Source organism: Silene latifolia, chromosome 2 (assembly GCF_048544455.1).
Source record: "Silene latifolia isolate original U9 population chromosome 2, ASM4854445v1, whole genome shotgun sequence".
Taxonomy (NCBI): Eukaryota; Viridiplantae; Streptophyta; class Magnoliopsida; order Caryophyllales; family Caryophyllaceae; genus Silene; species Silene latifolia.
Window position 1 is genome coordinate 7725019 of NC_133527.1, and position 60948 is coordinate 7785966.

At 39.7% G+C, this 60948-nt stretch overlaps 2 protein-coding genes and 1 long non-coding RNA gene across 3 annotated transcripts in view; all 3 read right to left on the reverse strand.

Moving 5' to 3' along the window:
* Positions 1-1732, reverse strand: part of LOC141628105 (uncharacterized) — a 2223-nt gene extending 491 nt beyond the window's left edge. Inside the window, exons 1-2 of the long non-coding RNA XR_012537096.1 lie at positions 1490-1732; positions 293-375 (exon numbers count right to left, since the gene is read on the reverse strand). This is a non-coding gene — a long non-coding RNA (uncharacterized LOC141628105). The remainder of the gene's footprint in view (positions 1-292; positions 376-1489) is intronic.
* A 41110-nt stretch (positions 1733-42842) lies between these two features.
* On the reverse strand, positions 42843-45031 carry LOC141642183 (rhodanese-like domain-containing protein 9, chloroplastic). Its single transcript, XM_074450897.1, has 6 exons — positions 44853-45031; positions 44088-44314; positions 43828-43978; positions 43444-43529; positions 43244-43348; positions 42843-43120 (listed from the first exon to the last, which is right to left on the reverse strand). The coding sequence occupies exons 1-6, from the start codon at positions 44891-44893 to the stop codon at positions 43050-43052; spliced, it is 681 nt and encodes a 226-aa protein (XP_074306998.1). The 5' UTR covers positions 44894-45031; the 3' UTR covers positions 42843-43049.
* Positions 45032-45612: 581 nt separating this feature from the next.
* Positions 45613-50981, reverse strand: LOC141642184 (squamosa promoter-binding-like protein 17). Its single transcript, XM_074450898.1, has 4 exons — positions 50452-50981; positions 47462-47604; positions 47157-47306; positions 45613-46256 (listed from the first exon to the last, which is right to left on the reverse strand). Exons 1-4 carry the CDS (start codon positions 50748-50750, stop codon positions 45811-45813), a joined length of 1038 nt encoding a protein of 345 aa, XP_074306999.1. The 5' UTR covers positions 50751-50981; the 3' UTR covers positions 45613-45810.
* Positions 50982-60948: the final 9967 nt, after the last annotated feature.

The window sequence follows — 60948 nt, forward strand, 5'->3', positions numbered from 1 at the left end:
AACCCGCCTGGGGCTTATCACAACATCATCATCACCGCACCACATCACCACAACATCCTCCATCTCCAATGCATATGAATGCTCAAAAGAAACTGATGCAACACAATATGTATATATATTGAACTGATAAATCATAAAATCATGCCAGTTACCCGATGTTGTGATATCATACTCAATACGATCAAATCAGTCAATCACCTTTCCGAATATAAATGATAACGTAAATCAACAACCAAGAGTCAAGTCAACACAATTCAACAATGACGATTATAGGACAAGTGTATTTCCCTACCTCAAAGTGCCAGCAATTCCAATTAAGCAGTTAAGCAGTCCAATGGACAGATGCCCAATAATATTCCATCACAAAATCGCTCTCTGAAAGATAATAATGATAACAATTACTTAACTATTCCCGTTCCCAAAATAGAGGGTTATTAATGATAGAACTTCCTAAAAATGGAAACTTTCCCGATATAGTAATTTCTCTCTTTTAACAAACCCGACTCAGAATAATTAATTATGATTAATTATTATTTTATTTTAATAACTCGGAATTAAATCAAATGATAATTAAAGGATTAAACGAATTATACGATTAAGAATACCCGAATCAACCATTTGAACAATTCGACAATCCCGACTCAAACCCGTCTTTAATTATTTTAATACACTCGGGAATTAATTAAATAATAATTTAAATGACTCGGGAATTAAGTTAAGTAATTAATTTAATGAATTAAACGATTTAAGACAAACCCGAATCAAACATAAAATAATTCAACAACCCGATTTAAACTCGTCTTTAATTATTTAAATAACTCGGGATTAGATTAATTAATTAAGAATGCGACTCATTACGAATATAACGATTACATTAAGAAAAACCCGCTTCAAAAACCAAAAACAACCCGTCAACACACTACCCCCTTCACACGCGTTTCCCCGCCACCACAGGCCACCACGTGGCCGTGTCAACCACCAGACCCAACCCCCGACATGACCCAACCACCAGCGACCACCCTTACTAGGGTCGACCGTCGCCGGCGAGTCCAACCATGGCCGCCATTTGGCCTGGTTCACCACCACGGCTCACCAAACACCTCAAATACTCAACCTACAACCACCGCCACAATTACCAACTCCCTGTCAAACCACCATGCCTCTGTTCGCCGTCAGCCCACGCGCCCAGGAACAGTGGCACCAGCGTCTCGACCTCCCCCAAGTCCACGGTGACGCCACCCCAAACATACCCATCTAAAACCCCCATGAAAGCCATATAAAAACCCGTTTCAGCTACCCATGTCGGCAACACCCTCTGCCGCCATATCCACCACCTATAACCCACCTAACCACCACCAACAGGAGCGACTCCAACCACCCTTTACCTATACCCAGACCCCAACCACAGTAAAGCCCCAACAAGACACGAACAACCCCAAAAAAAACCCGACTGAAAAGAAGAAAAACAGAGGAGGGAGGTTGTGCTTACCCTTTTCCTGCCGCCACTACCGCCACTAGGGCCACCCACGGTCGTCGACAGAGGCACCTAGCTCTTCCCTGCTGCACCGACACTACCCAAGCTCACTCCCTCTCTCTCTTTATGCGTGAGGTTGATGATTTGGGCTGATGAAAAGGGAGGGACAAGCACATGGGAAGAAGAGTAAAGAAGGAAAGAGGAAAGTAGTTTGCAGGAAAAAGGAGTAAAGGAAGAAAGAAAAGGAAGGCAAGGTAGTAGTAGTAATGATGTAGTAATAATATTAGAATAATAATAATATATATAATAAAGATATATTTTAATAAAAGTAGAATGTGTTGTCAAAATATGATAGGTCGAGAAAGGTTAGACTGACATTTCGAATTCCATATAAACCCGTCACAATTAACTTATATCGATACAACGCGGTTAATTAATATAATTTACGTAATTATCGACTCAGCAATTATCCCGCCTTAATTAGTAATATAAAATGTATAATAATTAATATATAATAATATCCGTTTAATAATATCCGTTTAATTTATTATATAAAAATACGGGGTATTACAGTCTTCCCCCCTTAAAATGAACTTCGTCCCGAAGTTCGCTCCCATACTCAACAACAGAAAGGTATTGTATATTGTACTTACGGACGTCACACATTTCTAACACTGTTAACGCATACTTTCGACACATCAATTAAACATAACAAATACGGAATGTTACATTCTGCCCTCCTAAAAATGAACTTCGTCCCGAAGTTTAACTCGTCATTAATTAACCCCAACTGACTACGACTAATAACTACCTGAGAACGCCAATATATAACAACTAATAATCACCTGAGAACACCGTCATCTTCCGTCTAAATTCCGATCTCAAACTCAAATAACTCAATCACCATGGTCTCACTGGACCGCAAATGTAACTCGGCACAAAGGCCCCACAACTCAAACTCAATACCAGTAGTTTAATCACACTCTCCTTTTACACATCAACCAACTAACAGAAGTAGGAACAAATCATATAGAACTCATTTGCATAGGTACCCCACAACTAAAGGTCAACTTGGTCAACTATAACCTACAAACAAGTGCAAATTAAGCATCAAGATTTTACAATCCTCCCCAACTAAAAACATGGTTACGTCCTCGTAACCTTCATTATTATAACTAAAGTTCTCAAACTACTGCTAACAACTGAAAGAGCTTTAAATATTCTTAACTCTCGCTTAAGTTAACTAATCCTTACCAAAGACAATCGATATGCAAGCTCTCTCAAGGAAGCTACCGTTACCCGTAAAAATCATTAGTAATTATTTATTTCACCAATTATTGTAATCTCATACCTTAGAAACATAGGGGATCAATCAGCCACATAAGAAAAGAATTAGGGTCATCACTTGATAAATCGATTTATGAAAATTTATAACCTAATAGGTCCAGTCTGACTTCCTTTACTTAATTGTACCGATTTAGGTCAAGACACAGAATCCTCAATAAAGTGAAGACAACCAGCTTCGCAGTACATATCATCTTAGAAATATTTTCAATCCTCATAACGATTGGGTTTGGTATTTATTCATGAATGACGAATGCACATTGATTGGCAAATTTTATAAACTTATTGGTCGAGTCAAACAAGCGAGTAAACAGCGACATTGGAAAGTTAACATTCAAGACTATCATACATAAAATTTCGTTCTTGGTATTAAATATATGTTTAAACTGCACCCATCACCCTGACGTAAACGATTAAATGTATTTAACTACACCCATTTTACAAATATCCCTTACATATCATGTGAATCATTAAAGGGTTATCCATTATAATTGCCAATATAATTATCATAAACACTTTTTATTAAAATATAATTGATAGTAATGACTCGAGAATATAGATATGCCAATGCCGTATTATATCAAACAATTTCCTTTATATCATGCTCCTACAATTGCAAGAATCCCTTTAGTATTTTATGACGATATAATGACGAACATATCCACTAAGAATCAACAACACTGTTTATTATTATATCCTAGGTTTAGGTCCACTGAAATAGATTAATGCAATGTAAGTAATAAATATATTATAGGCACACCGACTCACATAAAAGACCTTAGAACTCAGATGACATCCTAACTGTGTGAACATTTTAGACACATTCATTACTACCATCCATGTGTAAACATTTAAACGTAATTATTATAATCATTCATGCGAGTATATTAGAACAATCACCTTAGCTTTTGACGCCATCAATTTTACTTAGGTACGACAATATAGTTTTATTATTCATATATATCCGACCACTATGCAAATATGATATAAAATATTACAACATGCCAAATGTATATAAAATATGCAAACAACTGGACTCGTATAACATATTTCACCCTTGATTAGAAATCAATTTAAGCTTATTCAATTTTACACATACTATCATGCCAACCATGTTATCGATTAAGTTTTAAATTTATCACTTGTTAAGATACATAACTACTGAACATGCGTGCTACTATCGTCATATAAAACATTATAAATTCGCCTTACTGAGGCTCTTAATTTAATCAAACAATCGTATGAAAATTCGACATAGACGCACATTTTAATTGTTTTGATTCACGTTGTAATTTCCAAAGACCACGAACAAATAACCGTTCGATTAAAAATTGATTTATATTACTTTTATAAAACACGGAGATTAAAACACAGGGAAAAAGAATTAGGTTTAAAGCACCAGAATTCCATTTTTAAAAAATTTTACAACTCAGTTTGCTAAACTTATTATTTAATATTGAGACATCAAGATTTTTAGGGACTTATCAATTTGAAAACACATGCGAATTTTATGATCGATGGAGTTGGAATTATGCGAAAATTATTAACACAATTTAAATGAGGATTTTCTTTTATAGAATCGTGGGTCAAACATCACTGCACAAGAACTTCCTAACCACAGCTCACTAAATATTTATTAACTCCTAATCCGTATATCCTATAAGCATGAAACCAACACCAAATGAACACTAACTCACGAGGCTATCTCTCATAAAATTTTTATCCTTAGGCAATGAACAGAAAAGAAATGGCCGTAAGGTCAATTAAAGATTAACATCAACTAAACGAGTTTCAGCACTATGTCATTCATTTCCTATGTCCCAATTCTTACAACTATACTATCGATACTAATCCATCCTAACTTAAATCTCCCACTGTATTTACGTAAACAGCTATCCCGTAGAATCCCTTCGCATTTCGATCTAGTCCGTATATCTAAATCACGATTGCGATGACTAAAGATATGAAATTCTATCGTGTTTCTTATTACTAACACAATACTATACTAGCATGGCTTTGGGATCACATAACCGCATATTACTTAGTCATAGCAGTGCTATCAACACATCATTCATACAATTTACTTACCGCAGCGTTGTCCTGTAAAATGGTTAGAATATATGGGTCTCAAAGTATACATCAACTCGATTATGCAATAATCAATGTATCAATCAGTTAATACTTAAGTAACGATATATGAATTTCCTGTTCATCCTCAAGCAACTATTCTACCCTTTCTCTCGTATACACTCATGGTTTCCGGTTCAACTGAGAGGACCACTGGTTCGGTGTGAGGGGGCCCCTAACTCATACCTTACCGTAGTGTGCTCCTAACAGTTTTATCCCGGGGTTCATTTTATTTAGACACATCCTATGTTCATTGGGCTCATTGGTTCAGGCCTGAGGATCGTTCTCTCTGATACCACTTTGTAACACCCCGGTTTATAAAAGAAGTCCTCGTCAAGACATTCTCTAATAAAACGGACTGTTACCATCTCGGTTTCCCGAGGTAGTGAATAACAAATTAAACTCCAAGGCAATTTATATAATATTTAACTTAATTATTACAAATCCTCTTTTCAAATTAAATTACAAGAACTGACATAATTAAAAGTGAAAGTCTTCTAGATGATGACCTAGCTACTAAGTCGTCTGATCCAATGTCTCACGCCCATCCAGCTCCCATCCTATCTCTTAAACCTGTCAAGTCTGCTCCCCATAAAACGGTTCATCACAGGTGTTCACGAATACACAGGGTCAACCGCGAGGTTGAGTAGGGAAAACAATAAAACAATAAAATATGATATGCATGATACTCCGTCACCTCCATCTCCATCTCAACTCATCACAACATCTCATACCCCGGAACGCCCGGCCATACCGATCCCCGGTAGACACAACAATCGACCGTCGTCGATATACCAGCTAAACAGCTGAGGTTATCCAGGGCAGGTCCTGCAGAACCCGCCTGGGCCTTATCACAACATCATCATCACCGCACCACATCACCACAACATCCTCCATCTCCAATGCATATGAATGCTCAAAAGAAACTGATGCAACACAATATGTATATATATTGAACTGATAAATCATAAAATCATGCCAGTTACCCGATGTTGTGATATCATACTCAATACGATCAAATCAGTCAATCACCTTTCCGAATATAAATGATAACGTAAATCAACAACCAAGAGTCAAGTCAACACAATTCAACAATGACGATTATAGGACAAGTGTATTTCCCTACCTCAAAGTGCCAGCAATTCCAATTAAGCAGTTAAGCAGTCCAATGGACAGATGCCCAATAATATTCCATCACAAAATCGCTCTCTGAAAGATAATAATAACAATTACTTAACTATTCCCGTTCCCAAAATAGAGGGTTATTAATGATAGAACTTCCTAAAAATGGAAACTTTCCCGATATAGTAATTTCTCTCTTTTAACAAACCCGACTCAGAATAATTAATTATGATTAATTATTATTTTATTTTAATAACTCGGAATTAAATCAAATGATAATTAAAGGATTAAACGAATTATACGATTAAGAATACCCGAATCAACCATTTGAACAATTCGACAATCCCGACTCAAACCCGTCTTTAATTATTTTAATACACTCGGGAATTAATTAAATAAATAATTTAAATGACTCGGGAATTAAGTTAAGTAATTAATTTAATGAATTAAACGATTTAAGACAAACCCGAATCAAACATAAAATAATTCAACAACCCGATTTAAACTCGTCTTTAATTATTTAAATAACTCGGAATTAGATTAATTAATTAAGAATGCGACTCATTACGAATATAACGATTACATTAAGAAAAACCCGCTTCAAAAACCAAAAACAGCCCGTCAACACACTACCCCCTTCACACGCGTTTCCCCGCCACCACAGGCCACCACGTGGCCGTGTCAACCACCAGACCCAACCCCCGACATGACCCAACCACCAGCGACCACCCCTACTAGGGTCGACCGTCGCCGGCGAGTCCAACCATGGCCGCCATTTGGCCTGGTTCACCACCACGGCTCACCAAACACCTCAAATACTCAACCTACAACCACCGCCACAATTACCAACTCCCTGTCAAACCACCACGCCTCTGTTCGCCGTCAGCCCACGCGCCCAGGAACAGTGGCACCACCGTCTCGACCTCCCCCAAGTCCACGGTGGCGCCACCCCAAACATACCCATCTAAAACCCCCATGAAAGCCATATAAAAACCCGTTTCAGCTACCCATGTCGGCAACACCCTCTGCCGCCATATCCACCACCTATAACCCACCTAACCACCACCAACAGGAGCGACTCCAACCACCCTTTACCTATACCCAGACCCCAACCACAGTAAAGCCCCAACAAGACACGAACAACCCCAAAAAAAACCCGACTGAAAAGAAGAAAAACAGAGGAGGGAGGTTGTGCTTACCCTTTTCCTGCCGCCACTACCGCCACTAGGGCCACCCACGGTCGTCGACAGAGGCACCTAGCTCTTCCCTGCTGCACCGACACTACCCAAGCTCACTCCCTCTCTCTCTTTATGCGTGAGGTTGATTTGGGCTGATGAAAAGGGAGGGACAAGCACATGGGAAGAAGAGTAAAGAAGGAAAGAGGAAAGTAGTTTGCAGGAAAAAGGAGTAAAGGAAGAAAGAAAAGGAAGGCAAGGTAGTAGTAGTAATGATGTAGTAATAATATTAAAATAATAATAATATATATAATAAAGATATATTTTAATAAAAGTAGAATGTGTTGTCAAAATATGATAGGTCGAGAAAGGTTAGACTCACATTTCGAATTCCATATAAACCCGTCACAATTAACTTATATCGATACAACGCGGTTAATTAATATAATTTACGTAATTATCGACTTAGCAATTATCCCGCCTTAATTAGTAATATAAAATGTATAATAATTAATATATAATAATATCCGTTTAATAATATCCGTTTAATTCAATAATATCCGTTTAATTTATTATATAAAAATACGGGGTATTACAGGAAACGCAAAGCTCGGGCTTTTTCTAATATATGTCTATGTTTCCGTTCCACTCTCCCGTTTTGTTGAGGTGTATCAACATTACTAGTTTGAAAAACAATTCCATGGTCACTATAATATTCTTTTAATGTTCCGGAGAGAAACTCCGTTCCATTATCACTTTGGACAATTTTAACTTGTTTTTCAAATTGAGTCTTGACCATATTGCAAAAATTAATCATTAATTGATTTACCTCACCCCGATCCTTCATGAGATAGACCCAAACGGCTCTACTCTTATCGTCTACAATGGTGAGGAAAAACTTTGCCCCATTCAAACTTTTAATATGATAAGCACCCCATATGTCACAATGTATAAGACCGAATAAAAATTCATTCCGCTTAGCATTCAACTTAAAAGAAGACCGTGTTTGTTTAGCACGACAACACGGATCACAAATGTCCTTTGAATTCCAACTTAAATTAAAACCAATTAAACTAGAAAAGGAGGGTAAGATACTACTTGAAGGATGGCCAAGTCTCCGGTGCCACAGTTTCGCATCCCCATGAGCATCAACCCGTGCTACTGTTTTATCTCGACTAGCTTTGAAGTAATAAACCCCGTCTTCATGCTCACCCCGTCCAATCTTCATCCTCGTAGATAGGTCCTGTATAACACAATGATCAGTATAAAAGCTGACTACACAATTGTTTTCTTGAATGAGTTGTTGAACGGAGATTAAATCGCATGTTAAAGACGGGACAAAAAGGACATCTTTAAGAATGAAGTTATCACATAAAGTCACGGTTCCATGCTCATGAGCCATAATTTTCGAGCCATTTGGTAGCCCTACAGTCGATGGTTTTTGGCTGTGAAGATTGTCGAGTAACTCACGCCGACCTGTCATATGATGCGAGGCACCACTATCGAGAAGCCAATTGTCACATGAACTGTTAGTCGTACCTGCTCGTTTACTGTTACCTTCCTTTTTCGCCAAGAGAGTGCGGAGTTGTGTTAATTCGCCCATTGTCAGGTTTCCATTACTCCCTTCATCAGCAACTCCAGCCGCATTTGCCCTCTGATAGTTACCACGACCTCCTCGGCCTCTGCCACGCCGTCCACGACCGCCGCGTCCTCTCCCCCCCCTTGATTGCCGGTTTATCCCAAAGAATTTTCCTCGGTGTGCCATGGTTTTCCGCAATACCCACAGTGGAAAATTTCTGGCTCCTCTTTTTCAAAAGAGTTGTTATTCACCCGAGCACGAGCAGGAGCAGTCGTCGCGTCTGTGATTCTGGCCGCCATTGCCGCAGATGCATCGAGGACTTCTTCTTTTCCCTTTGTCACGGCTTTATGCCGTTCTTCTCTTAGCACTAATGCATAGACCCTGCTTAGCGAGGCAACTTCGTCATCCATTAACAAATTTGATCGGATGTGTCCATAAAGACTTGTATCTAGTCCCATAAGGAACTGATGGACCTTCGCCTCTTCTCGTTCTTTGAGCATTTCATTAGCCGCTCCACAAGTGCACGGAGGCACTTTGCTATAACTCGCTAATTCATCCCATATGGTTTTCAAATTTGTGTAATATTGAACCACGGACTGATCTTTCTTTTGTTTGCAGTCGCTTAATTCCGCCTTCAATTGATGCACTCTAGGGGCGTTTCCAGCAGCATACCGCTCCTTCAATTCCTTCCAAACTTCCATGATAGTACCCGTAAAACTGATACTAGCATGTAAATCTTCGTCAATCGAACATCTTATCCATGCCTTGAGCATGGCGTTGCACTGTCGCCACGCCACTGCTTCGAGGGACTCTTCTTGACCGTCAGGCGTGATAGGCTTCTTAACTTTGCCTTCGATAAAAGCTAATTTGTTTTTCGCGTCAAGAGCATTCCTTACCGCATCGGCCCATAAATCATAATTCTCTCCATTAAACTTCTTGGGAGTTAATGATAAACTGGTGCTTTCATTGGGATGAAGGTAAAGTGGAGAGGATGGTGAAATGAATTCCACCTTGGGTGTTCCAGATGCAGTTGGTCCCGTCATGGTTATCGGTTTTTCGTTTGGAGGGTAAAAATTGTGTGTTTTTTTTTTTTTGTGTGTGTGTAAATGTCAGGATTAATTATCCTGCTCTGATGCCATGAAGAAAAAGAAAGTAATCGTTGTATTGATTGTGTGAAATGCTCAACAAGATACATACTATTTATACTTGATACAACCCTTAATTAGGGGAACCACTACCTATACAAGACCCCTAATACAATCCTTAATTAGGGGAACCACTACCTATACAAGACCCCTAATAAGTGGAGGAACAAGACCCTTAATAAGAGGATATGGAGGATAATATACAAGATCATATAATCAATACCTTTCATTGAAAAAAGAAGCAAACAAACAATAACTATTAGAAAATCACTATTTATCATTTCTTTCCTTCATAATTTGGAAATAAAACCAATTAAGAGGGCGGAGAGCTAAATAGTCGGTTGAAACTTGGAGCTTTGAAGTATATGGAGTAATTAAGAGGGTGAATTTTTATGAAGAATAATAATGGAGTAATTGAGATATTAATAAAAGGACGGCATTAATAATAGTAATATGCTATGGAATTTAAGATTTGAGTAAATTAATTCAGAATATAGTGGGAAAGGAATAAGAATATGGGAAATATAACATCATTTATTGACTAACTAATACTCCCTCCATTCAACTCCACTTTGCAACTATGCTTTTTGCGCGGGTATTAAGAAACGGATTAAAAAACTATTAAAAGTACATAGGGAAAGGAAATGGTGGGGTTAAAGAGATTAAAAAAATATAAAGGTGAGTTTTATGGTGGATTTGTGTGGGGTATGAATGACATTTTTTGTAAATATAGATTTTCAATAAGGATAGAAAGGTCTTTTACATGTCCAAATAAGGAAACCTGTAAAGTGGAGTTGAATGGACGGAAATAGAATACTTGTAAAGTGGAGTTGAATGGAGGGAGTATAAATTTTTGGTGTAGAAAAATTTTCTTCACTCATTAATTTTTTGAGCTTTGGTGTAGCAATTGCTATACTACTCTTGTATGTGGGTCCGCCCCTGCTTGTGATGGGCTAATTCCGTCACAAGTTTGTGAATTGTGACCTCTCACAAAAAGGGAGAGGGGATAAGGTGTGGTACACTGGTACCCCCCATGTGTTTCCCCACTCATCTCTCATAGGGCATTTGTGAAAGAAAACGGTATTTGTCACAAGTTTGTGACGGATATCGCCGTCACAAATGAGAATTTGTGAAATTCCACCTAGTAAACCACTCTTCCACGGTATTTAGTTATTTACGTATGCTCGTTACGTACACACTCGATTCTGAGGCCGTTTATTAGAGTAGATTTTGTTTAAAACGGTTTTAAATTAAGACCCGTTACAAAGTCACAATCGTCTTTGCATAATTGCATTGTAATATTATTTAGATCGATCGTGAATACGTCTTAACTTGAGAGTTAAGACTGTCTAAATAAAAATTATTGTATCTACTCTATTCCTCTACAACATTATATACAACTTGTTAACCTATTGCATGGTTAAAAGTTAATTTATCAAAATAGATGATTAAAAATTTGTATTTTGGATATGATTAAAAGTTAATTTATCAAAATAATGATGCTACTCAAGACTGCTTTTGTGTAACGTAAGAAAGCAACAACATTCCATATTGCATTGTGATTTAGACTAAAACATGTGAGATGTTCTCGCAGGAGCTTTGACAACATATAAGAAATAAATTTAATGATTATTAGGACAGATTTATCATGATATATTTTTACGATTAAAATAGACATAGTCGACGACGGCCCCACTTGGCAGGGCTGGTTTGAGGGTAGTCTGGAGGGGCGATGGCCTAGGGAATTGCATAATATAATGATTCATCGGTAAAATGATTACGATTAAGTGATTAACAATCAAATTGTTTTGAGTGATGACTGAAATGGATGAAAACCGCATACAATAATAGAAGGGAATTGCATTGCAAGTGGAGTGCACTATCTCACGGGTGAAAATCAAGCTCCGAGCTCTATGGTTAGAACTTAGAGTAAGAGAACTTTTACCACTTAATCTAAATCTGGTTTTCAATTTACAAGTGTCAATTATGTAAAGTACGTATAAGAACGTGAGTAATTTGACAAGTAATGAACTTTGAGCATGCGTAACAAATTAGTAAATTACCAACCACGGAGACAAAATTTACTACGTATGAACGAAAGTAGGACTAGTCGTACTCGACTGCTAACACGCAACAACTACAAGACAAGAGCTAAGCTAGCCAGCCATGAGCCGAACAAATGCACTCTCTGTTGCAACTAATTTTGATTTGAGTGGAAGGTATTAAAAACCTTGCATGTTTTTATAAAATATAAAGGGTAAATAAATAAATAAATAAATAACTCGAGGAATCATTATTATTATTATTTATTTTTATTTTTTTTTTTATTTTTTTTTTGGTGAAAATGTGAGTATATAATATATTTCAGAAGGACGAATCCAATTACAACAGTATTATTCGGTTTTCTACAACTAGGACTAAAGAAATGCTATTAACAGAAAAAGATCCCGTTCCTTGCATTCATTCCATCAGAGACATTCAGCAGCTCACTATCAGTGGGAAATGGACGATTAATCCATTCTTCAACATATTCTTGAACTTGACAACTGAATTTACATTCAGTGAAAAGATGCTCATTAGTTTCAGTCGTTTCTGCACACAGGACACACAGGTCATCTTCACAGCACCCATACGAGAATAGCTTAGCTTTATTGTTCAGTCCACCCTGCATTATTAGCCAGGAATTGAACGAATGCTTGGGCACATTCCATTCATTCCAGACTAACATTATTATTATTATTATTATTATTATTATTATTATTATTATTATTATTATTATTATTATTATTATTATTATTATTATTATTATTATTATTATTATTATTATTATTATTATTATTATTATTATTATTATTATTATTATTATTATTATTATTATTATTATTATTATTATTATTATTGTTGTTGTTGGGCCCTAAATTATCCTGCCTGACCTGATATAGGCCAGGCAACAGCCAAAGACAACTTCCAGGCTCTAGAGATCTAAAACCAGGCATTACTCCAAGATGGACAGGCACTAAGCAGGAGTTGATTGTAGACAGGCGAGAAATAACCAGCAGCCTGAAAAGGAAAAGCACCAGGCCATTGCAGGCAACAAACAAGCAGTCTCATATGTTCCCTACAAAAAAGGAAGACCAATTCCAGAAGGCAAAGATATAGGGAGCAGTCAAAGCAACGGCTAAGAAAGAAGCAACCATCTCCGGGTAAATAGGGCACATTCCCTATTTACCAGGAAAACCTAAACGGCACAAAGGGAATTGAAAGCAACGACATATAAATAGAAAGAAAGGGAAGACAAGAAGGATCATCTGAGAGACCATCACTTTTACTCATATTCTTTGTATTCTCAAGTAATATATTCACCTATCATACCTGATATAACAATACCCTGTCAGGCTATACAAAATCATAGTAACAATCACTCCTGGCTTGGTGCCCGTGGTTTTTTCCCTTATTCCCAGGGTTTTTCCACGTATAAAATCCTTGTGTCATTATTTATTAAGTTTGTTTTACATTTAATTATACCAATCAGGCAAGTTATTCGAGTTAGATCACCCTATAAATAAATTCCTGGCAGGACGCTCTAGATCACTGAAAATCCTGCCAAAACAATTGGCGCCCACCGTGGGGCATCTAACTCAAAAATAATCAAAAGCCCACCATCGAAATACCACAAAAAACTAAGAAAAAATGGCAGGAGATAGCATTGAGCAACAATTAGTCTGCTTTGCCAAACAACATTGTTGGAAATGGAACAATCTGAAACAAAAAATGATCCAGTGAAGTCAAGTGGCAAAATTGAAAGAATCGAATCCGGCCTAAAGATACAGTTGGGAGAAAAAGCTTCAGGATCAAAATTGAAAGTCCAGCCTGGCACACCATTCTCCTCCATCATAAGAAACATTGACTTCTCCAATATTGGTACTCCAACTCCATCCAAAGCAGGAGAAGAAACGGGCTCAGGAGAACTCCAAAATCAAGAACTCCAAGATCGACAAACAAACCATTATGATGGCTATGCTCCAAGAAATCCAAAAACTTCATGAGAGATTTGAAAAGATCCCAGGAGTTCCTACCCCAATTGAAGAAGCAAATCCGAAAAGCTATGCTGACTCTCCCTTCGTGGATGAAATAGCAAAAACAGACACCAAAGAAGTTTGTAATTCCCTCAATGAGAATCTATGATGGAACCACTGATCCACAAAACCATGTTGCCTATTACAAGCAAAGAATGCTTTGGCAGATCAATTCCCAATGAACTACGTCAAGTCTGCATGTGTAAGGGATTTGGAACAACTCTGAATGGACCTGCCTTGCAATGGTACATAAACCTGCCAAATGGAAGCATCAAGTCCTTGCGACCTGGTCAATTCTTTCAATCATCGGTTTGCCGGCAGGGAACTAGAGAAGAGATCCAGTGACCTGTACAGGGGTTAAACGAAGCCTGGAGAATCAATCAGATCATACATGACAAGATTCAACAAAGAAAAAGTGTCAATCCCCGGATGTGATGTTGGAACGACCATTGAAGCTTTCGAGCAAGGGCTACCCCCGGACAAAGACTTTTATGATGAAATGACCATGAAGCCCTGTCATACCTTTGAAGATGTCCAAGCATTAGCCATAGGTTATATCAGTGGAAGAAGACAAAGGCTACAAGGCGGATAATGCGACAACAACTCGGGATATGACAAAACCAACAGAAAAGCTTTAACAACAAAGGAAGCGAGTTCCAGGCCATCTCCCTACGCAAGACCCGACGGATCGAAGTCAACTATACACATGAACAACGAGGTAACTCCTATACTTATCCTCCTGTCCAGGAATATAACTTCTCTGTTGACATTGCAGGATTAATCAAGAGGCTTGACCACATGGGAGACATTGTCAAGTGGCCAAAGAAGTCAGACAACCCCAACTCAAGAAAGGACACCACCAGGTGGTGTGAATTTCACATGGACATAGGTCACACAACGAAAGAATGCCTGGGATTACGGAGACAAGTGGCTTACCTGCTAAAGAAAGGATACCTGAAAGACTTGATGCAAACAAAGAACAAGGAAGATGACGGAACAAGAAGAAACACGAAAAGGCAACAACGTGACCTACCCCTGCACCACCCATTTATGAAGTCAAATTCATCAATGGAGGATCGAAAATTTGTGGCCTGACCAGTTCAAATTTGCTAAGAAAATTGCCAGGGAGTCAAAAATGAAATCTCCTTTTAAACCTATCAATTTACCTCAAATTACTTTTGACGACACCGATATGCGGGCATTCCGGACCTCCACCATGACAGCTTGGTAATCACCATGCAAATAGGGACCGCACGTGTCATGAGAATCCTGGTAGATGGAGGCGATTCAAGAAACCCGATCATGCTTGATGTCCTTAAAGCAATGAAGATTGATGAGAGCCAAATCATAAAGAAGTCAAATGTCCTAGTAGGATTCAGTGGAGAAACAAGAAACACACTAGGAGAAATACACCTACCCACATATGTGGAAGGAGTATCTTCATATGAAAGATTTGGAGTCCTGGACTGCCTGTCATCCTATAACGCTATATTGGGAAGGCCATGGATCCACAACATAAGAGCCATACCCTCTACCTATCACCAATGCATCAAAATACCAACAGAATGGGGAGTAGCAACCATTAAAGGTGAACAAAAATCTGCCCAGGAATGTTATACTGAGGCATTGAAGCCTTCCAAGACAGGTAAGTCCCTCGCCTAGCAATTACAATTCCACTGTCAGACAACTCATGTGGCGAAAACCAAAATGGAAACAGATCAAGTAATTTTAGACCCCGAGTACCCTGACAGGCATGTATGGTAGGATCGATGTCCCCGATGATATCAGGCCGTAATGAGTAAGTTTTCTTAAAAGTAAATCTTCATGTTTTGCCTGGTCACATTTTGATATGACCGGAATAGATGCCAATATTATTACACATAAACTAAATGTTGATGAGTCTTATAAGCCTGCACAGAAAAAGAAGAAAATTTGCCGCTGAAAGACATGCCATCATCAATGAAGAAGTAGACAAACTATTGGACATGGGGATGATAAGAGAAGTCATGTACCCCACCGGCTAGCCAACGTAGTGGTGGTTCAAAAGAAGAATGGCAAGTGGAGAGTCTGTGTAGATTACACAGACCTCAATAAAGCCTGTCCAAAAGACCCATTTCCACTCCCACACATAGACGCAATGGTGGACGCCACAAAGAGGACATGAACTCCCGACATTCATGGATGCCTCAAGTGGATTCAACCAAATCAAAATGCACCCATCGATCAGAACATACTGCATTTATCACGAAAAGAGGCATATCTTGCTACACAAAGACATGCCTTTTGGCCTGAAAAATGCAGGGGCAACATACCAACGCCTGGTCAACACAATGTTCAAAGATCAAATAGGGGACACCATGGAAGTCTATATTGATGACATGGTAGTTAAATCAAAGAAAGTCAAGATCATGTCGGGGACTTGGAAACAGCCTTTAAAATCCTAGAAGATTTCAATATGAAACTCAATCCATCCAAATGCCATTTCGGGGTATCCTCGGGAAAATTCTTGGGGTACATGGTGACCAAAAGAGGAATAGAAGCTAGCCCAGAACAAATAAGAGCCATACTAGAACTGGAATCCCCAAGTCACCAAAGATATTCAAAAACCGACAGACGAGTAGACCACTGAATAGATTCATTTCCGGATCATCGTAAGATGCAAGGCATTCTATGACCTACTCAGGAAGAACAAAGCATTCAAATGGCTGCCTGAACATGAGTCACCTTCCAGAACTCAAAGCATACCGACTACACCTCCCTTACTTGCCAAACCGGACAAAAGGAGAACCCCGACGATCTACCTATCATCACGAAACAAAGAATAAGTGGAGTCCTGACCAAAGAAATTGATGGCCAACAACATCCAGTCTACTATGTAAGCAAAAGTCTCCTAGATGCGAAAACCAGGTATGGCCTACTTGAAAAATATGTACTTGCTTTAGTAATGTCCTGTACTAAACTTCGACCTTATTTTGAAAGTCACCCAATCATTGTAAGAACCAACTTGCCTATCAAATCTGTCCGAGAAGGCCTGAGTTGTCGAGCGAGAATGGCAAAATGGTCGGTACAAATCAAAGCACCTATGATATAACCTTTGAACCCGGACGGCAATTAAATCTCGCATTAGCGGACTTCGTGGTCAATTCGGTCCTACCCTAGAACCAGACCTCATAAAAGAGGTCAACCTTCTTGACACACAAAAAAATGGACCAGAATGGATTCTCCATGTAGATGGGGAAACAAATATGAAAGGCACTCGGCCTAGGATTAGTCCTAAAATCACCACGGGAGACCGATTGCACAGCTATTAGTTGTGAGTTCAAAGCCACGAATAATGAGGCTGAATATGAAGCCTTGATTGCTGGATTAAAGGTATGTATAGAACTCGGTGTAGCAAACCTCAAGGTAAAACATGACTCTCTCTTAATTTCCAATCAAGTTAAAGGAGTATATCTTTGCAAAAGATTCAAAAATGATACTCTATTTGGAATATGTCAAAAACCTTTGCAAAAAATTCAAAACCTTTGACATTGACCAAATACCAAGGGACTTAAATACCCGGGCGGATGCCCTAGCCACTGGGATCAAATTTCACCTGCTTTGTGTTTGACAAAATACCCATCGTCCACTGCTTTGGAACCAACCATAGAAAGGCCTGAACAAATTTGCCCTATTCAGGAAGATACAAATTCCTGGACTAAACCTTACTATGATTGGTTCCTACAGGGGATACTCCCTGCAAATAAAAACGAAGCAAGGGCCCTGAAAATCAAAGCATCCACTTATACCATTATAAATAACACCTTGTTTAAAAAGTCTCAGGCTGGACCTTACTTACGTTGCCTGGAACCAAATGAAGCCAGCCAGGTTATAGAAGACATACATAATGGCTACTGCGGAAATCATAAAGGTGGAAGAAGCCTGGCAAGCAAAATTCTCAGGACAGGTGTGGACAGCGGGCCGCCCACGGGGGCGCTTGGTGTGAAGGGGCTCGAAAACAAGCGTTTGCATTTGTATGGAGTCGCCACCAATTTTTATGGGAAATTGGAACCGTTCGAATACCTCGTGTCATGTCAAGACACAAAGTAGTGACATGAACACTAAGCAATCGTTACCCTTAGCATTCTATGTCTAGAATGACTCTCGTGGATGCCAATGAACACGGGTGCTCACGGAGATCTGGAGTAAGGGGTGAGGGTACGTATTAGGAAGCTCTTTTGATCGAACACCTAATCCCGCCCGCCTCGATAGCGGCCTCTACTAATGATTAGGGAAGTTGTTCGTACTTGATATATCGTCGGCTATATGCATGCAATGCAACATCCAAGTTTTAATCCTAACATGTGAGATTTAACTAAGTCGGTTGACAATTAATTAACATACAATTGGGTCGAAGTTGGGATTTAAGGTTCAATTACATGTGAAAACATACAAATGATACAAAATACAATAACTATGAATTACTATAAAGAAAATTACATTAATTACAATGGAATAGGCGATTTATGTCGAAAATACCTCTAAAACGGATGATTTGATAAAAAGAAATAAAAGAATAAATTACGAACAGAACAGAAGGTGATAATACAGATATTAGTTGATAAATACGTAAACTAATTAAACTAGGTCAAGGCAGAAAAGGAGTTCGAGGGACGAGTGAAGTCGTCCCGAACAGCGCAAGAGAGACATCGCGCCCTTTGGAAGAGGCGCAGCAGAATCTTTGCGTCTGTTCCAAGGACGAATTCTCGGGCCGTGAAGCGAATCGCAATTGTTAATGTCAATTGGTGAATTTAATGGATTGATTACGATATTAGACTCGGATGAAAGTGATTAACGAATTATTTACATATGATTGAGGTCATAAAACAGTAAAACATGGATGAGACGGAAATAAACGGATTGATTATGTGAAGGGTCGATGTTAATGAATGAACAAACTAACAAACTAATTAACTAACTAAACTAAGCATGATGGATTGATGACGAATTAGTGATGAATCAATGAATACACAGATGCAAATTTATCAACAACGAATTCCAGAAACTCAATATGAACGAATTGAACTTCTAAAACCCGGGTTTGAATATTAATGACGAAAACCCGTAGATATTGATTATCTAGGATTTAAGTTGGAATGACAATGAATAAAACGTATTAATGATGAATGACTAATTGCATACATGAATTATATGTTAATGTGAACGAATCAACGGAAAGCAATTGAAAGCAAATAAAAACGAAAGACGAATTACAGAGGACGAAGGAGAAGAAAAGAAGCGAGAATGCGCGGCCTCACGAAGAGGCGCAAGTGTCTGCGCTCCTTCAAGAGGCGCAGCGTTGCTGCGTCTTTTCTCGACGTCTGTCTACTGGAAATCAGCAAAAACAGGTTTTAAAAGACGGTTTTAGAAATCGGTTTTAAATGGTATTTTCGACATAAACCTTACAACGATGATTACAAGAAATAAATACAATAAATAAAAGAGGATTATACACCCTCAGACTTACATGTTGACGGAACGAGAAGAACTAAGAATATCGATTAGTGATGCTCGACGCGAATGCAAGGAAAGAGTGCCCTCGTAAGAGGAAAACGATTTAACAAGATTGATTAATTAGATTGATTGAGTGTAGTGGCCAAATTGGTCGGTCATGCAACGGAGAGGCTGGTACCCGGAAAGATCCGAGCTTACGTGGTCGGAAGTCCAAGCACGTAGGCGCCAATTAGTAAGAACGAAGTCTAGAATGCAAAGGGAGAAGAGAAGGGCGGACACTCGCGTGAGAAATATGAGGAACGAAAGCTCCTATTTATACTAATCACGTGAAGGAATAGGGTTTCGGAGACTCTTTGGAAGTGAATCTCGGAAAGATATAAAAAAGATACGTAAATCATGCAAAGAAGGGCCTGGGAAGAGGCGCAGCGGCCACTGCGTCTCTTGGAAGAGGCGCAGCACCTGCTGCGTCTGTTCCCAGGAGGTTTCCTCCTGTTTAAGAAAGATTTCCGCGTTTTAGTTATGGTAGGACGGATTTAATTTGATTATCTTTTGAATATTACGGGATATTGTTTGCCAAAAGATAAAATTTGATAAATATGGAATAGAAATATCCGGAACATTCCAGAACATTCTGACTCGGGATTTAACAGTTATCAGAAAATGGAGACGGTTTTTGACCCGGACTCCGAATGTACTCTAATTACTGCCAAAACGACCGTATCGGCACGTAGATGACAACTAAGAGGTTAACTTTTATATTTGAGCAATCACTTGACGATAAACTTACGAACTGTCACTAATCGTTCCGCGAATCAAACATGCGGCCCAATCATCACCGGGTGGTTTGCGGGAGGTGCAGAAACGAGGTGTCTACAGAGCCCCCACTTTGACTGAGGCTTGGACAAGGCGAAAGTCAAAGTATAGCCATCAGGTCAATCGAAGATTACAACCTGACGACTATGGCGACGCGAGGCGGCTCAAGGGGTTTGAACCAAGGACCTATCGTCGGGAACATTTTAGAGTCTGTCGACTATCGGGGAGGGTCGTTTAAAGTCCATTAGACTACGTAAGGAGGCTCGCCAGCCATAAGAAGAGACCATACCTGAGACTTCTTTCTCGAGATGCTTCCGGAGGTGCGTAGGAGCTAAGGTTAAGCGTAGGAGCTAAGGGTAAGCGTAGGAGCTAAGGGTAAGCGTAGGAGCTAAGGGTAAGACCTAAAAGTTACATAAAGATTTTTGCTAGGGTATAGGACCCTAAAGGAAGCATCGACGGGAAGGAGGCCAAATATAAGTTTCGACCTAAGGGCAACCAGGGTTTAGGTATAGGAACTTCTTGGAGAACGACACCCTGTCGAACTCGGCGGGGAAACAAGAAATATTGGAAGCAGCAGGACGTCGGTAGAAACTGCTGGGTGAATCTGCTTGCGTCGGTCTCAAACAAACTCTTGTTGAACTTGGGGCTGAATCTGCTTGCGTCGGTCTCAAACAAACTCTTGTTGGGTAATATATTGACGACTAGGAGCATCTTGATCGTCATAAAAGAAAGTCTTGAGTGAGCAGTACTGCAAAATACTACTGCGCCAGATAAAATGGTTGAGCAATACTGCGAAATACTGCTGTACGGGATAAAATGAACTTGGACAATACTGCAAAATACTGTCGCACTTGGATAAAATGTGGGCCGGAACGAAAGGAAATCGTCGAAACGGACCAAAATGATAAAATGTTATCGAAGAAGAGGCGCACCAAAGATGGGCCCACGAATAACGAACTCATAACGGATTTTTGAAAATCCACCAGGAGGGAAACAAAGGAAGAGGCGCAGCAAGTGCTGCGTCTCTTGGAAGAGGCGCAGCACCTGCTGCGTCTGTTCCCCAATTTGGCAATTTCTGCGTAAAAACGCGAAAGTCAGAAGGTTTATTTCATTATTTCGAAACACAATTTCTTCAATTTCTCTCTCAAATCTTCACCATTTTCGTCGAGGTTGGATTCAAAAGCTTGCTTGGAATATGACTAATCGAGGTATGTGCTTTAATCTTGCATTGATCATTCATATTGGTCGAATTTTGAGCCGCAAACATTAGGGTTTCCGACCCTTTTGATCGAAAATTTGGGGCTTCTTCCCCAAATGGATTTGTCTTGCCAAATTGACACTAGAAATGAGTAATAGGCAATGTTAGGAACATAACCATGTATTTACTTCGAATTTTCATCAAGTTTTGAGCCCTTGAGCGAATTTTGAGACGGTTTCACAGCTAGATCATAAATTGCTTCGAAAATGGCCTTAGGATTGCCCATTTGTGATGAAATTTGGTATTAGGGACCCTTGGATGATGGGTAAACTTCCTACCATCTCGGAAGTTTGGTTTGTGACAACTTTTGCAGGACACTTTTTTAGGGCATAATCGCCGTTATAGCGAAATGCTGCCGAATTTTCGACCCGAACTCGGAATTAGGCTTTGACTCGGACTTGACTTGACTCTATCCATCACATGAGTGATTGATTTGGTGGGAATATGGCCAAGGATGGCCAGAAAGGGGCGATTTCCGGGCTTTGAAGGCTCGAAATACTACTTAACCAAGGCTTGTCATCATGTGATGCGGCCTGGATTTGCTTTAATCGTTGTAGGTGACGATGCTTCTACTTCCGGGAAAGATCCCATGGATATAGATGCCGCTGTTGTTGAGGAGGCTTTGGAGCAGGCCTTCACCGCTGCGGTGATGGCTGCTGCAGAGGAGGTCCCCGAGGAGGAGGCTGTTGACGAGGAGGAGATTCCGAGACGGGCCCACCTCGGACGAGGGGGTCGCCAGCTGAGAGGTGCTCTGCGTGGCCGAGACACGGGAGAGTAGGCACCTTGTGTGGGCTGCAGAGGGTCACTTGTCCTACAGGACGGTGAAGAGCTTGGTAAATAGGAATTCCCTAACTCATTACCCATCCTTTTCTATTTTGTTCAAATCTCTTTCAAATTTAATTCAAAACTAAAGATAGCTTTGTTTCAAAATCATAATAGGAGGCCGGGAACATCCGGTCGTTCTCGGGGTATACGACAGCGATGGAGCATTACGAGCGGCTGTCGGAGGAGGAGAGGGCCATGATCGAGCGTGGAGCGTTTGGTCCTCTGGTTCAGGTCTGGAGGGATATCGTGAAGAGGAAGTTGCGGGCCAACCTTAGCCTGGTCCGTGCTTTCTTGGATCGATTCTGGGACACGACTTCCACTTTTCACCTGCCTTTCGGTGAGGTGGGGGTCACCTTGGAGGATTACGGCATGATTTCTGGTCTGCCGTGCGGGACTGAGGAGATGACGTGGCCGGAGACTGGCATGAGGGCGGATTCGGCCGAGGCGAGGAGGTTGATCGGCTGGAACCTGTCGCCGAAGGCTGTTGCGGTGCCGGGTTTGGTACCCAGTACCTATGTTCGAGATTACTTTGCGGGGAAGACCCCAGAGCTGGTGACGATTGATGGGAGGGAGACGGCTCCTCCTCCTTGTACAGCCGAGCAGAGGGCTCGTCTGTGGCTTTGGTGGTTCTTGTCTTCGATCTACCTCGGAGACAAGGGTGAGAGGCTGTCGACGAAGCTTCTTCCCTTTCTTTCTGACTTGAGTTCCCTAGGGCGTTGGGGCCGGTCATCTTTCTGGTTTTGCGGTCCTCATCCGCTTTATGAGGGCCATGGTTCGTCCGGAGTTGATGGAGAAGGGGACTTCTCCTGGCGCTGTCGGACCTGGGCTGCTGTTGGAGGTATGAACCTTCCTTTTGATCAACGTAAATTCCTTCATTTCATCAAAGATCAAAAGATCGTCATTGACTATTCTGTTTTACAGGCGTGGGTGTACTCCTACTTTCCGGGCCTTGCGCCCAAGAGGACGGAGCCGTTGGAGAGGGCCTATCCCGTGGTGAGGGATTGGGTCATGTGCCGGACGAAGAGCAAGCGTTCTTCTCACAACGTCTACCGGCGGGATGTGAACGCCCTTCAGCTGAGCAGCGTGAGTATCCCATTTGTATTCATTCATATTTTTGCTTTAACCTGATCATAGGAATGACCTTTGCCTTCATATTGTCGCAGTGGGTGCCCAGACCTTGGGCGGAGTACGCTAGAGCGCCTCCTTTTGTTGCTGAGATCCTTCGTCCTAGGAGCTCGAGTCGGCTGCTATTGTGGACGTCGATGGGTCCTGTATGGTATCTGGGCGAGCGGTTAGCTCGTCAGTGCTTTCGGGGCGCGTTGACGGTTCCCGTCGATCCTCCTAGGACGATGTTCAGGGAGCCTTCCGAGGCTGAGAGGGAGGCGGACTTGGCCGGTGTCGGTGGCGACGACCTTCTTCTCCCTGAGGAGGATTACTCGGCGTTCCTTTACGGGAGGTTGGCCTATTGGCCGGTAGTGGTGAGTATCCTTTGTTTCCTTGTTGGTTTGATTTTGAAAATTACGACGAAGGATCATCGATTAACGAGAGTCGTTTTGTCTTTGCAGGAGGTTGAGGCGGCGGGCATCGAGCCCCCAGAGTACCCCGAGACCCTCGAGTACACTGACGCTACTGGGAGGACGACGATCTCCGAGCTACGTGACTTTGACGTGGCTGTGACAGATGCTGGCCTAGATGACTGGCAGCATCTGATTCGGAGGGTGAGTTCCCATTGCATAGTTTTCGTGTAAGAACACATTTGACTGAATTTGTTTAATTTGCTGAGAATTTCCTTTTGAAATGCAGGTTGCGCCATCTCGGTTCGTGGCACTATGGAGGGTGGCCAACCGGCTACGAGCTACGGCCATTGAGGCACTCGTCGGCGGTCGTGGTCGTCAGGTATGAACCTTTATACCCATTTTTCGATCTTTTCTTTTTTTTAACAATTTTTGGTTTTCCAATTGAGTTGATTGACATGAGCCAATTCATTGCTTGTTTGCAGGGTGACCGCGAGTCGGGACGAGAGTTGGCCCAGGCTCGGGAGGAGACGGCTCGCCTGTCGAGGGAGCTCGAGTTTCGGGATGCCGAGATCGCTGCTCTTATGGCGAGGGTTGCCGAGCTGGAGGGCGCCCAGCAGTAGCTTGTGTAGTTTTGTAGACTTGTACATCTGATTTTGAACATTGTTGGACTTGGTTTTGGGGCGCAAGCCCCCAGTTTACTTGGATCTGGATTTGTTTGGGGCGAAGCCCCCAGTTGCTTGTACATTTGTACCTTGTTCGGGGCACAAGCCCCCAGTTTGCCTGTATATTTGCTTTTTGTTGTATATATGACGGCCTGCGTGCCTTTGCTGCTGGGTTGTTTGTTTGTACCTGCAGGTTAGTTCTTGAACAGGTTTTGGTAGACAACGGTTTACGCCGTCATGCTGCCGGAATTTACGTAGAAAAATCACGCAGCACATACATTTTATATACACATAAGGCCTTTAATTAGTGCAAAACGTGCAAAATGAGACTCGAAAGGACGCAGAAAATGCAAAAATTTTGCCGGAAATGACCGGACGGTAGGGAGGGCTACCCCCTAAAAAAAGAAAAAAAAGAAACCTATAAGTTAGAAAATAGAAATTAAGAAATGAAATAATTAAGGAAATGTTTGAAATAAAAAAGAATTAAAATGATAACTAGATGTAAAAGTGTGAGAAAAAATGGCGGAAAATGTCGATGTCGCCTCGAAATGCGCGCCCGCGAATTTAGGAAACCTGAGGCATGGTAATTATCTCGGATTTACCAAAATAAAACCCCGTAGGAATAGGAAATTATTCGATATAGGATTAGGAAAGATCCAAACACGGAAATCACAGAAATCGAGGCTGGGGAAGAGGCGCAGCATGAGCTGCGTCCCTTTGAAGAGGCGCAGGCAGTCTTTGCGCTGTTCCTGCAGTCGGTTCGACGGATTTTGGAGACAACAGAATTATAAATAGAAGCGTCGCCGAAGCTTTAAATTATATAATTCTTCCGTCTCTTCTTCGTCGCCTTACCTAAAATTCTCAAAACAAATTTTCAAGAGAGAATCATCATCATGAATACTTTGGAGATCCGCTTGAAGGAATGGACCAATGAATTCTCAAACATTGAGAAACATGATATGGGTGCTTATAACCTCGGGTCTTTGTTGAGCTTGAAACTCATTAAAGTTGTAAAGCCGTTCTTGGATGCTTGCCTTGATTATTGGGATCCAAATTATCATGTTTTTGCGTTCCCAGGAGGTGATATTTGTCCTTTTCCGGAGGAAATTGTCGCTATTGGCGGGTGGGACCCCGAACATCTACCCGCCATCCCTTCTACTGCTCAAGGGTATAAGAGCAAATTTAGGGATTTGCTTGGACTTACTAGACTCGAGGTGGATCGCCTTGTTACTTCGAAAGGCGTGCGGATGTTGGATTTCATAGATCGATTCATCAACAGGGCCGACCCTACTGTCTCCTATGTTGCTAGAAGGAGAGCGTTTGGCTTCTGTTTGCTTCATGTATATGTCTTTCAGGGACATGTTGACGAAGAACTGCGAGGTGATCCCCGTCTATTGGGCCTTATTGAGCGGATGGAGTCGCGGGAGCCCACTTGTCATGCTTAGGGAGATTATCTTGGGCTTGGATAATAGGAAATCCAATCGCGATCTTCCATTTTTGGGAGTCCCGTCATCCTACGGGTAAAAGACACTTTTTTTTTTTTTTTTTTTTTTTTTTTTTTTTTTTTTTTTTTTCTTTTTTCTTTCGTCTCTTTTTTTTTTGTCTCTTTTTTTTTCTCTTTTTTTTTTTTTTTTTTTTTTTTTTTTTTTTTTGGTGTCTAATACCTGTCTTGGTAGGTTTGGCTCATGGAACGGCTCCGATTGCTCGAGCCCCCGGTTCATGCACTTTCCTATCATGCCCGTATGATTTCGATGAGGACACGGCCGGTACATGGTGGACTTCACCCGGTCTGCGACTATTGGAAGAACAAGTCAAGACTGATGACGGCCCTTTGATCGGGTGGGTTGTACCGTGGTGGCACCTCAAGTCCGTCACTTTGGGTGTCTTCTTTAGATCCCACTAGGTCCGTGCGCATCCCTGGATTGGAGTTTATGGTGTGCATCTTTCCTGAGAGGTTGATGAGGCAAGTTGGGTTGAAGCAGATGATCCCTAGGCTTGACACCGTCCCGCAGACTGCTATGGCGTTGACTACTGAGAGCCGAAGAGAGTGGGCTATGAAATGGGCCCAAAGAAATATGTGGTTTCTGAGCTTCTCCGCCAATGCTTTGTGGGTGTCAGACTCTTATCTGAGGTGGAGAAAGGCCGCAACTTCGGAAGAGCGCGAAAGATCGAGGAAGCGCGAGCCCGTTGATTACAAGGTGCGCGAGGGAGAGAAAGAGAAAGAGAAGCATCCGATCAAGGAGAAGAAGAAGCCGGGTTTCAAGTCATTCATCCTTCGAAGAAATCAAAGACTACTCCTGTCGCAGAGATGGTGGTTGACAAGAATGGGAGAGTCAGGCCTCGAGAAAGACCGTTGGTGATTAGGTCTGAAGTGGTGCAAGAGCGCCCGGCTCGAGGTCGTGACAAGAAATATGACAAGAACGACAAGGGCAAGGGAAAGATGGAGGAATAGCCCGAGTCTTAGTTATTATTATATGATTATTATTATTATTGTTGTAATAAAAAGGAGGGATTTTTAGAATCCTAGCCTATCTATTTTTATTATTTGTCGTACTATTATTATTAGGAAATGGATGAATAAATAAAAAAAGTTGAATGGTTATGAAACCGTTGGCATTTTCTTTAATTATCCTTGTCGAATTTCAAATGCAATGCAAATGTCCTTCTATTTACATTTTAAATATAGTTGTGGGTTGAATCCCGTGAAGGATTGCCTACGTATTCACTTAAAGAAAGCGAAATCAAACCCTTGCGCGTAGTTCGAGTATATGTAAAAGAATAATTGTTCGAAGCAAGAGCTTGTAATGAACATAGAAAACAAGCATGAGCTTTACTTACTCTGGAGGTGCGAATTCAGTTTGTTTGATGATATGAGGATGACAAGTTTGCCATGATGCAAGAGCATAGTGACATTCAAATAGGCCAGGGGCCGTTTATTTAGTGCCACGAGAGCGACACGTGGGTTTACGCGAGGCGCATTTCTGTTCTATCCTAGGCATAGTATCGTTTCAGTTGGTCGAGATTTGTGGGGTTTGAGAACTCATTTCCATCCAGGTCTGTGATTCTAACTGCACCCCCTGGGAGTATGGATTTGACTAGATATGGTCCGGCCCAATTAGGTTTGAATTTCCCCCTCGGGTCGACAGGTAAAAGAGCTCTAACCGATTTGAGTACTAAGTCTCCTTCTTTGATGTTTCTTGGCCTAACTCTTTTGTTGAAAGCTCGTTTGATACGTGCTTGATATGTTTGGACATTATGTAAGGCACGTAGCCTACGTTCATCCAGGAGGATGAGTTCTTCATATCTATCCCTTTTCCAATCGGCTTCCGGGATTTGACTTTCTAGCAGAATACGCAAGGATGGTATTTCTAGCTCAACTGGTTGTACGGCTTCCATGCCGTAGGTCAAATAGAAAGGAGTAGCCCCAGTGGGCGTCCTAACTGATGTACGATACCCCCACAAAGCGAAGGGTATTTTGCTTGGCCAATCTCTATAATTGTCAGTCATTTTCTTGAGGATTGTGACGACATTCTTGTTAGCCGCTTCTACCGCGCCGTTAGTCTGTGGTCTATAGGGCGAGGAATGGTGATGCTTGATCTTGTACTTGGCTAGCAATTGTTCGGTTTCGGCTTGGAAGTGGGACCCATTATCGCTAATGATCTCATGTGGGCAACCATATCGGCAGATGATGTTGTTCTGTATGAATTTGGCCACGTTTTTGGCCGTAAGAGCGGTGTAGGAAGCCGCTTCTACCCACTTGGTGAAGTAGTCAATTGCTACTAGGATGAAACAGTGACCTCCTGTTCCGGCTGGGGTTATTTTCCCAATTATGTCAATTCCCCATGCGGAGAATGGCCAAGGAGATGTCATTGTATAGAGCAACGAAGGAGGGACATGTTGTACGTTCCCGAAGATTTGACAGTTGTGGCAATGCCTTACATATTTGATGCAATCGGATTCCATTGTGGTCCAATAGTACCCTAGACGTGTGATTTTCTTTGCCATCATAGGTCCGCTCATGTGAGGACCGCATTCTCCATCGTGGACTTCTTCCATCACCTTTCGTGCCTGTGAATGATCAAGGCAACGTAGGACTACACCAAGAGGTGTTCTTTTGTACAATTCTCCTTGCATTAGGATGTATTGGGAAGTCAGTAGGCGTATAGCTCGTTGTCCCCTTTTGTCCATTTCTGGCGGATAGGTACCGTTAAGCTTGAAGTTTAGGATTGCTTGGAACCAGGGTTCTTGTGCGATTTCTTCTTCATCGGTAATCTGATGGACATACGCCGGCTCCGACCGTCGTTCAATACACAAAGGCATTTCCATCATGTAGTCTGGCATATTTATCAAAGATGCAAGTTTCGCAAGAGCGTCTGCAAATTGATTTTCTTCTCGAGGTAGGTGTAAGTAGGTTACATGATCAAAGAATTGAGCCACTTGGTCTATCCTGGCCTGATAGGGTGCAAGGCTTTCACTTCGGATTTTCCAGGATCCCGTAACTTGGTTGATGATCAGTGATGAATCCCCATGCACTCGTAGGTTTTTGATGCCTAAGCTTACTGCCGCTTGTAGTCCAATGAGACAAGCTTCATATTCTGCAGCGTTGTTTGTCACCTCGAAGTCGAGTTTGACAGCAATCGGTGTATGCTCACCTTCGGGAGAAATGAGCAACACTCCTATCCCAAATCCTCTTAGGTTTGATGCTCCATCAAAGTATAGATCCCAAGAGTCTACATCGGTTTGAAGTATATCCTCGTCGGGAAATGACCAAGTATCTATGGTTTGTGCGTCGTTGATGGGATTTTCTGCGAAGAATTCGGCGACGGCGCGACCCTTTATTACTTTCAGTGGCACGTATTTGAGGTCAAATTCGGAGAGCATCATGGTCCATCTCGCCAGACGTCCGTTGAGAACGGGTTTCTCGAAGAGGTATTTGACTGGATCCATTTTGGAGAATATCTTGACAGAGTAGCTAAGCATGTAATGACGTAGCTTCTTTGTTGCCCACACAAGAGCGAGGCATGTCTTTTCGAGTTGTGAATATTTGCACTCGTATTCCAAGAACTTCTTACTTAGATAGTAAATAGCTCTTTCTTCACTTCCTACAGTTTGAGCTAGCATAGCACCCATGGCAGTTTCAGTTACTGTGAGATATAAACCAAGAGGTTGATCTCGTTGTGGTGGCATGAGCACTGGTGGTTTAGCCAATATCTCCTTGATTCTGTCGAATGCCTTTTGACAATCGTCGTCCCACATGGTGTGGTCTGTTTTCTTGAGCTTCTTGAAGATAGGCTCGCAAATCATCGTAAGTTTCGATATGAATCGACTTATGTATTGCACTTTTCCCAGGAATCCTCTGACTTCTTTTTCTGTTTGAGGTTGTGGCATTTCGATCAGAGCTTTGATTTTGGAAGGATCTATTTCTATGCCTCGTTGGCTAACGACGTATCCTAGGAGTTTGCCAGATGTTACCCCGAATGTGCATTTTTGAGGGTTGAGTCTCATGTTGTACTTCCGTAGCCTTGCGAAGAACTTGCGAAGGTTCGCAATATGTCCCTCTCTTTCCTTGGATTTGACGATCATGTCATCCACATATACCTCGACTTCTTTATGCATCATGTCGTGTAGGAGTGTAGTCGCGGTGCGTTGATCAATCCGAACGGCATTACTGTATAGCAATAGGTTCCCCATTGGGTGACGAACGCGGTCTTATGCATGTCTTCCATGGCCATTTTGATTTGGTTATAACCCGCATATCCATCCATGAAGGATAGTAATGCGTGGTCTGCAGTATTGTCCACCAATATGTCAATGTGAGGTAGAGGGAAGTCGTCCTTTGGGCTTGCTTTGTTCAAATCCCTAAAGTCAACACAAACTCGGATTCTCCCATCCTTTTTGGGTACGGGTACTATGTTGGCTACCCAAATCGAATACTCGGAAACTTTGATGAACCCGGCTTTGAATTGTTTGTCAACTTCTTCCTTAATCTTTAGAGCCCACTCTGTTCTCATTCGTCGAAGCTTCTGTTTCACAGGTTTGAAACCTGGCTTAATCGGAATCCTATGTTCGGCGATATCCCTGTCGATCCCTGGCATGTCTTTGTAGGACCAAGCGAAAACGTCTTTGAATTCATTTAGGAGGTCTATGAAGTCGGCCCGTTCGGTAGAGCTCAAGGTAGTCCCTATCCTAAGTTCTTTGGGTTCTAGTTCGGTTCCCACGTTGATGGGTTCGGTGTCCTCGATTACAGTCCCCCTTCCCCTTCCCCTTCTTGTAGTATTTCTTTGGCTACGTAGGGAGGTATTTCGGTCAAGTCTGGGTTTTGGTCATCCTCGGTATCATCATAAACAGAATTGCACTCAAGATAACGCAAAGAGTAAGCAGAACCCGATTTATTCATATTAAGATTTGAGTAAAGTTGAAACAAATGAGCCAACCGATCGATGGATAGTGGCGGCAAAGGGACAAAGAATTGGGGCATTTCCCGAACTACCGTGACTACTTGAAAATAAGCTAGGAGAAACGAGGGGAGTGGGGATGACGACGGGAGTAGACTCTCTAATGACTCCTCTGACTCGACTCGACTCCGACTCCGACTCGATTCGAATTCGTCGTCTTCTTCCGGTTCTTCTTTGAACATCTCTCCTTCTCCAGTGGTGAGCTTGAAGAGTCTTCCTTGATTGTTAGTCCATTTGATTGATTTTCTCCACCCTTTCTCGCCGCTTCGTGTCGATTTCCGTGATCAAGGCGGTGGGGTTGAAGCGATCGTCTTGAAGTATCGTAGTAATGATCTCATCTGCGGCCCCCTAACAAATCGGTCCTCTCCAAACAGGAGGCTAACACTTGTTCGTCTAAGCAAGGTGCTTGACGGGTTTTGACGGTAGGAACCGTTTCTGGAGGGATGAAGTAGCAATCGTGAAAGATCTCGATTCCGGCTAACTTCTTCTCGAGGTAATGCCAAGGTTCGGGAAATCCATGAAAGAGTTCCGAACTTCCTTCTTGAACGAAGTATCCATTCAAGGTAGGGAGATATGGCCTCATTTGGACTCCTACATACTTGCGGTTTTGGACTTGGGCGAGCATTTCGAGAACTTCTTCTGTTGTGGGTTTGTACCCTAGTCCAAGTGGTATCCTCGATGAGTTGCCTTTCTTGTATGGCGCGAAGGTGTTCTTCCGAACTGGGTTCAAAGGCATTCCAGGGAAGTATCCCTGGTTTTTGAGAATGTGGTTGACCACCAAGTTGGAGTAGGGATTATAGTATAAGGGTGCCAACTCACTTTCTATGACATTTACACTTGATTATTTGATTGCTTCTCGATTATGGCTTTGATGGGTGACGAGGTGATCGTCACAACTTTGCCATTTAGTGGGATCTTGATCTTTTGATGAAGGGTGGATGTTACCGCTTTAGAAGCGTGAATCCAAGGCCTTCCCAGGAGTATGTTGAATGAAGCTTCGATGTCCACTATTTGGAAGTTGACCTTTCGTTCGATTGGTCCTGTTGCTATGGTTAGGTTAGCAAGTCCTACCACCTTTCGACGTGTACCGTCATATGCACGTACACCTTGATTTGTAGGGGTCCAGTCTGACTCTTTCATGCCTAGTTTGTGTGCCGTCTTGAGGGGTATGACATTGACCGCGGAGCCATCGTCCACCAAGGTCATTGGCACATTCTTCTTCAGACAGATGACGGTGATGTATAGAGCAAGGTTGTGACTGGCGCCAAAAGGTGGCAAGTCTTCATCCGAGAAAGTAACAGGGTTACTCAGTTTCGGGGATTCTTGGAAGACCAAGGTGACTACATCTTCAGGAGTAGAGTTATGTGCTACATTCAATTTGGCCAAAGCTTGCAGTAAAGCTTGGCGGTGTGGAAATGAGCTTGCCACTAGTTGCCAGACTGAAAGATCAGCCTTGGTTCTTTGTAATTGCTTGAGCAAATGATCAGTGGGGTCATCTTCGTTGTCATTTGGTGTGATGACATTGGTGGGACCGTTTTGAGTAGTGCTTTGGTATGGACGACCCGAGCGAGTTAGGTGATCTATATCTTGGTCTTCGCCATTTTGGACTATTTCCTTGACTAAGGAGTTTTCAATGAGATATTCATCTTCATCGTCATCGGCCCAAACCCCATTGATTGCGGCTAGTTCCCTCATCCTTATGATGTCACTTTCTAGTTGTATGATTTGATTGACTAGCTTGTCGACCACGGTGACTACTTCTTGCATAGTAGCATTTTGAGAGAAGATCAATGGTACGCGTTCTTTAGGTGTTGCCTTGGGATTGCGCAAGATCATTACTATGTTTTCTAGTTCCCACACTTGTCTATCTACACTCCTTGCCCATGCGATGAAGTCGGAAATGGTAGGGGAGATGGTAGAGTAGAGTCTTTCTTTCTCAATTGCATGAATTTCATCCTCGGCGGGAGAAATGAGATGTGAGCAATCTAAGGTAGATTCATCACTTGTAATCACTAGAACTCCCAGAGGATTCTGAGTGTTATTGGGCTTACCTCCTGGTGGAATTGGAAGTCGACCGTCTTCAATCATATCCTGGAGCACGTGTTTCAACTTGTAGCATTTTTCGGTGTCGTGCCCCTTGCCCCTATGGTATTCACAGTAGGAATTTTCATCCCAGAATTTGGACTTCCTTTCGGGCTCGGGAGTAGGTCCAATAGGTTGGAGTTTACCTTGCTTCACTAGCCTTTTTAGAGCATTGGAGTATGTATCCCCAAGGTTTGTGAACTTCCTTGGTGGGCTAGTTTTCTTGGATGGTTCGAGAAGGTTAACTTCGTCGGTCTTGCTAGTAGAGCCGTATGAACGACTTGTGGACCCTTGGTATCCTCGACCTACCGTCTTGGACAAGAGTCCTTTGCGGATGTCATCTTCAATTCGTGTCCCTAATACGGTTAAGTCCTTGAAAGTCTTGATGTTTTGATATCTCAAATGGTTGGCGTATATGGGCTTGAGATTGTCCACGAACTTTTCCACAAGAGTGGCCTCATCCGGGCGTTCAACTAGTTGAGTACTAGTCTTCCTCCACCTACTTAGGAAGTCGGTGAATCCTTCTTTGTCATTCTGGGTAAGAACCTCTAGAGTACGCATATTGACTTGGATCTCGGCATTATCCGCGTATTGTTTTGAGAATTCGATCGCGGCGTCCTCCCAAGTAGCGACCTTTTTATGATCTAAAGTGTAGAACCATTGCTTTGGGATGGTGTCGAGAGATGAAGGAAAGATACTTAAGAACATCTCGGGTTTGATGCCTTTGATAGACATGTAATCCTTGAAGGCACGGATATGGTTCAAAGGGTTCTCGTGTCCCTTGAACTTAGGGATATCCGTCATGCTAAAGTTAGTGGGCAATTTGGAATTGACGGCTTCATACTTACGATTGTTCTCCCTATAGATGTCATCTCCCTTAAGGTACATCAATTGCTCCTCTAGGTATTGGAGCCTTTTCTCAGCTGCAGTCGTCCCCATGAGAGGATTCTCATCCTTAGACTCGTCATCGGAAAATTGTAGTACTTCCCCTTTTATGGGAGGCAACCTTCCCTCTACGTCAAAGATACGGCCTTCGATGAGCTCGAGGCGGTCATAGGTTTGGTTTTGGGTAACTTGCATTTGGGCTAGCGCGGCTAGGATTCGATCATTACTTTCTTGAATTTGCTGGAGGTTCGTATCATCACTTGACCCAGGCATCTTGAAAACTGAGTAAGAGATCGGCGACGAATCAAAACACGATCGACCATTCTATCACACTTGCTAAAAGAGGAAAAGTTTTGACTCGTGAAGTGGGTGTGTGCCACTTGTGTTGAGTGAGTTTTGAAGAAAGACAAGGTCTTTGAAAATGTGTGTCCTACTCAACTGTAGTGTAGTTGTAGGAGTGGACTCGAGGTGAGGTTTGAAATGGGCTTGTGACCCGAATTTTGACACGACAAACGGACAGAGTTTTGATCGGATTTTGTACTAATTAAAGGCCCTATTTCGAAATTCTTGTTTGAAAACGGGTTTTGATTTTTTGAAAATTCGTCATGGTTTTGTTTAAAAATGGTGATCACATAAGGTTTACATATTTATACAAGCATTATAACGGGATGCTGAGTGCTTTTAGAAGGGTTTTGGTTTGAAGGGTGGGTTGCCATACCGAACCATCAAACCCGAAGTCTGTGGAGAGGCTCGTGCCAAACAAGAGTAAGGCCGATTCCTAGTCCATTTCCTCAAGTAGTGAAGGCCCTTGATACAAACAAGAGTAAGCATCATGGTATGGATGACGTCAACCGCTATCCATCCTTAGGCCCAAATAGGAATTAGGACCGTTTAGACGGGACGATTGGTCGAATGGGTTGGGTTGGGCCTAGGAAGGCCGAATAAAACGATCTAGGAAGACCGAGTTATGAAAACCGACAATTGTCTTGTACAAATTTATTCCCCAACCTTGTTCGAGTTTCACCCTAGCTACACGTAAGTGTATGTTCCCCAGCGGAGTCGCCAAACTGTGGACAGCGGGCCGCCCACGGGGGCGCTTGGTGTGAAGGGGCTCGAAAACAAGCGTTTGCATTTGTATGGAGTCGCCACCAATTTTTATGGGAAATTGGAACCGTTCGAATACCTCGTGTCATGTCAAGACACAAAGTAGTGACATGAACACTAAGCAATCGTTACCCTTAGCATTCTATGTCTAGAATGACTCTCGTGGATGCCAATGAACACGGGTGCTCACGGAGATCTGGAGTAAGGGGTGAGGGTACGTATTAGGAAGCTCTTTTGATCGAACACCTAATCCCGCCCGCCTCGATAGCGGCCTCTACTAATGATTAGGGAAGTTGTTCGTACTTGATATATCGTCGGCTATATGCATGCAATGCAACATCCAAGTTTTAATCCTAACATGTGAGATTTAACTAAGTCGGTTGACAATTAATTAACATACAATTGGGTCGAAGTTGGGATTTAAGGTTCAATTACATGTGAAAACATACAAATGATACAAAATACAATAACTATGAATTACTATAAAGAAAATTACATTAATTACAATGGAATAGGCGATTTATGTCGAAAATACCTCTAAAACGGATGATTTGATAAAAAGAAATAAAAGAATAAATTACGAACAGAACAGAAGGTGATAATACAGATATTAGTTGATAAATACGTAAACTAATTAAACTAGGTCAAGGCAGAAAAGGAGTTCAGGGACAGAAGTCGTCCTGGAACAGGCGCAGCAGACACTGCGCCCTTTGGAAGAGGCGCAGCAGACGCTGCGTCTGTTCCAAGGACGAATTCTGGCTGTGAAGCCGGAACTGCAATTGTTAATGTCAATTGGTGAATTTAATGGATTGATTACGATATTAGACTCGGATGAAAGTGATTAACGAATTATTTACATATGATTGAGGTCATAAAACAGTAAAACATGGATGAGACGGAAATAAACGGATTGATTATGTGAAGGGTCGATGTTAATGAATGAACAAACTAACAAACTAATTAACTAACTAAACTAAGCATGATGGATTGATGACGAATTAGTGATGAATCAATGAATACACAGATGCAAATTTATCAACAACGAATTCCAGAAACTCAATATGAACGAATTGAACTTCTAAAACCCGGGTTTGAATATTAATGACGAAAACCCGTAGATATTGATTATCTAGGATTTAAGTTGGAATGACAATGAATAAAACGTATTAATGATGAATGACTAATTGCATACATGAATTATATGTTAATGTGAACGAATCAACGGAAAGCAATTGAAAGCAAATAAAAACGAAAGACGAATTACAGAGGACGAAGGAGAAGAAAAGAAGCAGGAACTGCGGCAGCCTCACGAAGAGGCGCAGCAGGTGCTGCGCTCCTTCGAAGAGGCGCAGCGGTTGCTGCGTCTTTTCTCGACGTCTGTCTACTGGAAATCAGCAAAAACAGGTTTTAAAAGACGGTTTTAGAAATCGGTTTTAAATGGTATTTTCGACATAAACCTTACAACGATGATTACAAGAAATAAATACAATAAATAAAAGAGGATTATACACCCTCAGACTTACATGTTGACGGAACGAGAAGAACTAAGAATATCGATTAGTGATGCTCGACGCGAATGCAAGGAAAGAGTGCCCTCGTAAGAGGAAAACGATTTAACAAGATTGATTAATTAGATTGATTGAGTGTAGTGGCCAAATTGGTCGGTCATGCAACGGAGAGGCTGGTACCCGGAAAGATCCGAGCTTACGTGGTCGGAAGTCCAAGCACGTAGGCGCCAATTAGTAAGAACGAAGTCTAGAATGCAAAGGGAGAAGAGAAGGGAGGACACTCGCGTGAGAAATATGAGGAACGAAAGCTCCTATTTATACTAATCACGTGAAGGAATAGGGTTTCGGAGACTCTTTGGAAGTGAATCTCGGAAAGATATAAAAAAGATACGTAAATCATGCAAAGAAGGGCCTGGGAAGAGGCGCAGCGGCACCATGCGTCTCTTGGAAGAGGCGCAGCACTGACTTGCGTCTGTTCCCGTGAGGTTTCCTCCCGTTTAAGAAAGATTTCCGCGTTTTAGTTATGGTAGGACGGATTTAATTTGATTATCTTTTGAATATTACGGGATATTGTTTGCCAAAAGATAAAATTTGATAAATATGGAATAGAAATATCCGGAACATTCCAGAACATTCTGACTCGGGATTTAACAGTTATCAGAAAATGGAGACGGTTTTTGACCCGGACTCCGAATGTACTCTAATTACTGCCAAAACGACCGTATCGGCACGTAGATGACAACTAAGAGGTTAACTTTTATATTTGAGCAATCACTTGACGATAAACTTACGAACTGTCACTAATCGTTCCGCGAATCAAACATGCGGCCCAATCATCACCGGGTGGTTTGCGGGAGGTGCAGAAACGAGGTGTCTACAACAGGCTACTTCTGGCCAACCCTGAGAGCTGACTGCATAGCATACAGCTCAAAATGTGAAGCCTGTCAAATCCATTCCCCCTATATCCATCAACCATCAGAACTACTACATTCCATCTCGGCCCCCTGGCCATTCATGAAATGGGGCATGGACATAGTAGGAAAGCTACCTCAGGCGCCTGGACAAAAAGTCTTTATGCTAGCAATGACTGACTACTTTTCCAAATGGATAGAGGCAGACTCTTACAGGCAAGTCAAAGAAAAAGATGTCATATCATTCATCAAAAGAAATATCATATGTAGATATGGAATACCTTCGAAATAGTCCGTGATAATGGGACACAATTTGTGGGAAAAAGAACAAATAATTTCGTGCACAATGGAATATCAATCTAGTCACATCTACACCAGGCTACCCTAAAGCCAACGGCCAAGCGAGAATCAAGCAACAAAGTAGTAATCGGTTGCACAAGAAAAAGCCGAAAAGAAGAAAAGGAAGATGGGCGGAAAGAGCTCCCCTAGTTCTATGGGGTGACAGACCACACCCAAAACAACCCACAGGCCAAACACCGTATTCCCTGGTCTATGGTCGTGAAGCGATAATACCAAATGAAATTCATGTGCCAACTACCGTAAGCGGCTGAACACAATAGAAGAGAACAGACCCTATTACAAGATAACCTACTCTTAACAGAGGAACCGAGAGATGCGGCCAAATTCGGGATAGCCGCCTACCAACGAGACAAGAGCCGGGAGTTACAACAAAAATGTCAATATCAGAGTATTCAAAGAAGGAGACCTGGTATTACGGAAAGTTTTCCCCAACACCAGAGAAAAGAATGCAGGCAAACTAGCCCCTACATGGGAAGGCCCGTACTTAATTGATTCAATAGTGGGACAAGGAGCTTACAGGCTACAAACTTTGGAAGGAGAAATGATCCCCGGATCTTGGAACATTCTCCACTTAAAACTATTTCATATCCGAGAAGCGGTAAAACTACTCACCCTATATACATGTGCTAAGTTTCATACCTGCTATGTGCTAAATTACTTGCCTATTATTCTTAATTTCACCTAAAACTTTATTTCAAATCCTGAAAACTTGTTTTACGCCTTCTTTTTTATGTTATACTTTAGGCTTAAACAAATGTTCGGGATTGAGGGCCACTCCACCCAACCCGAACAAAGATTTCTAAAAATGCTCTAATTTGGCACCGCCGCTCGACCCGAAAAATAAACTGAGCTCAAGATAAAAAAGACAAGTACAAAGGTGGAATAGACCATAGTACTTGTCAAAAAGCCCTCTGACAGTGAGGGCCATAAGCCCTCCCGACCGCAACCACCCTCATTCTTAAAAGCCCTCCCGACAGTGCGAGAAAAAGCCACCAATTCCCATAAACACGGGAATGAGGGCCATAAGCCCTCCCGACAGGCATTATTTTAACAAAAATATCACATGAATATACAGGTACAAATTCAAGTCAAAAACAGCAAAGAAAATCAAGAAGGGAAAGGATATATATATTAAAACCTACCCAGGAATACATCCCTCCCAGGCAAAAAGAACACACCGTTTATTCAGGCAAAGCCAACAAAAACCAAAACAAATCCTAAATCATTTGTTCAGGGAACATCCCCCCCTGAATAGGCCAAAACAACACAAACAAAAAACGAAAATCAAACTAGCCCACCTTGGACACAGTAGTAGAGCCAATCCCCTCATCAGCAGCCTCCTCTTCATCTCCATCCCCTTCAACATCACTATTTTTCCCTTTGGATGGAGGAGAGTCCACCTCCTCATCAGCATGCAACTTACAAAGCTCAGGATACGTGGTATTGAGATCGGCCAATTCCCGATCGGGATTCCAAAAAGGCCTGACTTGGCGAGCTCTTTCATAGCATCCACACGACCCTTGCCAAAGAAATACAGGCGATCTTTGTACCGGCCCGAACCTCGTCCCTCTCCACACCAACTCCTCATTTACCTTTAATCGCTCCCGCATAGCTTTGTTTCTCGGCCTTCAATTCTTCCCCGGCAATATCAAACTTGGCACAAGAGCTTTCAAGGCATCCCGAGCAGATTTCGGTTTAGCGACTCCACCAAAGAACCGAGCCTTCCCCGCCTCATTATCCTCCTTCAACGAATGATTCTCGGCCTTGGACACCTCCAAATCGGCTTTAAACTTGTCAAGATCTTTTTCAAGATTTGTACCTCCCAATCCAAGGCATTTTTTAGACCATGGACTGATTCCGGTTGACAGGCACTCCTCAAAGACATCATTAACATTCTAAAAAACAAAAGAAAATGCCCATTTAAGCCACAAAAAAGAAAACACACACAAAAACCCACAACAAACAAAGACAAAAAATATATATACCTCCTGAAGCATGGTAACCAGGTTGGCGGATAATCCCCGGAACGATACATAGCGGCCAAAGCAGCACGAGCGAAGCCTCCTCTCGCCTGGTACTTAAAATAAGGATCATCAACCACAAAAGCTGAGCCTCGAATTTGATCCTTAGCAAATGGACCTCATCCATACGAGCCCGACTCCCCGACCTCATGAACTCCTCCCAAAGACTCATCCACTCTCTTCCTCTTCTCGGACGATCACTTTCATCCACAACCTTTTCAGCGATACCAACCGAGCCCCCGCACAGTTCACCCGAATTTGAACAAAGACTATCACTCCCCGTTGCCTCACCGCTCTTTGACTTCTCCCCTGTAATTTGAGAAACCCCCGCCTTCACCAAAGACAAACCAAAACTAGCAATTAAAAGCGAAAGCCCTGGTAGCCGCACGACGAGTTTCTAAAATCGGAATAAAAGCATGGATCCAATACAGAAAACGAGAATGACAAAACAAGCAAAAGAACTTACTCCCTGACGAAGATGCCCCTGGAACCTTAGTGCTCTTCACAGGCTTATAAGTGCTCAACTTAGCCTTCTTAAAACGAGGCATAGCGACTTGCCCCAGCAGGCGGGCCAAGCCCTCTCCTCTTCGAACAACGCCATAAACGCTGCTATCCGGTCACCACCCCTCAAAGATCGGGATCATTCACCCAATCATTTACTAAAAGAAAACACGGGCAAAGTAAGTAAACTCTCCAAAAAATACTATTACCAAACCAAAAATTATGCACGAAAGAAAGATTACCTCCTTCAACAATTTGGATAATTGAGATAGTCCAGTCGGGGGCAATTGAATCGGCCTTGATAAACATATAGGTCTCGAGCCCGGCCTTTATCATCCCCCGAATCAAAATTGGTGATCGGTGAGCCATCTTTGACCGACTCGAAAATTGAACCTCCCAAAGAGAATGACTCTTCAGGTGATAAACATTCTTAAAATCATCCAGAGTAATAACCAACTTATGCTTAGAACATAAATGCTCAATAGAATGGACAATCTTCCAAACCATTGGCATGAGTTGAAACGGAGGAACCCTAATAGCCCTAATCACCTCGGCCATAAAAGGAGAAAGGGAAGTTTACCACCACCCCGAAAGCCCACTCAAAAATACGAGAACCAACCCGGGCTACTCCAATTAGCCCCGATAGGACCATTCTCGGGAATCCAAACCTCGGCCCCATGAGGAATGAGACCCCGCCCTTTATATAATGCTCAAAAGCGGGTTTCGATTGATTAGCCTCATGGAAAGAGACTAAAAGCCTTATTAGGAGAATACTCAACCCCTTATAAGACATGGATGAAACCTCGGAGGAGGAACAACCTCCACCACGTCATCCTCGGGAATGACTTCGGGGACCCCCTCAACCTCGGCGAAGCCATTTCAACTTCAACAGAACTTTTTCAACCTCGGCGGGAGCTTTTGAAGGCTGCTTTGTCCTTCTCCCGCCACCACCATATATTATTTTTTCTGAAAGATGAATTTTTGCAAAGGAAGAATTTTTTAGAAAGAGAAAGAAGAAAGTTAGAGATTGGAATGTGAAAACATACACGGAACAAACAGGATATTTATAGCCGCAAAACCATAACGGCTAGGAAAGCAAGTGGTTAAGATCAATCATGACTCTCCTAGGGTTTTGTGAACCTACCCTATTTATGGCAAGTAACCGTTACAAGAAGTTGAAGCAAACACAAATTCTCGAATCCGATAGAAAGTCCCCGCACAAATCACTTGCTCGCCCAAATTTTTATCTCCTCATTCCTGGCCGGACCCAATAAAGGAATAAGCAGATAAGGGGCAATTGTTGGGCCCTAAATTATCCTGCCTGACCTGATATAGGCCAGGCAACAGCCAAAGACAACTTCCAGGCTCTAGAGATCTAAAACCAGGCATTACTCCAAGATGGACAGGCACTAAGCAGGAGTTGATTGTAGACAGGCGAGAAATAACCAGCAGCCTGAAAAGGAAAAGCACCAGGCCATTGCAGGCAACAAACAAGCAGTCTCATATGTTCCCTACAAAAAAGGAAGACCAATTCCAGAAGGCAAAGATATAGGGAGCAGTCAAAGCAACGGCTAAGAAAGAAGCAACCATCTCCGGGTAAATAGGGCACATTCCCTATTTACCAGGAAAACCTAAACGGCACAAAGGGAATTGAAAGCAACGACATATAAATAGAAAGAAAGGGAAGACAAGAAGGATCATCTGAGAGACCATCACTTTTACTCATATTCTTTGTATTCTCAAGTAATATATTCACCTATCATACCTGATATAACAATACCCTGTCAGGCTATACAAAATCATAGTAACAATCACTCCTGGCTTGGTGCCCGTGGTTTTTTCCCTTATTCCCAGGGTTTTTCCACGTATAAAATCCTTGTGTCATTATTTATTAAGTTTGTTTTACATTTAATTATACCAATCAGGCAAGTTATTCGAGTTAGATCACCCTATAAATAAATTCCTGGCAGGACGCTCTAGATCACTGAAAATCCTGCCAAAACAATTATTATTATTATTATTATTATTATTATTATTATTATTATTATTACTATTATTATTATACGGAGTAGTTTGCAATGTGACGTTTAATCACGCCTTTAACGTTTATAACAGTGGCTAATTAAAAAGAGGTTGAAATTTCATTCCTATTTATTTGATTAATATACTCAAATTCTCAAACTCGTGATGACCTATAACCTATTCACCTGATAACGTTCAATCAATATTTAGATATCGCCTAATAATTTTTATGTTCTAATTTGCTTTCCATCCGAGAAAAAAAAATTGTGGTCTAATTTATGCTCCCATGCAAAAATCTATCTTGTAAGTACATAAGATTACGAGCATTTGGGAAATTAACAAGTATGTAACGGATGCAAATTAGACAAGGGGATCACCAAAAGTTTTCAAACTCATGCGAATGTGATTTGATTCCTGATTTCAAGCTCATACTGTTCCCGGAAACAAACATCCTCAGTTGTCGTATCCGCAACTAAAGCCATTGCATTTCTAAAACCCTAACTACAACATCATTTTTGGACTTGAGCTTTGAGCAAAGGTTTCACATAAACAAATTTATACACTTCAAAATCTTAGGGTCAGTAAAACGTTTAGCTTGTAGGAAGCATTTTTAGCAGCTGCTCTGCCTGGTCCGGAAACACGGAAATGAAAATCAATGCACCTGGAATTCAAATGAGAGAACAACCCATCAAACAAGTCGGAATCAGTCCGAGAAAGCGAGAATCAGTGTAGGTCAGACAAGTGAAGTCGAGATAGTATGAAAAGTCGGAGTAAAGAGGCTTACAAACAAGAACAGTTCCGAGTACAACTGAAATCTTTCCTTGAATTGTTACCAACCCGGCTTTACCAGCATTTTGCAATTCCGTAGAACCAACAGACTCAAATGTTCCTACAGCAGCAAGGAAAGAGTATGCTCTTAGAGTCTCAGTCAGTCGATAAGAGTACAGGTTTTTCGGATCAATGTAGCAGTATCGGAATTTTTACCTGGTTTTACAGACTGCAGTCCAGATGTTATGCATGCTACATTTTGAAACCCGGATTGTTCTAATTTCCTTGCAGCTGCCGTAGACCTTGGATTTTTCAATCAAACAAATGAATCCTTGTCAGTAGTTGCTTAAATTCGACTGACTGTTAATCAAACAAGCAGATGTCAACTAGTTTAGTTGGTAAAGTCATGAAAGGTGGTACTCATGACCTGGGTTCAAATCCCGTCAGAGTCATGAAAGGTGGTACTCATGACAGATTGGTTGCCTAGTTGGCAATCACTCAAAGATGACATTTATATAAGAATGAGTCGTTCACAAAACTCGACAAAGTCAGAAGAACGCCAATTAGCTGAAGATTGCGGCTTACAATGTAAATACCAACCTTAATCCTTCTTGGCAGACAAGTAATATTTTGCTTTCAGGTGAAAATTTGGTCTTCACTGACTGCACGAAATCAGGGTTTGGTTTTGTGAAAGGCAAACCGTAAAACAAACCCGCAAAATTGTTGTGAGCCTGTCTTTTTATAATTGTTCCTGAACAATATCAAGACTTCCATCAGATTACATTACACCAGCAAACTTGTTCATGGAGAAGAATAGATAGAGGATGTCCGACTGTCACGAGTAAGAAGTGTGTACGTACCAAGGTCATTGTCTTGGTTTTCGATAAAAAGAGGAACATGGTAACATGATTTTATATGAGCTCGTTCGTACTGAGTTTTGTCCCGAACATCCACAATTGCGTACCCCTCAGCCACCAGTTCTGTAGCTTCATCAGCACTTACATAATCGACTTCAGCTCTGATACTGAAACACCTTTGACGGAATGATCTTTTTGGAAGTGTAACTCGACCACACGCTGAGAAATCACTGAAAAACACATATCTCAATTTCTTACTCCCATAGACATTTACTTCGTCATTGAATAGTACTAAGCTGTTAATGCGCTAATTAACAGCTTAGTACTTCGTCATTGAATAGTACTAAGCTGTTAATGCGCTAATTAACAGCTTAGTACTTCGTCATTGAATAATACTCCCTCCGTCCTAGTCATTTGTTTACCTCTGTCAAATATCCCCCTTACAAACAATTGATTGCGCTAGTACGGAGGGAGTATTATGCTGATAATGTACTAACCATACAGTCCTTTTTTTTTACCTTTTACTAAGGGCAAATTCTCCCTTTCCAAACAACCAAAAAAATCAAAATTACCACCCTCAATTACCATCTAAATTACCAACCACTAATCAATCAATCAATCAATCATAAGAAGGGAAGATTATTAATGAGAAATTAAAAGTAATCACATATTCTTGTGTAAGGCGGTCTTACACAAGAATACCTACCAAGAATAAAAATACGATAAACAAATAACTGAGACGGAGAAAGTAGACAAGCGTAAAATTACCTGCGAGAAAGAAAGGAAGAAGAAAAGTTAAGAGAGGCCATGGAAGAGAAGAGGTATAATGTGAAGAGACCTCCTCTGTCACTCTCCTATCTCCCGGGAAACCTTGTTTTTCTCTGTTATTGTCTAACGGTCATGTGGGGTCCATGTAATTGAGTCTATCCAATCGGTTTTCGCCATGTGTACTTGAAGTGGATAATTTCTAGACTTTGCTAGCATTTCCTAAACTCACATCACTAATACTCGAATATCCGGTCGAGTTTAGGTCGAATTATTTCGAGTCTCAGATCTATTAACGTCGAGTTGTAAACAATTCGGGTTGGGTAATTTGTTAATATATGGATTCCCAATTGTTTCGGGCTAGGCCAACGATTAAAAAGGGTCAATTAGTAAATACTCCTCCGTCTCAATCATTTAGTCACCTTTTTACTTTTTGTGAGTTATTTTAATTAAAGACAAACAAATAATTGAGACGGGGTGAGTATTTGATTAAAACAGCTTTAGGCCATGATTTATTGAGCTTTTGTTTTTCCTTTTATAAAGAAAAACATGCACGGAATTCCACAACCAAGCGAAAAACCTTCTCAGCCAAAAGCTCAAAATACCAGGCGAAAAAACGCAAGTTGATATTTGAAGCTCAATCAATAGTTTTATACCTCGATAATAATTTCTAGTGGCCTGAGGAGACGGTGAGACTTTTTTTGAGTTTTATGACCGCATATTTCTCGACTTGGGTCAGTTTTGACCTTTGACTGATCTAGACTTAATCCACAGACATACGAAACTGTCATAAAACTGGAAATAGAGTACAACAACTAGCAAGACCGTAAATTCAGTCCTGCAGACATACACATACGAATGGAAAAGGTCTCCGATTATTACATGCCAGAGTAGGTCTAGGCTACGAAATAAGGGAAACAAGGCCAAAGCCTAGCGAGATGAATAAGCCAGAGTTAAGCAGTCAGAGTGACCAATGCACCTGACTGGCGGAGCCTGAACTGTAACCATTAGAGTGATCGACTTCCATGTAGTGGCGTCCGCCATGGACTTGCTCCATGAATAGATGATCACTATTGAGAGGATGTGAGAACTGACCGGATCCCAGATGATCAGATGACGCACCATGTAAGCCTATATCGGCTTCATGGATGTTGGGTAAGTGTGCGACAGTGACAGTCTGAGTCGGGGTGTGTTGAGACACGGATGCTCCTCCGTGGTTCATCAAGTTACCTAGTCTGGTATCTGATGCACCATTACTGGAGCCCCATGTTTGATTTGACAGAAGAGAGAGAGCACAGGTTGAGTCCGAAGAGACCCCTGTGATACATTCTCCGGAAGGGATGGGATAGCTAGTCCCACCTGCTGAATTTTGCAGATACATCTCTGACGGGGGATTTTCGGAATTGCCTGCAGATAAAACACGATAAAAACTAAGAGACGATACAACTTTACAAGAGAGGACAATGTTTCTAGAATTCTAGGCTTTTCAATTATTTTTATTGGTGTAAAGGGAGCCACATGCCCACAAGGGCGATTTTGATGCTGTCGGGTTTGAACCCAGGTCATGATTACCACCACTCATGAGTTTACCAACTAAGCTAATTGACATCTGCAGTTACAACCCATGTCATTATTTTTATTGGTGAAAAGGGAGCCACATGCCCACAAGGGCGATTTTGATGCTGCCGGGTTTGAACCCAGGTCATGATTACCACCGCTTATGAGTTTACCAACTAAGCTAATTTACATCTGCAGTTACAACTTGCCAATGGGTCAATTTGAGTCGGGTCATTTTGGATAATTCATGCTCTTGGGGTCAGGTTGAGTCATGTGTTACCCCGACTCTCCGACACGGGTGTCGTGTCCGACATGTGTCGAGTGTCGGATACGGCTATTTTGTGCGGGTCATTCATCTATCAGTCCGTCATTTTCTTGGTCGTTTCATGATGGCTTTTGTGATTTTATGCTGTAGCCAAGTAGCTATATTTAGGTAGTTAGGTGCAGCCCCATGTAAGTTCAGATTAGTCATTTCGAGTTACCTGTGGATCACCGCGATTTAGGATAGGTCATTTCAACTTGAGTCAACATCAGGTCCATCAAAGTTTGGGCAATTGGGCCGATTTCAATCACATCGAATCAAATCGGGTTTCAAATCACTTTATTAGTTATTTTGTTCAGGTCTCGCGTCATTTTACTCACATTGGGGTCATATAAGGCGGGTCAGTATTTCCAGGTCTACTCGAGGCATGTAAAAAAAAAAAAAAGGCTTCGATAAGTTCAGAGATACATAGCAAAAAGCATCATCACCTGGCCACAGATTGTGATGAAACTTTCCCAAGGAGGATGACTGGATTCCAGATACTGCCTCAGAAGTCTTAGAACCCGGCCATAATTCCCTTTCAGAATTCCTTGAATACGAAGAGAAATCCAGCAAGAATCCGCTTCTGGTGGTGCTATCTGCAATGATATATTATAAATTTCTGAAATAATAATAATAATTAAAAAAAACATATTGTCTCCACATTCCATTTAAATTATATTGTCTCCATTTGACTTTAGCAGGAAAACGATGCTGAATTTACATGGAAAAACAGAAAGCTACAAAACCTTACCACCAAAAAGGGATGAAGAGAGACGACCAAGCCGGGACGATAAGAGAGATCCAGGAGGAGGTTTCCTCCGACGCTCATTATGACCAGCAAGACGTCTGCGGCAGCTCCGCTTTCCTTGGTCAAACTCAGGAAGCTGATGAAACCTGAGTTAAATGGTGCCAAAGAGCACAATACTTGGTAAGATACAAGAGGATCTGTTTTTTGTACAGCATGGTAATCAGTAATTTGATATGTGTAAAAATGACCATTATACTGTTTTACCACAAGAGATGAAGGTACTAAACTTTTTAAGTTTTAGTAGTTTCAAACACTGTAACTACAACAATGCAACAGTATTACGACAAATTCAAAATGAGCTCGGAAAAAGAAAAAATGAGAAGGAACGGAGTTCTAATATCTAAACACTTCGTTATCAAAATGGACACTAACCCGTAGCTCATACAATTGCCTACGTAAATTCTTTTTTTTTCTTCTTTCTGATTTTTACAGTAAAGTTGCGGAAAGGAATTTGTGCTAGATGCCTAGACTTGGCAATTAACACTTGCTGAAGAACTGCATAACTTGAATTCTAGTATGCTTCAATATTGATCTAAGTATTGAACCGGAAATCACTCGACAAATTATGATGTTCTTCACACTTAAATAACAAGGATGAGCGCCATTTGTGTACCGTAATATTGAACACTAAAGTCAGTATTGGAAGAGTACAAAATAATTTCATTTTCTTCCTTGATCAAAGCTAGGCATACAGATACAGGGGTTTGGAGATAAGGAAATCATGACTATTAACAATCGGCGAAAGCCATCGCCTTCAGAATCTATAAAAATGTATTGTACTGAAATGAACTCTACAGTGGTAGACAATAAACTACGAAATGCATTCGTCACCTTTGCATATATTCTACTGAAACTCAGACGAAAGTGCTAATCACACCTTTAACAGTTTGTTTCCAACTGCTCTTACTATCACTTTGGCATTGCTCGCCACAATGTAATCACAATGGCCATAGCATGAACCTATTCAGTAAAGATACGCGGGTATAAAGGAACAAAGCAGGGAGTGTAACCACGCCAATCTAGCCTCAAAACTGTATTTGCATGAAGTAATTGCTATAACCGATTTGTTGTAGAATGGAGCCTCACTTGACTTGCGCATAGTCGAGCGCAGTGGTATAATGGCAATATCTATCCTATTTCACAGTCACAAATATCCACTAATCAAATTTCCCCACACAGATACCCCTGCCATGTACAAAGTACCCAAGCTTCCAACAAAAATAGTGACAGCGGAACCAACCACCTAGCCAAATTATCTTAAATTCACTACAAGGCCTACCACCTTCCTCCTAATCAGGGGCGTCTTAAAGTAAACGGAGGCCCGGTGCAATAGATAAAAAAATGAGGCCCCAAATATGAATGACAAGTGTACTATAGGTCGTAGTTTGTATTGAATTTCATCAATAAAGTTTTTTAATTCGGTGACCAAAATCTGAGGCCCGGTTCCACCGCCCGTGGTTGCCCGTGGCCTTAGACACCCCTGCTCCTAATCATCGGACACAGAAACCTTACCAGAAAAACTTGAGTCAGAACTGCAGACAGCTTAGATGTTGACGAGATTCAAACACAAGTCTTGAAAACTAACCCTAATGACCTATATTAACTACACTAGCCGGCATCTGTGCCTGCGTGGCTGCGTGCGTTCTTAATGACCTCCAAAGACTAAAGTCGTTACAAAAAACACATCATTCCAATAATTGAAATCAAAAGACACAAATAAGGTACAGTCCAAGCACAGTTGCTAGAATGCTACAACCTAACTCCTGCATTATGGGAAAAAAATTTATTCCACATGCTTAATTAATCTTATCAAGTTAATTAGTCAACCAAAATGCCACACTTAAATTAAGAAACCGACTGGCCTCGCCGATAATAATCAAAATCAATATCAACATTAACTAAATTAAACCCATTAGTCCCCACTTAACCACCAACACTAAAACTTGATTAAGTTTATTTATAGTAGTATTAGAGCACACTTTTGTAGATAGCAGAAAATGACAGTTCCTACTATAACATTAAAAACCTGCAAATCTACAATAAACACAATTGTACCAACAATCAAGTACTCCCTACATATCAGTAACTAAGAAAATCAACATAAATTAGATAAAACAAAAGATCATAATGATATAATCAAGTACCCAACTTGGGGTGGTAACCATAAGGACCACAGCTCGGATTTTAAACCCGTCTCCATTAAATTGTACCCCCTCCGTCCCCGGTCAATTGTTTACCTATTTCATTTTGAAGTGTCCAGTCAATTGTTTATCTTTCTATTGGCTCAATCTGGTCCACTTGTAATCCAATAATTGGTTCAATCCTCTTTCCTTGGTTTTTGTGCCAAAATCAAAGCTAAACAAATGACTGGGATGAACGGAGGGGAGTAGAACATAAATCAAAATGACATAATCAAGTAACCAACTTGGTGTGACAGTCTCCTTTCAAAAAAACTTGGTTTGACTGTGACAACCATGAGGACCACATACCCATGACTCCATGAGGACCATAACTCTGGGGTTGAGACCAGTCAGCATTAAAAGGTAAAACAAGAATCAAAATAACATAATCAAGTAACTAACTTGGGTGTGATACTGTGATACCAATAAGGACCATTACTCTCGATAACTGGATTTAAAACCCGTCAGCATTAAAATGTCAAAATAACATAATCAAGTATCTAACTTATGGGTGTGCCTATGGGTTCAAAACCCGTCAGCATTAAAATGTAACACAAGAATCAAAATGACATAATCAAGTGACCAGCTTGGGGTAGTGCCTATGGGTTCAAAACCCGTCAGCATCAAAATGTAAAACAACAATCAAAACAATATACTTCAACTAACCAACTTGGTCTAGTTCCCATAAGGACCCTAACAACTCTGGTCAGCATTAATAAAAATATCAAAAAAAAAAAAAGGAATCAAACAAACCTGCTACACTGTTGACAAAATCTTTGTTCAAGACCATTAACAATAACAAGAGGTGATTTAGAATGCATTCCACAAACTTTATGCCTTGAATAATAAGCTTTAGCATCACTAAGATCTACATTACAACCTTCAACTTGACACCTTGGTGGTTGCCCATTTTGAGCAATACCTTTCCCATTTTTTTTCCCTGATTTTCCTGATACTCCAACACCCACATCTTCAAAATATATTTTTTGCCCAAATTTTAGACCATTTAAGGAATCTGATGAAGACCCTTTTGTCATATAATTTGAGTCCATTATTTTTTATTATATTATGTAATGTTTTTATTAGATTATATCCATGATTTTTGATGAATTTGTAAGTGTTGTTGTTAGAGAGATAAATGAGAGGTGTGTGTGGGATTTTAGAGCACAGAGAGTTGGCTTTTTAGTTGGGAGAAGTGTAAAGTAGACATGAGAGACTGATACTGGGCCATGCCCATGATAACTCTGTGTTTACAGTCTTTCTATGTGAAACAATGGCCAAACATTTTTGGGGTTAGAGATGGGGCAAAGGCTTTTTACTTTCTTTTTTCATTTTTTTAATTAATTTGTTTATTTGATTTAGAAAAATATAGTTGTGTTTTAAAGTTGTCTACCTATTCTATTGGACAGAAATTGATCTGATCTGAATTGAATTGAACAGAACTGATCTTATATGATCTGAATTGAACTGAACTGAATTTATAAGATCTGAACTGAACTTATAGGATCTGAACTGAATTGAACTTATAAGATTTGAACTGAACTGAACTTATAAGATTTGAATTGAACTTAAATTAAGTGACGTATAAGATCTCAACTGAACTTATAAGAACTGAACTGAACTGAACTTATATGATCTCAACTAGACTTATAGGATCTGAACTGAACTGAAATTATAGGATCTGAACTGAACTTATTAGATTTGAATTGAACTTAAATTAAGTGACGTATAGGATCTCAACTGAACTTATAAGAACTGAACTGAACTGAACTTATATGATCTCAACTGGACTTATAGGATCTGAACTGAACTGAAATTATAGGATCTGAACCGAACTTATAGGATTTGAACTAAATTTATAGGATCTGAACTGAACCGAACTTATAAGATCTGGAGTGAACTTAAATTAAGTGATTTTAGGTCCAAAAAAACATGGCCTAATTTCATTATTTGTAGGAGCTTATAGTGGACCTGACAAAGTTGACCGGACCGATAAGCCTGAGACTTGAAAAGTGTAACCCGAACTTGACTGATAGTCTCGAAGTAACCTAGCCCTACTCGAAGCGACGTGACTTAAGTGACCCAAAATGACCCAATACATGACCTAACCCGAAAAATGAGCTGATAAATTTTTGACCCCGAAATAACCCGACCCAAATGACACATTTGCCAGGTTTAGGCACATTCGCGTTCCGCAATACTTGCAAATCGCACATATCAGGTAAATCACTTTTTTATCAGGATGAGATATTTTAAATCAAGAAGGCGTAATCTCATAAAAGAATAACTTCCACAAGATTGCACTTAAAAAAGTTCGACTTAATATCTTTGAAATTTCCCCACATATTTTAACCACTAGATTCAATCATCATGGGCACTCTAATTTCATTTTGACGACGATGTCGTAGCATTTCACTAGCTTCAATTTGAAGACTCGAGAGTTAAGCTCTTAGTCGGTTACCCAATTTGATGAACTATTTAGAGCACCGGGTCAATTCAGGTCCTTAATAGTTAATTCGGGTGCGAGTCGACTTTGGGTTGGGTTATTTGGACCGATCATTCAAATTAAGTCAGCTTTATTAGATCAACCTAAAGATAAAGGTATTATTTGAGATAACTAATTTGTTTTCTATTAATACTTTCTACAAAGATTTGTATTTATATTTTAGTATAGAGCAATGTTATACTATGTGAAAAACGAATTTGTTCTCAAGTCCTAAGTAGAAACTAGACGTAGTCAACCGGTTTGTTCGGATCGGGTCACTTCGGGTTTGGAAGAATTCGGGCCAGGTCGGGTAGAGTTCGGTCATTTCTGGATCAAGTTATTTTTGGGCCTATTATTTTCAAGTTATTTAAAAATAATTATTAGTTTTCAACAATAAACATTTAAATCGGGTCGTATAAAGTTGATTTAGTTCAAGCATCAATCATAACTCATATATATTGGTCAAATTATTCGGATCGGGTTAATTTTACCGGGCTCATAAAAACCCATTACTCTTTTAGCATTATGAAGAGGTCTTGTAGATGTATGGGCAGAGTAGAAGGGAGTCAATTTGGTAATTAATGGTTAAAAAAACACTAGTAGAGGAGAGAGTATTTTCTGTTAGTGTGATTATTGGGGTGGGGGTGTGTGAGAGTGTGTGTGTGTGTGTTTGTCAGTGAGTCAGAAGATCAGCTTTTCTAGGGAGATAGTGTGTGTAGTTTGCCAATTTAGTATTATATCCTTAATTTATTTGTTTAAGGAGCTTAATCAACTAATTTACCTCGTATTATTGTAAGACCAACGAATACCTACCACCATGGTGGTTACACATGTCAAAACTTGACCCTTCGTAAATATTAATCAACAGTAATTATTGAATTAGATGGTATAATACTTCGAAACGGTGTCATTATATAAGAAAACAACTAATTTATTAATAGTAAATGAATAATTTTCTTACAAATATAGATCGTCTTATAGTGTAAGACCATCTTATTTTATCATTTGTGATTAGTCACTGATTTAAACGGTCAAAATTCAAAATAACCGGTTAATGTAGGGTAGAAGTCTGACCTGATCTCTCAACTCAGTGAGTCAAAACATGTTAACTATATGTAAATATAAAACTTACCAAGAACATATAATCTAACATCAGTAACTACTTCCGACTAAAATTTATAAGGCATAAATATTAATAAAATATTAGTATATGAGAAATGTGAAATAATATTTAAAAGATGATTAAGTTATTAGTGCTTTATATTACGTACTGAATACATTAATAAAACATTAATTTTATATAATTTTTATGATAATAAATTATAAGTTCTTTTCTTTGAGAGCAGATTGCGTGACCCGTAGAACTATATCTTAATCGAAACCAAAACTCAAACTCAACTCGCTCAATCCATTTGTCAGGTCTACTGATGAGTTGTTCTTTTCTTTTTCTGTATATTTACTAAACTCTCAATCATTAACTTTCACCACTTTTTAGTTATTAAACCCTTAAAACATTTGAGAGTTACTTCTTATAGTAAGCTAAGTGTAAAAAATGGGAATATAGTGCAATTTTGTTGCCTTTTTGTTGTATCTTTGGTAGATTTTGTGAGATTATTTAATTTCCAAAGTTTTTATCTTTTGTTAAGAGCCTTATTATGCTTCTTTGCTTTATTAGTTGCTTTGGCTAATTTCTATTTGACTGCATTAATTGAAGACAACGTCTGTCTTCTGTTCATGCAAGTAATTTGTCGCTTTGTGAAGGCCTATTATTAGAAGTTTGAGATGCGCGTATTGATTCCAGTTACTATATTTGACTATCAAATATGCTTCATGTGAGATTGAATAAATAGGAGTTAATTAAAAAATAAAAGAAGAAAAAAAAAATGGAATTTGTATACGCGTATTTAGTAGTTATCGCTAACACAAATTCTCGTGAAGTAGACCATCTTGGTAAAACCACCTACTAATTTATTACTAGAAATAAACTATCGGATGTAGCTGTTAAAAGTTTCTATTATTTCAGTGAATTATAGGCGCGGTATTTTAGCAATAATCTTGTGTAAAACCACCTTATCTAAGACAAAGGCCTTGATAGATGAATCAACTCAACCAAAACCTTAAGGTAATGGTTGAAGTCCAACTATTATAAATACTAGTTGAAAGCCCGTGCGGTGCACGGGGCTCCCATTAGGGTCATCTGTATAAATATATTCTATAGTTGATAAAACAAGTTCAATTATCTTTAAATCATTGATAAACTAAAGTTCGTGGTTCGTATAGTTGATCAATGAACTATTAGTGCTTGCATAGAAGTTTTGTCATTTAGTAGTTATCATTTCAGTTGTAAAACATCAAGTAACATAATAAGAGTATGCAATTAGTTTCTCCATTATTGTTATAGGTATCACTGGTTTTAATTAAATATAAAACATTATATCCATAAATACAGTGCAGCTCACCAAATGAACCGCGCTTAATAACTGAGACAGACCTTTATGAGTTTTGCAAATTATTTTAACCTATAACAACTACGTAAAACTAAATGGTGTTACGTAAAACAACAAGTATCATAATTATCTATATTTAATGTGTTTAGAGAAATGTTAGATTTCCTATAGCAAAAGTTTACCTTGAATATCTACAATTAAGAGAGTGTTTTGCTCTTTATATACCTTCTCGTAAAATCAAATCCATACTAAATTCCAATAAAATTAGTAGTCTCTAAACAACAGTACAAAAATATATGTGATTCTATTACATAGAATGCATGAGGCTCCCATTAGGACCATCTTTAACAATATGCATGTTGAATGTTCTAAGAATTTGTTGAACAACAGATTCCGAACGTTTGTTTACATTGTCATGGTTTGATAGTAGAAGTCAATTAAGTTGATAAAAAAAAAGTCCAACCATCTTGAAAATCGGAACACGGAAAACTTTTGGGTTGATTATTGATGGATCATCAGTCTCTTTAACTTAAAAGCTACTCCTTTTGGTATTAATTATATCAGTTGTATAGCATCCGAAGACACAGTTGTGTTATGTAATTACCTATTTTTATTGTTATACACACCACCGATTTTAGTTAATTTAAAACGGCATTCCCAAAAATGTGGTTTAATTCCATAAAATGAACACGTGATAACCGAGGCCGATTTGATAAGATTCATAAATTAGATTAACTTACAACATTTACGAATATTCTATTTTGTAAGAATAGGACCATGTAAATGTTGAATGGTGGTACGCAAAACAACATGTATCTCAATTATATATGTAGCATGTTTGGAGGATTTTTGTTAGATCTCTAAACAATAGAAATATGTTTTTGACTATTAACCATTAAGACTCGTTGTTCCCTGTGAACTTCATGTAAAATATATAAATACGAAATTTAATTTTTTAGATGTGAGATATATTTTTAGGTGAATTAACGGTCAAATTTTGCAAAGTTTGACCTCAAAAAAACAAATCAGGGGTTTTGTGTGGATTCGAGGGAGTAGGATATTATGATACTACTCTTAAAGTCGATTAGTTTTGGATTAATTCTATTAAAGTTATACTATAGCTCATTTTTGTTTATTTGAAATATTATCTATTCACAAAATCAAGTCTCATTATCTTACATTGTTATTCTACTATTTATTTATAACAACAAAATGAACAAATTTTCAGAAAGAGTTTCAATTTTAAGAAAATTGCTTCAAATTACTAAATATATACTTACAATCGTTTCACTTCTTAACCAATATATATGCAATTGGGTTTTTTATCTTAAGGTCAAACTCTTAAGTTTGACCTAATTTATTACACTAAGGAGTACTTTATATTCAACTAAACCCTTATGGGATACCCCATAGTTAACCATTAACAAAAAAAATGATTATTTTCACTTTGGTGCCCTAAGGTTTAGCCTAATTTCACGTTAGTGCCCTGAGGTTTGCATAATTCCACTTTGGTGCCTTGAGGTCTACTTCCCACTTAAGTGACCTATACATAGCATTCTTAATATTTTATACTCCCTCCATCATCTTTTATCTCCCCGGCCACTTCTCTAATATATGTGAGAGAATTTTATTGAAATAAGAAGATAAAAGATAATGGAGGGAGTACTTAAAAAATATTTTGAACATAACAAATCGGACATTTTTTGCAATATTACTATTTTGTATGCAGTTTAATATCCAATTATGCACTTTATTTTACTGAAAATATAAGTACTTAAGATAAAAGTTGACTATTAAATATTTTAGGCCACCAAAATGAAATTTTATTCAAAACTCAAGTTAACAAAGTGGAAGTAGTCGAAACCTTAGGACACTAAAGTGGAATTATGCAAACCCCATGGCACTAAAGTGGAATTAACCCAAATTTCAGGGACCAAGATGGAAATTTTCCAAAAAAAAACACCTTTGAAAAGCTACCGTAAAAACTATTGCACTTTTTAATATACAATCAGTACATGACAAAGTAATAACCAGCCATTCGCAAACCGCAGTAAATAATTAAGTGAATAAAAACACATAGAAGAATTGGAATTTAAAAACTAAAAATTGATCTAACCGCATAATTTTGTATATTTCACAGTTCAATACATTTTTAACATCTATTATGGATTTGATATGAATTTGAAACCAGTTTGAAAAAAAAATTCGGTGATATAATAGTAGATTATATATAGTTCTCACAATTTGTATATATATTTACACTGATTTATTCATAGTTAGCTGGTTCTTGAATTATTAGTCTCCATAAAATCGAAATTCTTGACTTTGTTCTTTGTATTTAATTTTTTTAGCTCATTTGACAAAATCGATATGAGAGTTATTTAATATTTTTAAATGGTAGCTCAATTTTTTTAAATCTTATGTGAATATTATTGGTAATCTAATCATACAAATTTAATACGTTATAGAAAGTCAGAGTTAAAACTATTTCATGCCATCGTTGAAACTATTTATTTCTAATATTGTCATTGTAGAAATTTTTCTCTGTCAAATGCTAAGTAAATATCATTCTTGACCTCTTTTTCCTATTATGACATACTCGTATTACTTTTTCATGAAGTATTTTTTTTTAAAATAAAGTTTAGCTTTTTCCTAAGGTTTTTGTGTAAGACAATTACAGGTTTGGTTATAATAACCAACTCAAATCTTTTGTAAATCTTTTAAATATTCAAAAAAGTTTCTAAATAAAATTATCTTTATTACTACATGAATTTCACCAAATAGTTAAAATCGAATAACTTAGATTTTTGACAATATTTATATTTGTAAGACATTAGGATCTCTTTTTTTTTTCTCATAAAGATTAATTATATGTTTATAAAATATACAATTTTAACACTTTTATACGTTTATTATATGACTCTTTTTTTACTTTATAAATATTTCTAAAATAAATATTCCTTATAACATTATTTTTCTATTATTATGTTAGTAAAGAATAATCGATAAATTATTAGATCCACTTCCATTAGTATTTCTTTTTCTTATAAAATATTAGATTTACTTCTATTAGGATTACTTTCTCATAAATTATTAAATCTACTTTGATTAGGATAATTTTATCATAAATATTAAGAAGAAAAAGTTAAATCTACACTTATTAGAAATTCTAAAAAAGTTGGACTCATAAATTATTAAGAAGAAAAAGCTAAATCTACCCTTATTAGGAATTCTAAAAAAGTTGGACTCTCTAATATCGCTCGAAAAGTTTCTACTTTATATATATGTATTGATTCCTATTACGCTCCCTCACTCAAATGCTCATTGGGCTTGAAGAGTGGTTGGTTGTGCACCGGCTCCCCCGTACCATGTGCTGGGTTTCCACTTCGAGTTTTTGAGGAGTTTTGAGGTTGCCAGGATTTGAACCCGTGACCTTCGGTCACACTAGCTCTGATACCATGATAGATGAACCAACTCAACCAAAACCTTAAGGTAATGGTTGAAGCCCAACTATTATAAATATTCCTATTAGGCGCTACTCTTTTCGGATTAAATTAAAGTCACATTCAGCTCACTTCAATTTAGTTCGGCTCATTTCAGCTCTATTCAGTTCAATTCACTTGAGTTCGGTTATGCTCCGACTACTAACTTAATTAAGTTCAACTCGGCTAAACTTTAGTAATTATAAATAATACGGAGTAATAATAATTGTTGTTGTTAAGTTTTTTAGTTATTTAAAATTCACTTTGGCTCCATGTAGTTCCACTTCAGCTCCATTCAGTTCATTTCAATTTTGTTCAATTTATTCAGTTCAGTCTATCTCAATTTAACTATTTTCAGCCCAAAAAACAAAGCCCAATTATTGTTCATCAAATTTTTTAAAAAACAAAGTAGTCGGGTTACCTTCTACTTTTAGTAACATTTTAATTTTTGGCCTACAAAATTATTCTACAATCTACACTATGTAAACATAGATAATTAAAGACATTATTGCTTTATGTTAAGAGAAATAGAATCTAAAAATTCTGAAAAAAAAAGGTACATTTATATATTAGGAGCATAGTTTGACCATAATGGCCCAAGCCAAAGAATTCAATAAGGACCCATCTAAATCACCAAAGAAAAACAAAGTTTTTTTTACATGTAATTTGATCTAAATGGAAGATTTGTTGCATGATCTATCAAATAAACATATGAAGGGAAAAAACGAATATTCTCAACAGTCCAATCCTTATGCCATTGCAGCTTTAATCAGCATATTATTAAGCAACATCTACATACATGCATTATTATTGCATGAATTGGCCAGTTTCATAGAACTTAATTTGAGATAAGACACCATTGATTTCTCATATTCCTTTTATCGGACACAAATTCCATGCATGCATTTTCTCAATACAAATTCTTATTTCAAACGGGCTGTTTTCCCGTCTGAAATAAGACCGACAAAATGTTGTCATTTTTTAGCCTGAAAATGATTGTGAAAAATAATGATAACATGTTATCAGAAAATAACAACATTTTATTGTAAAATGACAACATATTACCCGTCTTATTTCAGACGAGAAACAGTCGTCTGAAGCAAGACGCGTTGTTTTCTCAATTATATTGTTCATGACACTTGGCACCAACGTGGTTAGGATCAAATTGGTAAAATCAGATGTTAGAATACAAACATACTAAATGTAGTATTAGTATTACTCCCTCTGTCTCGGTCACTTGTTGTCCGTTTCTTTATTAGAGTGTCTCAATCATTTGTTGTCCTTTCTATTTTAAGAATGAACTTGATGAGTAATTTGATCATTCTCATTCAATTTGTTCCACTTGTCATTTAGTTATTGGCCCTCTCCTCTTTCCTTGGTCTTTGTGCCAAAACGAAAAGACAATAATTGACCGGGACGGAGGGAGTATTATATTAATGTTAGCCATAAAAATTCAAATGAAAAAATCTTGTAATGCAATTCAAGAATTCATTCACCAACTTGGGTGAAATTTAGCTAGCAAGGGAAAGATGAAGTTTAGTGGTTAAAATTTGGGTGAAATATCAAAGGTCTTAGGTTTAAACTTCTGCAAGAGCAACCTTATGGAGGTTACTTACGACCTTAAACTAAGCGACTATATATTATCTGGACTTCGAGCCTGTCAGCCTATCATCTCCAGATAATTGACCTAGTATACGTAATTTGCAGAATATTACAAATACTCGAGGTTCATCCTAATGACCTAATGCCGACCAAAATAGCGACTGCGGGATCTTTCGTCATCCAAAAAATTTGGCATGGTATTCACTATTCTTTATTCAGCCCTCAGGTGAAACAAAGAGGCACACTTGTATACATGGGCTTTAACCCAAAGTTAATGATATGACAATGTCTTACTTTTATGTGAAATTCCTAAAGTTGGAATAAAAATCACAACAGAGGCCAAGAATAGCAAAATGGCATAAACAAAAGAAATACTTGTGTTATTATTATACTCAATAAAGATGGTTAATGATATTACTTTTTACACAGTGTAAAAATAAGAAAGTTTAGAGTTCTGTGTCACTTACTCACTTCTGTGACTTCACCTGTGTTGCATACTGTATGTATTCTGGTTTTTGACATTAATGGGTACACTTGGAACTTGTTTTCTTGTTTCTCTATTTAGTGCCATCTTAATTTAGTTGATGATCTCAACAATATGCCTTTTCTCACTTTGTTATTTTAGTAACATTTTGCATAGTACTTGTTACATTTTAAATATGTTCTAGGACGCTGTAAGTCTGTAAATAGTTTTTTCCTAATTCCGCAATATCATAGAAATGTCTATGATATTGAAATTGGCTATGCTAACCTCCTTAATATTGTGTTGCTATAAGAATATCAAATTTTTATAATTTTTAATAATGTGTAACTAAAGATATTCACGTTGTAAAACGTGTCTCGGTAAATGTGATAAAACAACTGTTACCTTTGATTTGAATGAGAGAGAGTATATATTTTCTCTTTTCATTTCTTATAGAGCCGTCCTATGTTATAGAACGGATCCGATAAAAGATTAAGCCCAACAAGAGTTAAAATCAAAACCAAAATGATTGAGAGGATGACAACCCATATGCTAGAGCTCAAACATAAAAGTATTGTGAAACTTTACCGCCCACCTCACAGCCGCCACACCTTTACCACTGCTACCTCTCCCACCGCTGCCTCACCCACCCCCCGTACTACCCATGTCCTCACCATGCCATTATCCATTTCGTCACTTTTGTTCTGGTCTTTCTCTTCTTTTACTAAGCAACTAAATTAAAAGAAGAATAAGGTCCACTCTAATAGTTGA

Bases quoted from the DNA above. Each gene is read 5' to 3' on its own strand.
- LOC141642183 (XM_074450897.1), bottom strand. From the start codon at position 44,893: ATGGCCTCTCTTAACTTTTCTTCTTCCTTTCTTTCTCGCAG. The intron at 43,349-43,443 runs GTAAAAATTCCG...TTGCTGCTGTAG, and splicing joins ACTGCAGTCTGTAAAACCAG to GAACATTTGAGTCTGTTGGT. The intron at 43,121-43,243 runs GTAAGCCTCTTT...TTTGAATTCCAG, and splicing joins ACTCGGAACTGTTCTTGTTT to GTGCATTGATTTTCATTTCC.
- LOC141642184 (XM_074450898.1), bottom strand. From the start codon at position 50,750: ATGGACTCAAATTATATGACAAAAGGGTCTTCATCAGATTCCTTAAAT. The intron at 47,605-50,451 runs GTTTGTTTGATT...CATTTAACTCAG, and splicing joins TTTTGTCAACAGTGTAGCAG to GTTTCATCAGCTTCCTGAGT. The intron at 47,307-47,461 runs GTAAGGTTTTGT...ATATCATTGCAG, and splicing joins CTCTTCATCCCTTTTTGGTG to ATAGCACCACCAGAAGCGGA.